General features: G+C 39.2%; 1 protein-coding gene across 1 annotated transcript; it reads left to right on the top strand.

Annotated features, from left to right (window-relative positions):
• Nucleotides 1-17,391: 17,391 nt before the first annotated feature.
• MDH1 (malate dehydrogenase 1) lies at nt 17,392-41,131 on the top strand. The gene is made up of 9 exons (XM_081253707.1): nt 17,392-17,533; nt 22,706-22,804; nt 23,633-23,729; nt 26,173-26,348; nt 28,197-28,319; nt 37,346-37,522; nt 37,985-38,098; nt 39,933-40,022; nt 40,793-41,131. The coding sequence occupies exons 1-9, from the start codon at nt 17,531-17,533 to the stop codon at nt 40,916-40,918; spliced, it is 1,005 nt and encodes a 334-aa protein (XP_081109833.1). The 5' UTR covers nt 17,392-17,530; the 3' UTR covers nt 40,919-41,131.
• The last annotated feature ends 30,958 nt before the right edge of the window (nt 41,132-72,089 follow it).

Genomic DNA, 72,089 nt, shown 5'->3' with positions numbered 1-72,089 from the left:
ACTACACTTCAATAAAAAACAGATAGATAGACAGCAGTAGAAAGGAAGGGAGGGAGGGAGGGAGGGAGAAAGAAAGAATCCTGATAGGTATTATTTTATCTTTTATACATGAAGCTGAAAGAGGAGATGACTGACCCCAGTCCATTCTATTACCTCTTGACTACTCTCGGCAACTTGATAACATGAAGTTCACATGACTACAACTTTCATCCTGTAAAAATATCCTGTACTTCACCATTCCTGAAAATTCCAGCCAAATATTTTATAGTTAAATATGTCAGGATATGTGTAAATTGTGTATGTATAAAATAATAAAATAGTGGGACTTCCCTGGCAGTCCAGTGGTTAAGACGCTGCACTTTCAATGCAGGGGACACAGGTTTGATCCCCGGTCGAGGAGCTAAGATCCCGCATGGCACGTGGCTCAGCCAAATAAAATAAATAATAATAAGAAAATAGTAATAAAGCAGTACTCATTGTGACCACAATGACTAATTTTAAGTAAATTACAAGCACTTTAATTTCTTCCAGGACTAAATCTGACTTTAGAAATTCTATGTTTAAGACTCACTGAAGTAAATGTAATAATCATCTTAAATTACTCTGTATTCATTTTAGAAGTTATTTGAGAATCTTTAAAAAACTGTTTTCCATGTCATCCAAAACAACCAAATAATTTCCAAGATACGTAACATTATTCTTACATTTAAAAAAGAGTACAAGCCCAAACTTTTCTTTTTACTAGCTAAGTCAACTGATAACCCTTTAGCCCTGGACAATCCTCCAATTTAAAATATTTACATGAAAAGGATTCTGTGAAGGTGGTAGAGTAGGAAACACCAGGAATCTGTCTCCCTACCTGGACAACAATTACACTGGCAGAATCTGTCTAATATAAGGAACTCTGGAGTCAGCTGAAGGCTTGCAACTTCCACGGAAAAATTTGAACATGCAAATATCAGTTAATTTTGGTCAATTTCAACTCTTAGTGCAGTTACCCATCCCCCAGCCACATAGCAGGCAGCTATTTACATGTTCCTAGAGCTGCTTACACACAGCTTGTGGGGGCTAGGTGGAATATAAGAACTCTGTCCTCTGCTTCTGATCACAAAGAAGTGGGCAGCCATTGTTGTTGCACGTCCCCTCACTGATGCAAGCCCCCCGTCTGGCTAAAGTGACTTCCCAAAGATTTAATGGGGCAGCACCCTTTTTCACCCCTCTTCATTTTTTCCTGTTTCCTCTTTTGGGAGCCAGACATTAAAGACTAGGACATTCACAAACTGCTGATATACAAGAAAAATTAGAAAGTGACCACACATGCTAAGAGAAAGGCACAGAAAAGATCTGAACAGACATTAAGTTTATACCTCAGTCTGATCTTCAGCACAGACAGCCTACAACAATCAAAATATAAAAACTACAGCAAAAAATAGCAAATCCTGCGGAATGCAGACAATCTGATTTCCAGAGTTACCACATTATTAGATTCAAATGTCCAGTGTTCAACGAAAAGTCACAAGGCATACAAAGAAAGAGGAAAGTATGGCCCATTCAAAGCAAAAAAAGATAAATCAAGAGAAACCATCCCTGAAAGATGTAATTGTAGATATACTAGACGACTTTAAAACAACTGTCTTAAACATGTTCAAAGAACAAAAATGTAGACAAAGACAAGAAAACAATGTGCGAACAAAATGGAAATATCAATAAAGAGACAGACAACCTAAAATAAACCAAAAAGAAGTTATGATGCTGAAAAGTACAATAACAGCAAGGAAAAATTCACTAGGTGGATTCAAAGGCAGACCTGAGCAGGAAGGCAGAAGAAGTTCTAGCCAGAGCAATTAGGTATGAAAAAGAAATAAAAGGTATCCAAATTGGAAACGAAGAAATAAGATGATCTGTTTGCAAATATGATCTTATATGGAGAAAACCCTGAAGACTCCACAAAAGAAAACTGTCAGAACTAATAAATGAATTCAGCAAAGTAGCAGGATACGAAGTCAACAGACAAAAATTAGTTGTGCTTCTACACATCAAAATTGAAGAATCTGAAAAGGAAATTACAAAATCATTTCCATTTACAATAGCATCAAAAAGAATAAAATGCTTAGGAATTAACCAAGAAAGTGAAAGACATGTTCAATGAAAGAAGACAGATAAATGGAAACACATCTCATGGTCATGGATTGGAAGATTTAATATAGTTAAAATGTCAATACTACCCAAAGCAATCTACAGATTCAACACAATCCCTGTCAAAATCCCAACAACATATATTGCAGAAATAGAAAAACTCATCTTAAAATTTAAATGGAGGGACTTCCTGGTGGTGCAATGGTTAAAAATCCGTCTACCAGTGCAGGAGACACAGGTTTGATCCCTGGTCCAGGAAGATCCCACATGCTGCAGAGCAATTAAGCCCAGGCGCCACAACTACTGAGCCTGCGCTCTAGAGCCCATGCTCGCAACAAGAGAAGCTACGGCAATGAGAAGCCTGCACACCATAACAAAGAGTAGCCCCCACTCGTCACAACTAGAGAAAGCCCACGCACAGCAATGAAGGCCCAACGCAGCCAATAAATGGATAAATAAATTAAATTAATTTAAAAAAATAATAAAATAAAAAGTTTGAAAAAAATTTAAATGGAATCTCTAGGGACCCCAAATAGCCAAAATAATTGAAAAAAAAGAAAAGAACAAAACTGGAGGGCTCACAGTTCTTAATATCAAAACTTATTACAAAAGTAGAGTAATTCAAACAGTGCAATACTGGCATAAAGACAGCTAAACAGACCAATGGAATAGAATACAAATCCCAGAAATAAATCCTCACATATATGGTCAAATTTTTGACAAGTGTGCCAAGACCATTCAGTGGAAAAAAGGACAGTCTTTTCAACAAGCGGTGCTGGGAAAACATGATATCCACGTGCAGAAGAATGAAATTGGACCCTTACATAAAACCATATATAAAAACTCCAAATGGATCAAGGACGTAAATCTAAGACCCAAAACAATAAAACTCTTAGAAAAAACGTAGGACAAAAGCTTCCTGACATTGGATTTGGCAATGATTTCTTGGATATGACACCAATGGCACAGGTAACAAAAGAAAAAATAGACAAATTGAATTTCATGAAATTTTAAAATCTTGTGCATCAAAGGACACTATCCTTAGTAAAACAATGCATTACTTAAAAAGTCATGCATTAATACAAGATCCTCTCAACGTGCAGGATAGGCCTATGGATTTTAATGTAACAGAATAGGAAATATTCAATGATATTGTTTCAGGTTACATTTTGCAAATAACCTTTGAGAAACTACCACTAGTGTAGCTTTGATCTAGTATCAAAGATTAATATTATCTGAAACACAATTATCTGAAACAGTTATTTAAAACGCTACTCCTTAGGGCTTCCCTGGTGGCGCAGTGGTTGAGAGTCCGCCTGCCGATGTAGGGGACACGCGTTCGTGCCCCGGCCGGGAAGATCCCACATGCTGCGGAGCGGCTGGGCCCGTGAGCCATGGCCGCTGAGCCTGCGCGTCTGGAGCCTGTGCTCCGCAACGGGAGAGGCCACAGCAGTGAGAGCCCCGCGTAACGCAAAAAAAAAAAAAAAAACTACTCCGTAAAAAAACAAAAAGGCTCACTATCCAGAGATCCACTGAGTAAAAAGGCAACTCACACCATTGGAGAAAATATTCTCAAATCATATATCCGGTAAGGGATTAAGATACAGAATATACAGAGAACTTCTAGAACTCAACATCAAAAAAACAAACCACCGGATTCAAAAATGGGCAAAGGACTTTAGTAGATATTTCTCTAAAGAAGATATATGTGGCCAACAAGCACATGAAAAGATGTTCAAATCACTAATCATTCAGGAAATGCTAATCAAAACTACAAGGAGATACCACTCCATACCCATTAGAATGGCTACTACAAAATAAATAATAACAGAAAATAACAAGTGTTGGCAAGGATATTAAAAAATCGGAACCATGCGCAACGTTGGTGGGAATGTAAAAATGGTGCAGCTGTTAACGGAAAGCAATATGGCAGTTCAAAAAATTAAAAATAGAGTTACCATATGATCCAGGAACACCAGTTCTGGGTATATACCTAAAAGACTTGAAAGCTGGGTCTCAAAGGGATATCTGTACACCCATGTTCATAGCAGCATTATTTGCAACAGCTGAAACTGGGAAGTAAGCCAAGTGTCCATATACTGATGAATGCATAAGCAAAATGTGGCATATGGCATATACATACAATGGAATATTATTCTGCCTTAAAAACGTTAATTCTGCAATATCTTACAACATGGTTGAAACTTGAGGACATTATGCTGAATGAAATAAACCAGTCTCAAAAAGACAAATACTGTATGATTCCACTTACATGAGGTATTTACAGTAGTCAAAATCATAAAGACAGAAATTGTAATGGTGGTTGCCAGGGACTGGGGGGAAGGGAGAATGTTGAGTTATTTAATAGGTATAGAGTTTCAGTTTTACAAGATGAAAATTGTTATGGGGATGATGGTGATGACTGCACAACAATATGATGATATTTGATACCACTGAACTGTGCACTTAAAAATGGTTAAGATAGTAAATTTTATTTTATGTGTACCTTACCACAGTAAAAAAAAAAAAAAAGTTTGTAATAATTTGGTCTCTGACTTATTTCATGTCTTAACCTTGCTTCTTAGCTGATGCTGTTTTTAATCACACTATTATCTAACATGCTGTTTATTAATTACATGGATGCTATGTAACGCACATATTTCTAAATGAGCAGATACCTAAACCAACAGTAAGGGCACATCAGATTACTCTCCAAATATTACTTTGCTAGTTTCAATGAAAGGGAATCAGATTATAAAACCATTACATAAAAAAGCCTTAAAGCTTAATTGTATTTCATTAAAGAAAACATCAAAATGAATGATTTTTAACTAGATGCATACCAATTTTATATACACTATAGATAAAATTAACAGGAGGTTAAATAATTTCATACTGTAAAAGTATAAAATCTTGTAAGCTCCAAAACACCAGCAGTGTAAAGAGCCAACATTCAATTTTAGGGATTTGAGGGCTTCCCTGGTGGCGCAGTGGTTGAGAGTCCGCCTGCCGATGCAGGGGACACGGGTTCGTGCCCTGGTCTGGGAAGATCCCACATGCCGCAGAGCGGCTAGGCCCGTGAGCCATGGCTGCTGAGCCTGCGCGTCCGGAGCCTGTGCTCTGCAAGGGGAGAGGCCACAACAGTGAGAGGCCCGCCTACCGCAAAAAACAAACAAACAAACAATTTTAGGGATTTGAAACTGAACGCTCCTTTAATAGCTCTGTTGGAAGTTGCTAGAATGGTACTTCAAGTATTTTCTGAAATTTGAATTAAACATTACCTTAAAAATGTTGAGCTGGGGAAAAAATGTTAAGAACATCTCCAAATCTAGCATAACAGTTCAATGCTCTATTGTTTGTTGCCTTAACAAAATGAATGTTTACAACAAATTCAGAAACCACCTGGAGATTCAAACTGACAATGAAATTGCAATGACAAATTGTGCCACTAGACATTAGTTATTACCAGAGATGCTTCTCCAAGAAGGCAGAGAAGACAGACAACCTTATTATTAGTATAACTGGAAACGTGCTGATACTCCCACCTGACCAAAAATCCTCTCTTCCAACGTATTATATTACCTGTGAAATGTAGCTTATAAACTAATCAGTACCGATGCATTCCTTCATCTGATTAACAAGGGGGAATTCACTCTAAAGAGAACAAGGCCTGTGAAATACCAAACAGGCAACTTTGATTGTGTGCATCTGGGAGTGGGGACGGGGGCATGTTTGTAGCCTTCCTGGACTATGGGAATGTCCTATCCTGCTATAAGGCTGCAGTGAGAATTCTGGTTTTGAAAGCTCTTCCTTCTAAAATTCTCTATAAATCAAGGACAGAAATCATGAGATTTTAAGAACAACAACAGGGAAAAACCTTTTTCTCTTAGCAGTGAGAAGAATTCATTTAGTAGAATCACAGAAATTTTAAATAAGTGTTCAAGGTGAAAGGTAAGACTCCGAGAAATCAGATTTTGGGAACAATGCACTTACTCTATATGAGAAAAGGAGATGTTGTTTTGCTCCTCAGAAAGAGAGGGAGGAAACGGGGAGAGCCAGAGGGGGCATGCTGTGTGCTATCCCATTAGATCCATCCAGGCACTCTATGCCCAATGTTTAGTAAGGAATTTAATGCAAGCCACACTTTTTTTCAGCAAACTGCATAATGAAATAATTTATTCCAATTATGGTCAAGCTAGATCTCAGAAAATGTTATTTTCTACTTTCTATTAACAAATGTAAAATTATCTGCTATTTACCATACCAACTCACTTTTTTGATTTTATTTTATTTTTTTATACAGCAGGTTATTAGTTATCAATTTTATACATATTGATGTATATATGTCAATCCCAATCTCCCAATTCACTCCACCACCACCACCACCCATCCCCCCCACACTTTCCCCCCTTAGTGTCCATAGGTTTGTTCTCTACATCTGTGCCAACTCACTTTTAGCAAATCACTTTCTTCCTTCATTAAATACATAGGAAAAGTTTGTGAACTGTAAGAAGTTTACTGAAGGAATACCATTCCTTTTATCATACTCCTTACTTCATAAATCACTTATCGTTTTAAGCCCACTTTATATCACTTCATTATAAATGAAGCAATGAGAAATAGCATTATCATGATTTTCATGATATTTTAAACATTTATATTTTATTATCACTGCATCATTTTAATCTTGACTTTGTTTTAGTAACCTCTTTCAAATGCATTCCATAATTTATTTCTAAGTTTTTTTAATAATATTCCTAAAAATCAAATGTTACTGCATTAATTTAATTTAAAAATGAAGTCATACTTTTTCTGAAAACTAAGTCAACCTTATTTGGCTGACTGGTTTCACAATTAGGTTATATGGCAGTATTTTATCCAAAACTGAAAATTGAATCAGCAAATAAGCCACCTCAAGATGTTGACAAAAACATATTTAAAGCAGGTGAAAAGATAAAAGCATTTGATTTAAAATATTGTTTTGGGAAGGGGTTACTGAAATAATATTTCAATTTTTCCTAACACTTTCAGAACATATTGAATTAATTAAGGTAACTCTAAATGAGAGAGGCAAAATCTTAATAAAGCTTTAAAAGACTAACAGGTAGTAAATCCTTTTGCAAGTCAGGTGGTTTTCAATTGTTTGCTTTCAGCCAAATTGAATAACAGCCTGAATGAGTTAACCAGTTAACACATCATTGAAAACAAGTTCTGATAATAGGCTACCATGTGATTTTGTTTTGCAAATGACACGCAAGGAGTCCAAAGAACTCCCACCTTCTTATTTACGTGAATATGGTTTCTAAGCACATACATCTATAACTCTGGAAAATACAAATAAATTTGAAACTCAATCCAGTCTCATTCTAATACTCATCCACATATATATAAACTAATCAGAGCAGAAAAGTCCCGCCATTAACAGATACATTTCCATTAAAATTTTACTTTTAATATTTAATAATTATCTAAAATTTATAACATTTGTTTTGATAAATTATATGCTACTAACAATCGTAATGGGCTTCCCTGGTGGCGCAGTGGTTGAGAGTCCGCCTGCCAATGCAGGGGACATGGGTTTGTGCCCCGGTCCGGGAAGATCCCACATGCCACGGAGCGGCTAGGCCCGTGAGCCATGGCCGCTGAGCCTGCGCGTCCGGAGCCTGTGCTCCACAGCAGGAGAGGCCACAACAGTGAGAGGCCCGCGTACGGCAAAAAAAAAAAAAAAAAAAAAGAATTGTAATGATAAAGTTTATTACACTTAAAGCCATAAGTGGCAGATTGAAAAAAAAAACAAAAAATTAGTTTCAATTTATATTTATATTTTTGATAAAGAAGTATGATGACCCTGGGATCATGAGAAGACATTTTAGCATTAAAATATAATAAAGTAAGATAAAATTATGTCAGGAGAGTGTACTGGAATTTGACATTAAGGATGAATAGAAACCTCAACTTTTGACTGTCAAAGAGAGCGCTACCTATTTTTTAAATAGATGATGGCAGATGAATATTTAGATTACACTGTATATTTTTTGAAGAATGATATAACAGTTCTGGTTAAAAATTCAATATTTATAATACATTGGAAATTACAACCTTTACAACTGTGTAAACATGATATATTTTAGATGTTAATTTTTAAATAGGTGACAGAATATGTAGGGTTTTTTTTTAATATTAGTAAGATCTTAGTTTTCTAAACATGGCAAGAAGACCTCAGACAAGTCACAACCTTTGAAACTGAGTTTCCTAAACTGTAAAATGAGGATAATATCTACTCATTTTACCTCAGGATTAAATTATGTATGTAATATTATGAATGTTCACTACATATATGTATATGCATACATATATATGCTTTCAGTTAAATGTAAAACAATATGATTAAATTTATGAGGGCCTAGAAAAATAACACTTCCCTTAATTTTGAGTCCTTCTTATATGAACTAGACAGACCAAGGAAGACATCACATGACAAATCCCAGCTGTAAGTCATGAAAACTTGATTCATTTCCAGGGGCTATATATTAAATTGAACATATAAGTAACTAAATTCTTTATGTGCCACAATTCTTTCAAATTAAACTTGATCGGGCTTCCCTGGTGGCACAGTGGTTGAGAGTCCACCTGCCGATGCAGGAGACACGGGTTCGTGCCCCGGTCCGGGAAGATCCCACATGCCGCGGAGCGGCTGGGCCCGTGAGCCATGGCCACTGAGCCTGTGCGTCCGGAGCCTGTGCTCCGCAGCAGGAGAGGCCACAACAGTGAGAGGCCCGCGTACCACAAAAAAAAAAAAAAAAAATTAAACTTGATCAAATATGGGTGCGTATTACAAAACTAGACTTGGGAACTAAGGCACTGAAATGTTCAACTAAAAAGAAGCAAAGGCCTTAGATTTAGAAGCAATGCTGTAGAGGGCCATCCTTACCCAGTCAATCCCAACTTTTGGGGACTGTCTGCAACTTCCTATCTTTACAATGAACACTTTGCAACATAAATTCTAAGGCCTGCAGAAAGGTTATAAAACCAATAAGAGTAATATATGCCCATTCTCTGGGCCTCCATCTACAGTTCTCATTTGTTCCATTTAGATGGAGCCAACCATATTCCCCAGGCAAACCAAGCATACTAGACTATAAATATATCATATTGGAACAAAAGATAATTTTAAATATATATTTTATAATCTAAACTGTTCTTAATTCTATCTACAGCTTAAGCCTGATAATTTTGCTAAATGATTTGATAAACAAGTTAATAATAAGCTATTTACCAAAAAATTGATAATATATAAATTTTTATTAAAGTGTCAAATTACATCTGGGAAATTTCTGATATGTTCAGTATTTCACAACTTCTTCCAATCATTTTCCAATATAATTTGCATTTACAAAATTTCTGTTTAGCTAGAAAAGTTTGAAATTGCTTAGGTTCATTAAGCCAAGATTAGTCTTCTAACTCCACAATGGCAATTTTAAAGGCATTCTGCTCGCTCCCATTGTGAGGAAGATATGTTGTGTTCCATGAGGCATTTACAGATGTATAAGACAGAGTCTCTGAACTCAAGGAAATTTCAGTCTAATAACTGATACAGAAAAGTTGAAAGTAATGTACAGTGAACACCACAAAAATTCTACAATTAACATTTTACTATACGGTATTTTCTCACATTATTATATTTGCTTTATCTATATTTTGATTTTTATGGACTATTCATCCTTCTATACATCATTAATCCATCTTATATTTTTATTTATTTATTTATTTTTTATTTTTTTTTTTTTTTGCAGTATGCGGGCCTCTCACTGCTGTGGCCTCTCCCGTTGCAGAGCACAGGCTCCGGACGCGCAGGCCCAGTGGCCATGGCTCACGGGCCCAGCCGCTCTGCGGCATGTGGGATCCTCCTGGACTGGGGCATGAACCCATGTCCCCTGCATTGGCAGGCAGACTCTCAACCACTGCGCCACCAGGGAAGCCCCATCTTATATTTTTAATGCATTTCAAAGAAAGTTACAGGCATAAGTATGTTTCACCCCTAAATACTATCATTAACTAGATTTTAATAATTTTTAGAGATGTTTTTAGAAAAAATTCACAAATATGAAATGAACAAATCTTATTATCATTTGCAGATTTTTACAAAAGCTTATACCTCTGTAATGCAAACTCCTATCAAGATATACACCATTACTGTCAGCCAAAAAGTTCTTTCATGCTCATTCCCAGTCAATCCCCACCCCAACTCCCACCTCTGGAGCACGGCTCCCCAACCCCCAGGCCGAGGACCGGTACTGGTCCGCAGTCTGTTAGGAACTGGGCCACACAGCAGGAGGTGAGCAGCAGGCAAGCAAGCGAAGCTTCATCTGCCTCTCCCATCACTCGCATTACCACGTGAACCATACTATGCCCACCCCCGTCCGTGGAAAAATTGTCTTCCACGAAACCGGTCCCTGGTGCCAAAAAGATTGGGGACCGCTGCTCTAGAAGGAACCACTGTTAGTGATTTTTTTTTTTCCACCACAGATTAGTTTTGTAGGTAACTTTTAAATTCAAAATTTAAAACAAAGAGCGGGGAAATCCCTGGTGGCGCAGTGGTTAAGAATCCGCCTGCCAATTCAGGAGACACAGGTTCGAGCCCTGGTCCAGGAAGATCCCACATGCCACGGGGCAACTAAGCCCATGCGCCATAACTACTGAGCCTGCGCGCCTAGAGCCCATGCTCTGCAACAAAGAGAAGCCATCGTAATGAGAAGCCCACGAACCGAAACGAAGAGTAGCCCCCGCTCACTGCAACTAGAGAAAGCCCGCGCACAGCAACGAAGACCCAACGCAGACATAAATAAATAAATGTAACAATTTTTTTAAAAATCCATCTTTAAAAAAAAAACAAAGATTGATCAGGCTGAAGAATCAAAAAAGAATTCATGTGGATCGATAGGTGTGCAGATACACGATAAAGTAAATAAAGCAAAATGTTTAACAATTATAGAAATTAGGCGCTAGGTACTATATAGGTATGCCAGTTATCAATTTACTATCTCTCAGCATTAAATCTACCTTTATTTGCCCTGCTTTATGACAGTGGAACTAGACCCTCTAAACACTTCTCCTTCGCCAGCTTTAGAGAGGGCCCTATCAGGTCACTACAGCAGCAGAGAAACACTTCCCTTCTGGATTCCAGTTCTCTATTATTATTATTAATTAGTGTGAAGGCCCAAGAGCACTGATGAGGAGAAAGGTCCAGCTGTGGCCTCAGGCCCTGTGGCCATGGTAGGTATGCCCTTTTGGAAGAGGCCTGCATCCAAGCTTTGGGAAGGAGGGCCCTCTCCCAGTCTTTCTTCCTCATCCTCGTATCAATAGTAGGTGCTGCTCTTTCACAACTGTTACTTCTGGGACCCTTAGACGCAGAGCTCTTTTACCTCTTCTAACAGTTAACCACCCCTCCTTGTTCTAGTTAACAATTCATCATATTAAATTTTCAAATAACCTGTACAGTTGTCTCTCCTGACTGAACTCAGACTACTCTCAAGGATATTCACTGTACAGCTTTTCTGTATGTTTGACAATGTTGGGGGAGGGAGGAAACAGGGAGATATATGTTAAAAGATTGGCAAAATGTTAATAATTGTTGAAGCTGGATGATGGACTGACAAAATTATACTGTCCCTTCATTTCGTTTATGTTTGTAATTTTTTTTTTTTTTTTTGCGGTATGCGGGCCTCTCATTGTTGTGGCCTCTCCCGTTGCGGAGCACAGGCTCCGGATGCGCAGGCCCAGCGGCCATGGCTCACGGGCCCAGCCGCTCTGCGGCATGTGGGATCCTCCCGGACCGGGGCACGAACTCACGTCCCCTGCATCGGCAGGCGGACTCTCAACCACTGCGCCACCAGGGAAGCCCATATGTTTGTAATTTTTTGTAATAGTTTTTAAAAGTGGAGGGCGGGTAAGAAAGGCTTCATATAGGCCAAAGCATTTGGAGAGAGCCTGGTGGAATGGATTTTGACAGGCATAAATGAAGGCTGAGATTCCAGGTGAGAAAAAGCACACAGCGAAAATGGCAGCAGAATACTGAAGGACATATTTGAGCAACAGCAAGTAAGCTGGCTAAAGTAAAGGTGTATAACGCAAATGAATGTTTGCTGAGATTTTTTTTTCCTCCCATTTAACCTTCATTTCAAGGTGTTAGTTCTTCATACTCAATTGCTTTTATTTCCCCTACTCTCCTGTCCCTACCCCATACTTCTACTTACTATCCAAAGTCTAGCTCTTACCCATTCTTCCCCACCTCTTATTAATCATAAATCGATCCATTTCAGAGTCTTTTCATATATCTTAATTTTTTTAAACAGTGGGCATAATTATATCTGTCTTGGGACACATTTAGTTGAAAATATAGGTATGTTTGTGCTTATATAGCAGTATTTTTTACATGTAAAGCCATTAGCAGTGACATGAGACAAGTTTTCATAATCTCTAGTTAGTAGGGGATAAGAGAAAACATTAATTGATTTATTATTATTTAATAACTCGTGATTTTTTATAATCACAAAATACACCTACACACACAAGAATGAGTATGTGTGTGTCAACACGTTATCTCCGGGAAGAGGTTGGTAATATTCTTTGTTAGCTGAGTAGTGAATTGACCAAATAATAAAATTAATACCCATTATTTTCTCCACCCACCAATACATTTAAAGCACCCTTAGGCTATTCTCCAGTGACAACTCTCTCTGTCCTTCCTTAGGAATGACAAAAATCATAAATTTTGACTTACAAAAAGCATTTTTGTTTAATCCAAACTGAAAATATTATAAAGTATAAAAGCAGCTAGACATTTAAGAACTCATAATAGAGATAACATCAGAGAGAGCACATATATCCAAATAAAACATATATTATGATGATTCATAAAAAGCACATATGAATATGGACCTGTTGCACACATTAAAATATATAGACACCCCAACTGAGCTCCTTTCTCTCCTAACCCCCATTATTGGTAGGGTCTGAACCTACCATTCTATTTCAAGCTTCAACAAGTGGCACATGCTCTTCTACCTATTTAGAATGTGGCGGGACACAGGTTTTCCAGAACAGTAGAGAGCAGAAGACAAATGTTGTCCAGTGTCACTCAGGCAATGACTATGCTTTCCTTTCCTATGCCCTCCTGAGGATGCAGTGCTGCGGATGCTAAGTTTCATTCAAGATCTAGGACAATGCATTGTTTGTAAACTTTGCACACCAAAACTGTTAATGTGAGTTCTTCCAGAATAAATCAGCAATGGTTAAGACAAGAATTGCGTTTCTTTCTTGCCTCGCACAGGACTCTTCCTGTGTAGTCAGTATCACAGACAGCAATGCACTCCATAGGGTACCCATGGGCAAAAGAAATGCCTCCACAAAGACATGCCGCAGCTGCTCCTGCTCTAGATGATGCAATGCACTCAATAAGGTACCCAGGGGCAAAAGAAATGCCTCCACAAAGATATGCTGCAGCTGCTCCTACTCTAGATGATGCCTTGCTTCCACTAAGTTCTGGCAGCCATGCAACATAACTTTCTGTGATAATGAAAATGTTTGCTAGTCTATCACATGTGGCTATTGAGCACTTGAAATGTAGCCAGTGTGACTAAGAAATTGTATTTTTAAATTAATTTTTATTGACACAGAGTTGACGTATGTTATTTTCAGGTATACTATAAAGTGATTTGATATTTGCATACATTATGAAGTGATCATCATAATGAGTCTAGTTAACCATGTGTCTCCATACAAAGGTATTACAATATTATTGACCATATTCCTAATGCTGTATATTACATCCCCATGGCTTATTTATTACATAACTGTAGGTCTGTACATCTTAATCCCCTACACCTATTTCATCCACTCCTCTATCCCTTCCCTTCTGGCAACCACCTGTTTGTTCTCTGTTATCTATAAGTCTGTTTCGTTTCATTTGTTTTGCTTTTTACATTCTATATATAATTGAGAGCATGTGGTATTTGTCTTTCTCTGACTTACTGCACTTAGCATAATACTCTCTAGATCTATCCAGGTTTACAAAAATGGCAAGATTTCTCTTTTTTTTTTGTCTGAATAATATTCATATACCACATCTTCCTTACCCATTAGTCTATCAGTGGATATTTAGGTTGCTTTTATGTCTTGGCTATTGTAAATAATGCTGCAATGAACATTGTAGGGCATATATCTTTTTGAATTGGTTTTTCTGTTTTCTTTGGGTAAATGCCCATAAGTGAAATTGCTAGATCATATGGCAGTTCTATTTTTAATTTTTTAAAGAAACTCCATACTGTTTTCCATAGTGGCTGCACCAATTTACAATCTCACCAACAGTGCTTAGCAATATTTTTTGGTTAAGCCTCCTCACACAAGGGAAGCAAAAACAAACAAATGAGACTACATCAACTAAAAAGCTTTTGCACAGCAAAGGAAACCATCAACAACACAAAAAGGAAGCTTACTAAATGGAGAATATATTTGCAAACAATATATCCAATAAGGGGTTAATATCCAAAGTATATAAAGAACTCATATAACTCAACATCAAAAAAACAAACAAACCCAAACAACTCAATTACAAAATGGACAGAGGACCTAAATTGAAATTTTTCCAAAGAAGATGTACAGATGGCCAAAAGACACACTAAAAGATGCTCAATATCACTATCATCAAGGAAATGCAAATCAAAATCACAAGGAGACACCACCACCTCACACCTGTACGAATGGCTGTTATCAAGAAGACAACAAATAACAAGTGTTGTTGAGGATATAGAGAAAAAGGAATGCTTGTGCGCTAATTTTATTTAATTTTTATTAATTTAAATGTAATAGCCACATGACAATGCAATTCCAAAGCCTTAGTTTTAAAAAAATCAGGGACTTAACACATATATGTTTGCAAATTGTTGAATGTCAACCCAAAACACGACCTGCAACACTGCAAAGTGGTTCTACCTCCTACCACCCTAGCTGCCTGGCAGAAACATCCATTTGTCCTCATTCAGACAGCACCTCCTTTGTGAAACTGTGGCAGCCCAGAGTTACTTACTTGTTACCTAACTATTACTAACCAGGTCACACCATGTTGTCATTATGGGTTTACATATCTGTGTTCCCGGCTAAACTGGGGCTCTAAAAAGGCAGCAGTTGTGTATTATTAATTTCTGAATCCCCAGAGCCTAGCAGAATGTCATATCCTAAAATCCTTACTCTATGTCCTCCTGGCCAATTTATCACACCAGTCTTCATCTAACCAATCCATACTCTTCACTACTCTACCATCTGAAATCTCATAATCCCACCATCCATAATGAACATCTTAGAACTGGAGAAATTACAGGTCATATTATCTGTACCAACGGGTGTGGTGTTTTACTTCTACATACAATTGCTCAGTAGAAAACACTGTAAAATAGTGGAAACGATGCATATTAGAAACTCAAGTTTTCTAAAGAGAAATAACGAGAAAGTAGTGAGACACAGGTGTTTGGAATTCAGGATGAGACACAAATTTGGGAGTTTTTGACATAGAAGTGGCATTTTGAAACTATGCAACTCATGAATTAGATCACTAAGGGATTAAGTGTAGACAGAATACAGGCACTCCAAGGTTAAGAGGTCAGAGGTGAAAAAGAACTTGCAAAGAACACTGAGAAGGGGCAACCAGTGACATACAGGAAAACCAGGAAATATGCTGTCTGAGAGCCACGTGAATAGTTATTCAAGGAGGAGAGAGTCATTAAGCTATGATAAATGCTACTGATAGATCAAGTTGGAAAGTAAGGTTCTATTTCTTTCACACAATAGCAAACCCTCCAAAACTGAAGAGAAAAACGGAAAGATACCACTTGGCATTCAATTACCAGTGTAACCAGAAGTTACACCAATGTTTTTTAATATAGATATTTCTTTCATTTCATTACACATATGCTATTCCAGATCATCACATCTTCCTCTTAATATCCACATGAAACAAGGTTTCAGAGAGCACAATTTTCCTGGCAGTACTAATTTTAAACGAAAACCTCGTTAAGTTATTTTACCAGCTGAGGCTGACTGAAATACCCAAATGACTGCGAATACATTCTGACTGACTGCAAATACATTCAGCTGCTACGCTTTCCTTAGAAATGCAGGTTTGGCATAATTTAAAGGTCAAGATGGTTTAAAAAGCACCCAGTTTCCAAAAAAGAACGGACAAAAGTGTCAACATTCACGGAAGACTTAGAGAAAAAGTTAGACTGTGAACTCTAGGAAGGGAGGGGCTCATTTCCCACAAAGCTGGAGCTCAATATTTTTCACTTAACTTGAAAAAAGCTGTATCTTACTGCGGGGAGGTGGCGTGAACTTCAGGGCACTACGCCATCCAGAACACTGTTGCCCGAACACTATGAGCGCAGAGAGGGACCGGCGAGCTCGCGGGCATCCGCGCAGATCAGCACCTGGGTCGATAAAGGCAACGCGGGACGGCGCACAACCGCACACCGGACCCTAAGGTCAAAAGACCCTAGCCTCGGGCGGTGACTCACCTGCCTCCGGAGTGGGGAAGATGTGCGGCTCCCGGCCGCCTCTGAGGGGGCGTCCCTGCAAACCCCTTACCGCGTCACTGGACACTACCGGGGCGGTGAAGAAGGACCCGTGAGGACGCTGCGCGTTCGCTCGGTCGCCTAGGTGTCGGAGCTGCAGCGCCACGGATCCCTCAGGTACTCCTCAGCGGCCCGTGCGTGCGCGTGTTCTCCCACCTCGTCGCTTAGCAACCTGCGAAGCCGTCCAGTCTTCTCTACACTTCAATTCCTCCCGCCCCCGCAGACTGTGAATAGTTTTTAAAAAGATTTTGTTTCCGGGTCGAACCGGCTTTACGCAGCGGAAGGTCTCTTTACTTCCCACGTTTACCCTTGAGGGGAGGATAAAGTCTTAGCAGCTTACGGGAGAGCGCTGGAGCTAAGGGCTCTGTCTCTCCACCCTCGAGTTACACGCGCCTCTGCTCTCGCCAATTGCTGGGAGCCATCCGGCAGGTCCTCTCCTCCCGAGCCCAAATCCTCCGCTCGTCGCCGTCCTCCAATCACAGCGGCCCGCCCTCGGGAACTACTTTGCAATCGGCGGAGAGCGCAAGGAGCAGGGCGTGAGAAGACCCTCTGACCTCGGGAAGTGTAGTTCAACACTCGAAGGAAATCCATTGAAGATTGCGCCAGAATCAGGGCTGCTTAAACTACAGTTCCCACAGGGCTCCGCGCTCGGGAGCCGAGCCTTTTCTTTCTAACACCACTCGCCTTTTCCGAGTCGGTTCCGCGATAGAGGTGACCGGACTCCCTGAAGCTCATTTTGCAGGTGCAGAAAAGTGTCCGCGCAGTTCCCAGTCATGGTGAGTGTGGGCCCCTGCATGCTGCCCACCTCCGGCCTTCGCGCCCGTGTGTGGAGTTTCTTGCGTTTGAAGGACTGTTGGGGGAAGGCTGTGAAAGGGATTGTCCTTCGCTCCCTTTGGAAAGCCCCGACTCATCTTCTGGGGACTGTCGCAGGGACCCGGTAATTGGGAAGGGGTTGATTTACAGCTGGGGGTTCTTAGAAGGACTTTAGAGACATCGCTGTCCTTGGAGAGGCGCGATCTCAGTCCTTCTGCATGTTGAGGGTACAGAATACGAAGCTGCGGATTTTCTCCAAAGCACGGTATAGGGGTTTGATAAGGACGATAAGGTTTGAAATGGGAGGGGGTGTTGGACCCTAACCTCTTTTTCTCCTCTTAAGCCCACAGTGTTTTTAAGGGATTTTGTCACAAAGCCCTTGAAAGCAGAAGGCCCTCACTGCAAAGGTAGTGCTTACCAGATGCTCTGGATTGCGATCTACGTTTTCGGGAGAAGTGTTTCCGCCATATCTAATTTCACGAAATGTTATTTAAAACCTGTTCGTTGATCTCCTTTTGTTGTACCTGGACATGTTGCAGTGACGGCGCCCCTAGCCAAATAATTAGTGCATTTTTTTTTTTACTGATCTGTGTGTTAGGAATTCTAGAACCACTACTTTTAAATGTTACACAATAAAACCATCGTGTCATGAAGCTTTGGATCCCAAGATATGGACATCTTGTCTCTGCTGAAAGGGAGGAGGGAGGTTGGTGAGGGTACTGACGTAGGAGTAATCAGCATGCTGTTTGAAGGTGACATTTGACATCAAACTGAGAGACTGCTTCATTACTTGTATTTGTAGTTGAAACGGTTTTTCCTCTGTTATTTCAAAATACTAAAATGAGTGGGGAATGTGGAAAAATATTTGAAGGAATTGGAACATTTCCAGAACCCGAAAAGACGTGTTTTCAGGGCAAGGGGATTACTTCTTCCACCTTCATAAGGGAGCCAGTAGGGACAGCTTCCAATTCTCAGTAAGTGTTAAACCTAGGTTTCCTACTTATTTTGTCAGATAACATAATTAGTCATTTAAATGATGGTTTCAGTGGTTTCTGACCTAGTAATCTTAGCAAGAAAGCAGAGGTACTTATTATCAGAGAACCTCAGACTTAATCATTTTAAAACTGGATGGAACCTTTTAAAAAAAAATCTTGACCATCTTAAAATTGAGTTTATTCAAACCCAAAAAGAATGTGATTTGCTCAAGGTCATACAACAGTTTGCCCCCAAGGATCTCACATACTTTCCATTTTACCATATTGTATCATTCAGACACATATCAAGTCATTCTGAAATTTTATTTTTAGTTGCTGAGGTTCTGGATGAAGATACAAGCTCATACTGCAAATACAAACTAAACTATGTATCAGCATTTATATTACTTGATGGTTTTACAATAAGAATATTGTAATTCTAGAATTGGAAGGGAATTTGGAAATTATTTCCTCTAATCTTAAAACATAACCTGGTGAGGTCAAATGATTTTCCCAAGGTCACAGAAAGCTCCTGGGCCCCCATTCTTGCTTTGTTTTTCTACACAGTATATCAAGCCAGGCCTCACCCCAAGAAGGTCACTCCAGCACCAAATAATGTCCATGAGGAAGAACCCCCCTGCCAGTTTGCTGAAACTGCCAGCAAATTCTCACATGACTCAATCTCCTTGCCTCCTCAGGAGAGTGTGTGAACAATCACTGAGTTAGAAAAGAGCCATCTTTTGTAAGCTATTAAAATCAGGTTTTTCTCAAGGAGTCAATTCTTTCCTTGTGTCCATAGGGAATGACAAACAAGAATAAACTGTATGAAGGAATCTGAATACTGTTTGTCTTTTATATTACAGAAATATATATAAATGAGAAAGTAAAAAAGGAACACATGGGTCTTTCTGTAGAATAACAGAAGGAACACTTAAATTCAAGCTTTACAACTGAGACTTGAACACATGCCCAAGACAGAGCCTGCATCTGCAGGAAGGTCATTAGTGCCCTGCCAAGAGCAAAGACATTCCTTCCTTGGATCTTGGCAGACTGCCCAGATATCTAAGCAAAGAATAGTAACCTATCTTCACACTGTAACATTGTGAAAATGTCAGTGGGAATCTCCCACCCTCCTGCTTTTCAACTGCAACGTTGCAAAGAGCAGACAGAACCAAATAGGCACTTCTTTCCTGTTTCATCACCAGACATTTCAGACACTAGGCTTGATACTACTCTTAACAAGATGGAATCACCTACCTGTGAAAATAATTTGCTCAGTGATAGAGAAGAAGGAAACTGCTCAGGTGAAATTCGTGCCTGTTCATTAGTTGCCCACAACCCCTTCACTAGGGACTGTGGTACTTTGAACCCATTTTTTTAGTAGCTAAAATAAATGCCTAAAATTGACTATTTTTTTCTAACCATCTACCTGACTTTCTGGGAGGTTAAGCTTTACAGATAGTAATGTTTACTTTTCCCCTCATTGCTTATCGTAGCTTGCTTTCATTGAAGTAACATGTGTTTATGCTTTTCTTAACTCTTACTTTCCTTCATCCAACAAATCCTTGTTGAATGCTATATGGGAGTGCAAATTTGAGTCAGAGGCAGACTGTTCTCCCGGAAGTTTCACAGTCTAGTGGAGAGTAACAGCCACAGGCTACAAGAGTCCTTAGAGGAAAAACCTGAGACCTATAATTATAGTGCTTGCTACATACTGTTCTTACTGCTTTGTATGTTAACTCTCTCAATCCTTATGACTACCTTATTTGTTAGGTAGCTGCTATTATTATCTCCATTTTACTATGGAGAAACAATACAGTAACTTGCCTAAGAGCATACAGCTGAGTTGAGGAATCAGGATTTGAACCAGAAAGCCTGGCTCTAGAGACCATCTCTTTAACTGTCACACTCTACTGCCTCTAGCCCCCTGTTTTAAAAAATTGGCTTATCCTCTTGTTTCTTGCATATGGTTCACTAATGGAGTCTCTGGCCTAAAATAGTACAAGTTATGTAACAAAAGAAGACTTACATTAGAACTACTGACATAAATAATTTTGGTAACCATAGCTGGAACTATTGTCATTATTTCCAGCCTTCTCAATGCAAGTATATATGAATAAAACGATTTTTTAAAGCATGTTGGGTTTGCTTCCAAACAATTCTTTTACATTTCCAAGGTTTTGATAGTAATTTTACAAGATCCAGCAAATATTTGAGATTTAGCAAATGTTTGAGCTCTAACTACATGCCAGGCATTGTTCTAGGCAGCTGGGATACAACAGTAAATAAAGAAGACAAAGCCCCTGTCCTTAAAGAGCTTGCATTCTAAAGAGGGAGGGGGAATCATTTCTTCCTCTGTTTCTTTTTCCTCACCTGCTATACTTCAAGGAAAGGGGAAAATGACAGAATTTAAAACATGTAAAGACCATGTGATAGAAAATAAATATATACAATAACAGTGCTCTTTATAAACCTAAAGTCTATTTGGGAACATAAATATGTATTGTATTAAAATTGGATTATTGGGGGAATTATTGTATTTTGTATATTTACAGATATTAAAGCATAGGGGGAAGTTGGTGAAGAGTATGGGCAAGAGACCCAGAAGGTCAGGAAGAAACTCTCCATAGTTTTTTCCCTTTTTCTCCACTCTCACCCTGGTCACCTCTCTGAAGAAGAAACACATACATAGTCTGCCGTGTTCAGATGCATTTCTCTACAACAGTTGACACTTTCCTGAGATTTTTCTTCCTCTGAATTCTATGGGTACCAGATTGCTAAGTGCTGCTGACCTCCAGAGGTTAGCGTTTGAAGGTTAGAAGGAACTTTTCAGGTCATAGTCTCCTTCTATACTAGAAGCATGACCCCTCTCTAAGAGGGAATTCTAAATATAAAGAAATCTAATCCTCTATCCCCAGTCACTTCAGCCACTTCTCTAGTATGGGTAACTGTAGAGGTGACACAGAGTGGAAGTACATTTACCCAGTATTGTCAGAGAAAGGAACAATTCCCTTGATTGAATTTTTCCATCTAATTAAACTTACCCATTAAGTTTCCAGGCATTTTTGTTCAGCTCTTTTTAATAGAAATATTTCTATCTTTTTAATTCTCTGAGCTTAATTTAACTTATTTTTAATGACTCAGGGGCGTCACTTTGAATTATATATATTTTTTGTCCATATGTTCATATTTTATTCAGGGTCTGTAAGATGACTTCCATCTATTATAACTAATATGTTCTTTGTACTTTTTCCCCTTCCTCCCCTTTAATATTAATTTTCCCTTAAAATCATGTTGTCAACTGTTACCACATGTTGCTACTGTTATTTATTACTTAATGCTAAAATTTTTTACAATCCAGATACTAACATTTTTTCATTTTTCTTTCTCCTTAAATAAATATAAGCTTATTTTTTCTTCCTCCAAGTAGTTAAGTTGAATCATGATTAATAGTTTTATAAAAACTTTCTGGCTCCTTCTAAATGGAAAAAAAATTTTTTTTTTTTTGCAGTACGCGGGCCCCTCACTGTTGTGGCCTCTCTCGTTGCAGAGCGCAGGCTCAGCAGCCATGGCTCACGGGCCCAGCCGCTCCACGGCATGTGGGATCTTCCCAGACCGGGGCACGAACCCGTGTCCCCTGCATCGGCAGGCGGCCTCTCAACCACTGCACCACTAGGGAAGCCCTAAATGGAAATTTTTAACCGCTATTACTCCTCTTACTGGTTTGAAGGATTCTTTTCAGCGGAAGGGAGTGGGGGATTTGCATAAGAGGATTTGTAAGGTTCTAGTGGCCGCCAGGGTTTGTATCATCACATAACGCACATCAACATCGTTAGGCCTATTTTAGTGGTAAAATATCCTAAAAAAGATGGATAAGATTTTGTAAGTAAATCCAAGATAGCAGGGAGAGTTAAATAACACCACATAAATATGCAACCAAAGGACACATGTTCCAGAAGTTGCTTAGTTGCTTTGTGCATGCTGTGTTTACTGGGACAAGTCTGGGATAAACGTCTTCTACTAAGCCAGATGCGAAGAGTCTTTAAAATTTTACATTAGCTTTTAAAGTATGTGGTTGTCTTATTATAGAGAAAATTCTGAATATCTTTAGGGTAAAATAGCATTTTTTAATAACGTGTTAATGGGTCTCTTTCATTACAGTCTGAACCAATCCGAGTCCTTGTGACTGGAGCAGCTGGTCAAATTGCTTATTCACTACTATACAGTATTGGAAATGGATCTGTCTTCGGTAAAGACCAGGTAGGGGCAAGTGTCTGTAAATCTTAAGTAAAAGTAAGAACATTTTCAATAAAACCCTGTATTTAGTTGCAAAGAAATGTTTAAATGGTAAAGGAATGGATAATCCCAACGAATGTACTAGGCACATGGCTATAAGTGGAATCTGGTAGCTTATTTATATGCACCTCTCTGGGCATTGTAAATGCTTTGCAAATTAGAACTATTCCGCCTACTGTTAAGCTGACTTGGTGCAGCCAGCAGGTATAATGACAGTAACTGTTAGGGAGAGTCACGTGGGAGAGAAAGTTGCTGAATCAGCACTTTCTTATTCATAAATGGTCTTAAGACCCAAGAGTTGGACAGGCACATAGGCTTCCCAGTTTGAAGCAGGCACCCCCTATTCCAGCAGGTCTGATTAATGTACACTAAAATCCTTTCATACAGTATTCATTTATCCATTCTCTTCACCCATGGATATCAAGTTCTTCCTTCATGCCAGATACTGTGCTTAGCTCTCTGTGAACTGAAATTAGATATACAGCCATCAACAACAACAGCAAGGTGTGGCATGTCACTTCAACTTGATATTTCTTCCATGTACTCCTTTAAAATTCAGTAATGGTGATTCCTCTTACTGTGTCTGTTAGCAAACCGTTGCTGGTTTTATAGCATTCCTTTTTAAAGGACACCTGATGTTAGACACCTGACTTCCTAAAATAATTATGACTAATTAATGGGAATTATACACATATACACACGAATTAGCAAAAACTCTGTGAAAGGACTTTTTCTGTGACTAAATGACATAACCTACACTGACAGATGCTGTCCTTGCTGTTTATTTGGCAGCCTATCATTCTCGTGCTGTTGGATATTACTCCCATGATGGGTGTCCTGGATGGTGTCCTGATGGAGCTGCAAGACTGTGCTCTTCCCCTGCTGAAAGGTGAGTTGGGGAGTGGAGGAGAAAGGGATTTTATAGTATTTTACATCTTTAAAAAAACAGATTTTAGAGATTTGTTAACTGGCCTCTTAATTAGAAATTATTTCATAAAAAGTTTTTGTTTTTTGAACTACAACTACTTGTTAAGATATATACCAAGAATAAATAAGGGTAAAAGTGTGAAATAACCTGTATAAGATAAAAGATTATGCTTTTTTCCCAACATGCCTATATGTAATTTATTTTACCAATTAAGTATAATATTGCACAAGGGTTATCCACCTGAGTTTGTCCACCCTGTGTTATTATTTAAATTCTATTTAAATAGTAATAATAGTGTCCTGTAATGGAGAACTTTTTCAACTCTAAATGATGTTTTCCAGAACCATATGCTGCTTGGGGACTAGAAATTAGTTGGTCCCCATATATAGTCCCACCCCATCTGCCAGTTGTCAGGTTAAGATGTAATATAAATTGTTCTAATCATATACTACATGGTTTGAGAAAGCCTAAAGCCATGGTTTGAGAAAGAGTTCTGCTAAGAGTCTTTGAGACTCAATGAACAAGTAACAAATGTAAGACGGAAGTCCTAAATTTGGTTGAAAGGCTCATTAAAATATTAGGTCAGGTTGTAAACTAATATGAATATTTTTCTTTAGCTATACCTTCATCATCTTTTTTGGGGGGAGGGAGGGTAAGGATTAATTAATAATACTCTCAAAGAGGATTGCACAAATCAAAAATGTAAACACGCCCAAGAGAAACAATGCTCAAAATTCATATATCTCTGTTCAATAAACATTTAGTAGAAGGGGTACTCTGCCATCTCAATCATTTGGTTGCTTAGTTATGTAAGAGAATGCATTACCCTGTCCAAGCTATTCTGCTGGCTCCCCTTCCTCACGCACTGTTTCCAAATCAACCTCCTCTGTCGCTTTTTCCATTTTTATTCCCTTCTCTACCAGCGTTCCCTCTGCTCTCTCTAGTGGGCCCAGGTTACAGTTGGCTTGTCCTTGGTCAGCTGTGAATATGATGGGAAGAGAAGGTTCAGCAGATAAGGGTGCATGGCTGGGAAGAAGATGGATATTTTTTCTCCAGCTGGTGCTCTTATGTATACTTATTTGGGGACTTACAGAAGCCTGACTGACACAAGTTCCTGGTCTAAAAATTTATCAGTGACAACACTGTATCCTGATTGTCTTAGTACCTTTGGGCTGCTATAACAAAAATACCATAGACTGAGTGGTTTATAAACAAAAGAAATTATTTCTTATAGTTCTGGAGGCTGGGAAGTCAGAAATCAAAGAGCCAATAGATTGGGTGTCTGGTGAGAGCCCAATTCCTGGTTCACAGACAGCCATCTTCTCATGTGTCCTCACATGGCAAAAGGGGTGAGGGAGCTCTCTGAGGCCTCTTCTATAAAGGCACTAATCCCAGTTCATGAGGGGTCCCCCTCATGACCTAATCACTTCCCAAAGGACCTACTTCCTAATACTATCACACTGGGAATTAGGTTTCAACATATGAATTTTATGTGGACACAAACATTCAGTCTATAGCATATGGCCTTTTTAATACAGTCACCAAAAGAAAGCCATGATATATAACTGATGCTTCAGCAACTCAGGGCTTAGTGGTGCCAGTCTTCCCTGCAGTGGAAAATCCGAGTACAATTTATAGTTGGCCCTCTGTTCACGGATCCTCTGTATCCACAGGTTCAACCAACCTCAGATTGTACGTACTGTAGTATTTACTGTGGGAAAAAAATCCACATATAACTGGTCCTGAACAGTTCAAACCTGTGTTATTCAAGGGTCAACTGTATGTTCTTCAATCAAAAAGCAGGTGGTGTATTGGACTGACACTGCAGCTTAGTGGTTGAAATCTGGACCAATCTTGACTTATAGCCCCACTCCTTTTTGATAGGCAGCTAATTAATCTCTTTAAGCCTCATTGTCTTCATGTGTAAAGTGTTAAAATTAAATTTGACAAAAGAAATCTCTTAGTGTTATTCCTTGCAAGAACGTCTCAATAAGCATTGTTTTAATTTGATTGATATCTTAGAATTAAAGTAATTATGACTTAAAAATTAGGTGAATTAGTTTCTCTTTTGTGTTATCTGTGGTAATTAATGTGAATAATTAATGTTGCCTTGAAAGTTACCTTGCATCATTATAAAAGATAAAAGCTATAGAGTTTTGAAATTAAGATAATTATTGAAATAGGAAAAGCAAAATAAATGTATTGACATTTCTGCTGATGTTACGGTTGTTGAATTAATATATTGCCTTTCTTTTTTTAGGCCCCTAAAACTTTGATCAATGTGATTTGTAAAAGTAAACATTTGCTACAAAGTGAAAGAGTTACTGGGTAGATTCAGTATGAAAAAGAGAACCTCAGACTTTGGCCTTTAAGTAGCTCTGCATATTTATTGCCATGTTCACAGATGTCATCGCAACAGATAAAGAAGAGATTGCCTTCAAAGACCTGGATATCGCCATTCTTGTGGGCTCCATGCCAAGAAGGGATGGCATGGAGAGGAAAGATTTACTCAAAGCAAATGTGAAAATCTTCAAATGCCAGGGTGCAGCCTTGGACAAATATGCCAAGAAGTCAGTTAAGGTGACCAATGCAGTATTTTACTGGGTTTTTCATTATCAGCAGTTGAAACTTCTGCTTTCAACATTTGAGTGAAAATGAAAGTATTTGCCTTTTTTTTTTCCCAGTTCTGTGCGATGGTCAGTAAATACAGATACAGAGTTTTGCTCGATTAGCCCTCCCTTTCTAGGTTTTGTTCCTATAGTGTAGAAATCTGTATTCTGAGGGGCTCAAAAATACTCTGCCTATTACCATGACATGGAGATTTAATATTAGTTTGTAAACCTATAGAGAAGGCACAGAACTTTCTGGTGCCTTTTAGCTGTGTGGGACTATTTGTTCAGACATTTGGATTTGTGTTTGTGATTGTGAAGGGAGATGGCTGTAAGCTGGGTTTGTTCTTAGTCACAGGAGGTAGGGGCTTCTGAATGCTCACTTTTTCTCCAGAGGAATTTCGATATGTTCGTCTCTTGAGGAGCTGAGTCAGTATGACTTCCTATTCTGTCTCTTTGTGTTCAACCTATTTATTTTGGTTTCTAAATTTGTGTTATTATTACAGTAAAGCCTCCTTTTACCAATTAAGTATCAGTTACCTAGAACTTAATTGTCATAGCAAAAGGGCTTGCTAGTTAGAGATTTTTCTGATTTTGATACACTTCTTCCACCCAATTCTGAATTCAAAGAAAGGTAAAAGAAAATTTTATAAGTTTTTTTAATGTTGCCATTTATAATGTTCTATCTTTTATAATACTTCATAGACACCTGAATTTTTGCTTTCTGCAGACTTTATTTCAAATAGTTAACTTTTATTTTCTGTAGTCATTAACAGAAAATAATAGAAATGAGTTGGGTAGAAATCCCCAGGTCTCTTAGTAAAAAAAAAATTACAGGGTTGCTTGGAGTTGTAGTACTGCTTGCATAGTAATTGCGTCTTAGCCACAGGTGTCTTTCTTGGGGGAAATACACACCGAAAGTGGAGTAGTTAGGGATAGCGGAGTATCATATCTACAGCTTGCTCTCAAATAGGCCAAAAAAAAGACTAAGGGCAGTGTGTGTGTGTGTGTGTGTACGCGCATGTGCACGTGCACAGTAAGTGAAAGAGATGGGGCAAATTGGAGAATCTGGGTACAAGTAATGTGGGAGTTAGTCTTTGTAATATGCTTACAGCTTTTCTGTAAGTTTGATATAATTTCACAGTAAGTTTTTTTTTATCATTTTATTAAAGATTTTTAAGACTTGTAAAACATGTTCACGTATACATTTTCCTATGCTGTATTGTAATTCACTGCATCCTATACCTACCCCCTCCAAAAAAAAAAAAAGAAAAAAGCCTGAAGTGCTTTCTCCTACAGATTGATTCAATGGGTGTGAAATGTTGGGACCTGGTATTTTAGCAACCAACCCAGTTAATTCTTAGGATTAGGCAAGACTGAGAAACATTTTTCATTCATAAGGGCAAATCATTGTCCTAAAGTAAACTTCTCAAGTAGAATTTCTTTCTTGGACTACTTCTATAAGAAGGAAAACTTTTATGATTGAATAGAACTCTGAGATAGAGCCCTAGGTTACTAGTTTTTTATGGCAACTAGATAAATGCTGTCTCTGTTTTGGCAGAAAACAAAATGACTTGTGTACATAACAGTGGTTTTAGTAAATGTTTTCAGTAGTCGCACCAAATATTAACAAGGGGGAAAAGTTATTAGAACGGAGGATAGAAACCTACTAGAAACTAGAAACTGCAATAATAACTATACATACTTAGCTTACACAAACTTGATATGAAGGCTATGTGTTACATGTCAGTCATATTCTAAGTTGGTTTAGTTAATCAGTTATGGTCTGTAGCTCTGCTGTGCCTCACCTACATCCTAGGTTATCGTGGTGGGAAACCCGGCCAACACCAACTGCCTGACTGCCTCCAAGTCAGCACCGTCCATCCCCAAGGAGAACTTCAGTTGCTTAACTCGTTTGGATCACAACCGAGCTAAAGCTCAGGTAAGAAAAATGCCTTTTCAAATCTTATGAATGTTCAACTTTAAACCCTTTTTCTCTCACTTTTAAAGTAGCTGAATGATAGTTTGTGCTTTTTTCTTGTTGTTTTGTTTTAGTAGGAAGCTATTCCAATTTGTTAGGACATCTTTAAATCTAATCTCTTAAAGCAGCTGAACTTTGTACTTAATTTTCTCAACTATATTTCATTTCCTAACTTTAATTACACATCATTGCTAATGTCCTCTTAGTACAGTGGTTAAAAATTAGTCATTAGCATAGATAATTCACATGATGGCACACAAATTATTTTTGTCAGATGTATAGGAGATTATAATAGAAAAACTTGAGCTTTGTATGTTATATGTAGTTCTGCTTTTTTCCCTACTGCTAAGCATTCAAGCTTGATTTTAATTTTATATTTAATTTCATTTTCATTTTTATATCCTCATACTCTACATGTTTCCATAAAATTTCTTAGTTTTCACTACTTAGTAGCTAAATTTTAATTGTTATCCAGTTTCCGTATCCCTTGGAGCCTTAGATAAATATGCTAAGCAGTCAGTGACCAGGGTATTAACAATAGCTTTTTTTTAGTTAGAGGCCATGCCACTCATCTGTGCTAGTTTCCTAGGCTTTCTCAGATCTAGACAATCCCAGTGCCTTTAGATGTCATGACAAAGTTCTAGGTTTTGGACATAACCTCTTTCCTTTTCCCTAGCACCTTTCTGACCATCCTCCTTATCCATAGCTCATCTGCTAGATAGGTCTATGAATTTAGTTCTTTTTCTTCTAGAGAAGACAACATTGTTGAGTTTCAAGAAAACTATTTTTACCAAATGATGGTGTGAGGTCTAAGTTGAAAAACTGTTACCAGATTCAGCGGGTCCATCACTTGGGGTGCATCGCCAATGAATATACCAAGTACTTTCAGTCAAAGCAGAAGTGTTTATTCCTTGTGACAGTAAGGAAACAGGTAGATAGCTCTCAAAGCACTGTCTCTCCAAATAGCCAGATCAGGGACATTTTAAGCTAAGGGTACATGTATATTCATGAAAGGGTGAGTGTAATCTTCAACGTAAACGTGGAGTTCTAGATGCATTTGCACAGTACAACAACATGCTCAAACATACATGCCTTGCATGTTCAAAAATGGCAGAAATTCCAGCCCTTGGGGTGGAGATTTTAGCATTAAAATGAGGCAAAGGTCACCCTAGGTTGACAAAATCCAGGTACCTAGTTGAGTGAAATCACAAGGGTCAGCAAAGGCTCATTCCTTAGGCTCCAGTTAATCTGGTGACTGAGTGAGTGCTTGAGGGGTTTTGGATGCTGCAAAACAGCTCAAGAATGTGTTTCAGGCTGATCTTTACCTTCGAAATAGGACAGAACAGGGAGTCTTTATAACTGATTTGTTATCTTTGCTATGGTTACTTCTCATGCCTAATAACAGTTGTTTGTTCTTGCATTCTTTGTTCTTTCTAAAATCATTAATTACTGAGACCTATTCTTTGTTTCCACATGAAGACCTAGGAGGTCATAGCTCACCTTTCTCCCAATCTCCTTAGAACAGAAGGGTTCTGAAATTCACACTATTTCTTAACCTAAGCTTGTCTAGTGCATGTTACAGTTTCTCTTATTGCCCAGTATTCTACTCCTGCAAGACATGACATACTCTAGTTTGACCCCATACCTTCCTTATTACTGTCTGGCTAACAAAACCACTGCTTTAAACTAAGAGCTTTCAGCTCTGGAGGGCCCAGTGAAGGAGAAAAGTATTTACATTTAAGTTTCTACACTAAGCTGAATGCTTTACATCTGACTTGTCATTTACTTCTCATAGTAGCCATATGAGATATCTGTTATTATTACTGTTTTACAGATAAGAAATGTGAAGCCCAGAAAGGTCAGGGAAACTGCTCAAAGTCACACAGCTAGTAAATGACGGAGTCAGTAAAAGGGTCTGCCTGACTCAGGACCCTCATGTGTGTTCTTACAAAATGGGATCAAGTGACTTAATCCATTCACTAGCTCTGTGACCCTGAGAAAGTATATTCAAGCTATAAAATGGGATAATAATTGAATCTACCTCAGATGGTAGTTATGTGAACTAAATGAGATAAGATCTATGTTAAGACCTTATCCTGGTGCCTGTCACATAGTAAAAACTCAGTAAAGGTTGGCTGCTATAGTTATTATTCATAATGATGATGATTAAGAGAGATATAACCAAGGTTTGAAAAGAGTCACACCTCAGAAATCTCTCAGTTAATTTAGAAGGTCTTTGGATAACAAGCTTAAATTGCAAATATTTCCTGAGAGGCTTTGGGCTGTGAGCTGGGTCTTTTTCCTTGTTATTTAGCCAGTGTCCAGGGGCTGGGAAGAAATGGGAGTTTGTTTGAATGCCTGGAGGCAGGAGATTGGGGTACTGTAGAACAGTTAGGAAGGAAAAGATGATCATCATAGTTGTTGCATCTGTGGACTCTGGATTACCAGATGCCAATTCACTTAGTTACAACAGGAAAAAAGAGGTAAAATGATGACACCGACAAATTTCCATCTTTGCTGTTTGACCTGAGGCCTTGGTGGAGGCAGGCATTGGAAAATTCTGCTTCCAGAAGTACAGCTAAATAATACTTTGATCCAGTGCCTGCAACAGTTTTCCTTGCGGGGTGAAAGTCTGAGTGAGGAAAGAAGGAGCCATCTCATCATACTTTGACTTTGGCACGTGTTCCACCATGCCAGTCTGGTACAATGAATGCTGTTAGAAGTTTCCTTCTGCTGTAGAGGCTATTAATCCAGTGAGAAAAGTAACAAACCCAAAGATTAATTTTTCTTACATGAATGGATACTAGTCTTCCATAATTTATTTTGGAAATCAGAGCTCCTAGCTACCTAGTGACTGTTTATCACCTGCAGAAATCCCCTGTGTATTTGCAGGCCAGAGCTACGTATGTTGTCTGCTGACCAGGTAATTTGGCAATGAAACCAGTTAGGTGGTATCGGAAAGAAGAAAATTACTAGAGCTGGACAATGAATCAAAAACTGTTTAACAGATCTGTGTGACAGATGTGAAGTGTCTGAAGGAGCAAGGAACTGCTAGCCTGGATACATGGTAGTTTAGACTAGCTCTGACATGCATGATATTCTCAGAAACTATATATGCTGGGTGCAAAGTACTGGCCTTTGCTATCCAGACAGAAGTGGATTAGCTCAGGAGATCTAAAGAATAAGAGGACGTGGCCAGTAGGACACAGGAAGTAAGGGGAGCCTCCTGTAGGGAGGATAGGCCTGCAGGCAGTTTGTCCTCACTGTACTTTGGAGCAGCTGAAACTGACATTCAGCAGAGTTATGGTTTCTAAGTTCTTGATAATATACATCTTGGCTCAGTCACCCCAGTATAAATATTCCTTTTTCTCAATGACGCCAGCAAGTCCTTTGCAAGTCCTTTCAGGTCATGGCACACACAGAAAATGGTACTCACTGCACAGCACACCACTCTACCCCAACCACTAAGCAGATCAGTAGCTGGGTACCCCAGAAACCAACCATCCAACTAATTTGTGAAAACTGATATGGTAGTTAATAGTCCTAATACTTGCAGAACTCTAAATGAAGCAGGGTTTAGATCAGAAGTGATTTTAAATGTCAGGAACAAAGAATTTTAAGTTATTTTTAAAATCTATTTGAGGACTTAAGAAATGAGTCTCGACTTATTTTAAGGGTCAGTGAAAGTAATCACAACTTGCTTCTTACTGACTGAATAAATTACCGTGAAGATGAGTCAAGGCATTGCAAACATTTTAGGTAATGGCTTTTTTAATCTTCATTCCTTTTGGTTGGTTGGTTGTCATTTTATTTTTTACTCTTTAATTTGGAATAATTATAGACTTAGAAGAAGTTGCAGAAATAGTACAGAGAATCCCATGTACCCATCACCCACTTCCCCCAGTGGTGACATCTTACATAACTATAGAGAATTATCAAAACTAGGAAATTGACTAAACTACACACAACACTGTTAACTAGCTTTACTCAGATTTCTGCAGTTTTTGTATGTCTTTATGGATGAGCCTATGACATTTAACCATATATATAGATTACTATAACCACCATAGTTTCAAGAAACAGAACTGTACCATCACCCACAAAAGAAGTCCTATTCATGTTGCCTCTTTATAGTTACACACTCCCTCTCCTTTCCTAAACTCTGACAACCATTTGTCTGTTCTCCAACTCTGTACTTTCGTCATTTCGAGAATGTTTTAAAAATAGAACTGTGCAGTAAGTAACCTTTTGACACTTTTTTTTTCCCCACTGAGTTTAATGCCTTTAATATCCATCCAAGTTGTTACATGTATCAGTAGTTCATTCCTTTTTATTGTTATTCCATTTATTTATTTAATTGTATGAATGTACCACGGTTGGTGTTGGAGGACGGAGGGAACAAAAAGTGCCCACCAAACTGAGAAGGTATTTTTGAGACCTTAAAATGAGGCAGGCAGCTCCATATAACCAATGGATCAGTTTATTATAGGGTAACTTACTCATAGGGTGGGATCAGGATCAGGTGGACAATGATCCAGAAGCATTTGCAGCTGCACTTCATACCGCAGAGGGACCATGGGGACGATTCTATAGGGTATGGGGGTAGGTGCTTTGAAACAGGACACGCATTTCTAAGTTAAGATTTATGAATGGATAACTAGTCTCGTGGGCGCCAGGAATATGTCAAGGAAGGTTTTCATCATTGTTTGGGGACCAGCAGAGCATAGAGGCTACCTGGTCCTAATGTTTATTGAACAGTATCTATTAACTACAAAGCCCTTGATGTGATTCACTTCACAGGTCAGTTTTAAAGGATAGAAGAAACTGTAAGGGCCTGAGATGGCGTCATTTATGCTAGCAGCCACACTTTGTTTAACCATTCTTGAAGGACTTTTGAGCTGTTTCCAGTTTGGGGCTATTGGTATCCTTGTTTTTAAAATTTCTTTAAAATATCAGTGTGTATTCCCTTTGCTACATGGTGAATACACAACCAGAGCTTTGATGCAGTGCTGCTGTTATTTATGTGTGCAAAAGCTGTGGATTCTGGTACAACTATTTTTTTCTCTCATTCTTATTTTAACATAAAGGAAAGAAAAATCACTCACAATGTCACCCTAATACATCAGCTTTTAAAAATTTTTTTTCCAAAACCTTCTCTTCTAGATCATTATAAATTCTGCTATCTAATTAGGAACAAATTACAGGCATACATTAGAGATATTGTGGGCTTGGTTCCAGACTACTGCAATAAAGCAAATATCAGAATAAAGCAAGTCAATGAATTTTTTGGTTTCCCAGTGCATATAAAAGTTGTATTTGGGTGCTTCCCTGGTGGCGCAGTGGTTGAGAGTCTGCCTGCCGATGCAGAGGACACGGGTTCGTGCCCCGGTCCGGGAAGATCCCACGTGCTGTAGAGTGGCTAGGCCCATGAGCCATGGCCGCGGAGCCTGCGCGTCCGGAGCCTGTGCTCCGCAACAGGAGAGGCCACAACAGTGAGAGGCCCACGTACCGCAAAAAAAAAAAAAAAAAAAGTTGTATTTGTACTGTAGTCTATTAAGTATGCAATAGCATTATGTCTAAAAAATATATACATACCTTAATTTAAAAAGGCCTTATTGCTAAAAGAAAAACAAATGCTAACCATAATCTGAGCTTTCAGCAAGTCCTCATCTTTTTGTTGACTGGGGGGGTCTTGCCTCCATGGTGATGCTGTTGACTGATCAGGGTGGTGGTTGCTGAAGGCTGGGGTGCCTGTGGCAATTTCTTAAAATAAGACCACAGTGAAGTTCACCATATTGATTGATTCTTCCTTTCACAAATGATTTCTCTGTAGCATACAATGCTGTGTGATAGCATTTTACCCAGAGTAGAACTAATTTCAAAATTGGGAGTTAAACCTCTCAAACCCTGCCACTGCTTTATCAACTAAGTTTATATAATATTCTAAATCCTTTCTTGTCATTTCAACAATCTTCACGGCATCTTCACTGGGAGTAGATTCCATCTCAAGAAACTACTTTCTTCACTCATCGTAAGAAGCAACTCCTCATGCGTTAAAGTTTTATCATGAGATTGCAGCAGTTCAGTCCCATATTCAAGCTCCACTTCTAGTTCTCGTTCTCTTGCTGTTTCCACCATATCTGCAGTTACTTCCTCCAATGAATGTTGGCAGTTTGCCCTCTCCCCAGGAATCACAGATGTTCTTAATGGCATCTCAAATAACGAATCCTTCCCAGAAGGTTTTCAATTGACTTTGCCCAGATCCATAAGAGGAATCACTATCTCTGAAAGCTATAGCTTTATGCAATGTATTTCTTTTTTTTTTTTTTTTTTTTTTGCGATACACGGGCCTCTCACTGCTGTGGCCTCTCCCGCTGCGGAGCACAGGCTCCGGACGCACAGGCTCAGTGGCCATGGCTCACGGGCCCAGCCGCTCCACGGCACGCAGGATCCTCCCGGACCGGGGCACGAACCCGCGTCCCCTGCATTGGCAGGCAGACCCCCAACCACTGCACCACCAGGGAAGCCCTATGCAATGTATTTCTTAAATCATAACACTTGAAAGTCAAAATGGATGTTGTGTTAGCAGGCACATTATCCATCAGAGCTCTTGGTGACCAGGTGCATGGTCAATGAGCAGTAATATTTTGAAGGGAATCTTTGTTTCTGAGCACTGGGTTTCAACAGTGAATATTTCAACAGGTTTAAAATATTCAGCAAACCACATTGTCAACAGATATGGTGTCATCCAGGGTTTGTTGTGCCATTGATGGAACTCAGGCAGAGTAAATTTAGCAGAATTCTTAACGGCCCTAGAATTCTCAGAATGGTAAGTGAGCATTGGCTTCAGCTGAAAGTCACCAGCTGCATAGCCCCTAACAAGAGAGTCAGCCTGTCCTTTGAAGCTTTGAAGCCTTGAAGCCAGGCATTGACTTCTCCCCCATAGATTTGAAGATCCTACATGACATCTTCTTCCAATAGAAGGCTGTTCATCTACATTGAAAATCTGTTACTTGGTGTAGCCACCTTCATTAATTATCTTAGGTAGATCTTCTGCATAACTTGCTGCAGCCTCTATATCAGCACTTGCTGCTTCACCTTGCACTTTTATGTTGTGAAGACAGTATCTCTCCTTAAACTTCATGAACCAACCTCTGCTAGCCTCAAACTTTTCTTCTGTAGCTTCCTCACCTCTCTCAACCTTCACAGAATTGAAGAGAGTTAGAGTCTTGCTCTGGATTAGGCTTTGGCTTAAGGGAATGTTGTGGCTGGTTTGATCATTGTGGCTGGTTTGATCGTCTATCTGGACCATTAAAACTTTCTCCATATCAGCAATAAGGCTGTTTCACTTTCTTATCATTCGTGTGTTCACTGGAGTAGCACTTTTAATTTCTTTTAAGAACTCTTCCTTTGCATTCACAACTTGGCTGTTTGGCCTAGCTTTGAGCTTATCTTGCTTTCAGCCTTCCTCACTAAACTTAATTATTTCTAGCTTTTGATTTAAAGTGAGGGATGTGCAACTCTTCCATTCATTTGAAGACTTAGAGGCCACTGTAGGGTTATTAATTGGCCTAAATTTAGTATTGTTTGTGTCTCAGGGAATAGGGAGACCCAAAGGAGAGGGAGAAAGGGGAACAGCTAGTTGGTGGAGCAGTCAGAACACACACAACATTTATTGATAAGTTCACTGTTATATGTGAGCAGGGTTCATGGCACCCCAAAACAATTACAATAGTAACATCAAGGGTCATTGATCACAGATCACCATAACAAATATAATAATAATGAAAAAGTTTGAAATACTGTGAAAATTACCAAAATGTGACACAGAGACATGAAGTGAGCAAATGCTATTGGAAAAGTGGTGCTGGTAGACTTGCTCAACACAAGGTTGCCACAAACCTTCAATTTGCAAAAACACAGTATCTGTGAAGTGCAATAAAGTGAAACACAATAAGAGGAGGTATGCCTATATACATCCAACTAACCATAATTTCTTTTCCGCACATTACCTTATCAAGTGATTAACAAAGTAAGCAAGCTGATTTTATTTAGATCTTTCAAAACATAACTTTAACCGTTTCTGGTACCACTGTACTATAAAACATAATTGATGTTCATATGACTACAAGGCATGCAGGATCCTGAAGTGCTTTCTGAACCTACAGCTAGAAATTGTTACTTCTGTTACAATTTTAGTATTATATATATTTTGTATTTAAACTCTTAACTTCAGTTTTCTAATCTATAAAATGAGGACAGCCATACTTTGGTATTTGAGTCCCTTCCAACTCCAAAATTTTATATTTAGGATTATTTGAAAATTACTTAATTTATATAGGTATAGATTAAAAGCTTCACCTAAATATGGAGAAAGTATCTAAATACCTGATTGGTCAGAAATGCTGAGGCGTCATCTCCAAGTAATAACAACAAAGCAAAGGTCACAGTTACGTGTTCAAGCAATATTAACCTCTTGCTTGGTGTTTTATATTTCATAAATCTACAATACAAATAAGTCATTCATAAACTGTAAGATGATCCTTACTCTTAAGCATTTTACTTAAATATTGTACCTTATAATGTTTCAGGCTCAGTGTTTGTTTACACTGTTAAACTCTTTTGGGAAACTACCAAGTGATAAAATTTGGGGGTTTTGTTTGTTTGTTTCCAAATCAAAATAACTCTTGTCTCCCCTTGACGTTTCAGAGGCTTTTTTTTTTTTTTGCGGTACGCGGGCCTCTCACTGTTGCGGAGCACAGGCTCCGGACGTGCAGGCTCAGCGGCCATGGCTCACAGGCCCAGCCGCTCCGTGGCATGTGGGACCTTCCCAGACCGGGGCACGAACCCGCGTCCCCTGCATCGGCAGGCGGATTCTCAACCACTGCGCCACCAGGGAAGCCCCAGAGGCTTTTTGTCTTAAGGACATTTGTCAAACGGGTCACGATTTGAAATTAAAAAAAAAAATTTGTTTTCTATTGAACTAGATTGCTCTTAAACTTGGTGTGATTTCTGATGATGTAAAGAACGTCATCATCTGGGGAAACCATTCCTCAACTCAGTATCCAGATGTCAACCATGCCAAGGTGAAACTGCAAGGAAAGGAAGTTGGTGTTTATGAAGCTCTGAAAGATGACAGCTGGCTCAAGGGAGAATTCATCACGGTGAGAAAAAGCCGGGAGCTCTCTTCACAGCCAAGCATCAAGAACTCTTGAGAAACACACTACATTACTGACCTGAGTGTGTCCCCAAGGGGTGGTGGGAGGAAACTCAAGGACAGCAGGCCTTTGATGAGTGCATATTTTCTTTGGGGGTCATACTAAGGCAGTCATAATCCAATCTGATCTATTGTGTAACCGTCAAGATTGATTGTTAAAGTGGGAAAAACTAGATACCCTCTAGTCATCCAGCTATCTTATAGAGATCTGTTTCTTTGTATGAATTGTGGTAAAACTTTCTGTGCAGGTTTATAGTTTTCACTTTTCAGGAAGACTGGTGCTTCTAAGTGAAATAGGTTAGTAAGGTCAACATGGAGTAGTTGAGTGATTTTGGAGGGGACACATTAAGCTATGGTCTCAGCCTTTCACCCCAGGAATAACACTGCTGTCTCTGCCTGCCCTACCCAGACTGTGCAGCAACGTGGCGCTGCTGTCATCAAGGCTCGAAAACTGTCCAGTGCGATGTCTGCTGCGAAAGCCATCTGTGACCACGTCAGAGACATCTGGTTTGGAACCCCAGAGGTGAGAACTCAGTGAATTGCACAGGCCACTCTTTTATTTTTGTCCTTTAATGCTATAATGTTTAAAAAAAAAAAAAAAAAAAAAAAACATAGCCTTGCAGTCAGGCCAGTTAGGTTCATATTCCACCTCAGCTGCTGACTAGCTGAGTAACCTTGGGAAAGTTGCGTAACCTTTCTGAGCTGTTTTATCATCCTTTACATGACATCTAACTCACAGGGTTGTGAGGGTAATGAGATGAAATATGGAAAGCACCTAGCAAACATGGTAGAGGTGACTCTTTTTTCTTCTTAAAACCTATATTGGGCCTAAAACTTTTAGAGGAAAACATAGGCAGAACACTCTGTGACATAAATCACAGCGAGATCCTTTTTGACCCACCTCCTAGAGAAATGGAAATAAAAACAAAAATAAACAAATTAAAAAATTTTTTGCACAGCAAAGGAAACCATAAACAAGACGAAAAGACAACTCTCAGAATGGGAGAAAATATTTGCAAACGAAGCAACTAACAAAGGATTAACCTCCAAAATATACAAGCAGCTCATGCAGCTCAATATCAAAAAAAAACAAACAACCCAATCCAAAAATGGGCAGAAGACCTAACTAGACATTTCTCCAGAGAAGATATACAGATTGCCAACAAACACATGAAAGAATGCTCAACCTCACTAATCATTAGAGAAATGCAAATCAAAACTACAATGTGGTATCACCTCACACCAGTCAGAATGGCCGTCATCAAAAAATCTACAAACAATAAATGCTGGAGCGGGTGTGGAGAAAAGGGAACCCTCTTGCACTGTTGGTGGGAAAGTAAATTTATACAGCCACTATGGAGAACAGTATGGAGGTTCCCTAAAAAACTAAGAATAGAACTACCATACGACCCAGCAATCCCACTACTGGGCATATACCCTGAGAAAACCATAATTCAAAAAGAGTCATGTACCACAATGTTCCTTGCAGCTCTATTTATAATAGCCAGGACATAGAAGCAACCTAAGTGTCCATCAACAGATGAATGGATAAAGTAGATGTGGCACATATATACAATGGAATATTAGCCATAAAAATAAACAAAATTGAGTTATTTGCAGTGAGGTGGATGGACCTAGAGTCTGTCATACAGAGTGAAGTAAGTCAGAAAGAGAAAAACAAATACCATATGCTAACACATATATATGGAATCTAAAAAAGAAATGGTTCTGAAGAACCTAGGGGCAGGACAGGAATAAAGATGCAGACGTAGAGAATGGACTTGAGGACACGGGGAGGGGGAAGCGTAAGTTGGGACGAACTGAGAGAGTAACATTGACATATATACACTACCAAATGTAAAATAGATAGCTAGTGGGAAGCAGCCACATAGCACAGGGAGATCAGCTCGGTGCTCTGTGACCACCTAGAAGGGTGGGATGGGGGGGTGGGAGGGAGATGCAAGAGGGAGGAGATAATGGGGATATATGTATATGTATAGCTGATTCACTTTGTTATAAAGCAGAAACTAACACATTGTAAAGCTATTATACTCCAATAAAGATGTTAAAAAAATTATAAAACCTATATTGGGCCATAGCTTCCTCATTTATAAAATGAGAGTTATGTTTCTCTAGCCTACTTCACACATAGATTGGAAGAGTGGAAAAAGATAATAACCGTGAAAGTTGCCTGACTGTGGAAGTGCCTGATAATGGTTCCTTACACGGTAATGAAGTCAGGCACATAGTAAGAACATGTCACCTGGTTTAATTTTGTTAGTTCATGTGTCAGTTGATATGTAAACTAATCCCTTAGCACCATGAGAATGTAAAACATTGTTATTTGTTATTTTCAGGGAGAGTTTGTTTCCATGGGCGTCATCTCTGATGGTAACTCCTACGGTATTCCTGATGATCTGCTTTATTCATTCCCCGTTACAATCAAGGTAAAGTATTTTGGGTTATTTTCCTCTGTCCTCTACTGGGAAAGCAGTTGTGTGTTTTTATTAATAATGGTATAATTTAGTCTAGAAAGTTGTTCCTTTACTAAATTAGACATTTTTCTCAGCTTTAAAATCATGTGAAGCACAACTTCAGGTCACTAAAATGTTGAAATTAATCTGGAAGGCAAGTTGCAACTCTCCCCACTAGACACATTTTGTTATTATGCTTCTAATATTGGATATCTACAAATATCATATTACTTCTAAATGAAGCAATGGTTCTAAATATTGTTGCTCTGTATTATAACTGTACTAAAGTCAGTCTTTTTTATGTTTGCTGATTAAAGCCTCATTTAAAGAGTTTTTTCTAGATTCAATGAGTTTCAGATTCAAGTGTTGAGTTTTCATCAGAATTATCTGTTAAGATCTGAATTTTGATTTGCTTCTTTAGAATCACACTTTAAAACATACTTCTCTAGATTAAGTTCAAACTAAGTTGTTGCTTGCTGGAACATCAATTCTAGCTTAATGATAAATCTCTTGGGACTTCCCTGGTGGTTCAGTGGTTAAGACATCGCCTTCCAGTGCAGGGGGTGTGGGTTGGATCCCTGCTCGGAGAGCTAAGATCCCACATGCCTCACGACCAAAAAACCAAAGCATAAAATAGAAGCAATATTGTAACAAATTCAATAAATACTTTAAAAGTGGTCCACATCAAAAAAAATCTTTAAAAAATAATTATAAATCTCTTATTTGCAATTATTTTCAAACAGGATAAGACCTGGAAGGTTGTTGAAGGTCTCCCTATTAATGATTTCTCACGTGAGAAGATGGATCTTACTGCAAAGGAACTGGCAGAAGAAAAAGAAACTGCGTTTGAATTTCTTGCCTCTGCCTGACTAGACAATCATTTCCGTGTTACTAAATGTCCCAAAGCTGAAGAATCTAAATGTCGTCTTTGACTCTAGCACCAAATAAAACAATGCTATACTTAAATTACTTGTGGAAAAATAACACACTTTAAAGATTGTGTGCTTCCTGGTACAGATTTGTGACAGTTCATCATCATGCTGTTAGTGCCGCATTCTAAAATAAACATATATTCAAATGAAGATGATTCAGACTCTAATTTCTAGATAATATTTTGTTTCTATTCAGAAAACAATCTTGCATGTTTCCTGGCTTGCCTAAGGGGTTATGATTTAAAAAAAAAAAAGTAAAGATAGAAAATGTTACAAGGTAAAACATAATTCTCTCATATTTAAATAGGATAGGAAAATCCACCTTGTGAATCAATCTACTCCGGAATATAATTTTAAACATTACCTACATTAGGCAATTAAACACATCATATACTTTAAATCTTAATTTATGCTTTGTGGATAATTTGCTTTTAACATTAGCTGTTAAATAGGCTGCAGATAATACTCTGTTAACAGTTTAATGCCATTGATGATATTAGAACCATCATTTTTATGACAGAAGAGAAAGGTAGGTAGTCTTCCCTTGAGGTATTCCTCTATAGCAGACAAGGATTCATTTACAATCCATAACTGGTAAATGCCACTGAAATTTATGCTAGTAGGAATATTCTTAATCTAAGTGTATTACTGGAAACATGCTGTTGTTCGAAAAAACCAGCCTTTTATTTCCAAAATCCATGAGGATAGGATACATCTATCTTTTCATCCTTGTCGTTAACTCTGTACATAAAAGATACTCAACATCATAAATCTCTCAGGGCCTAATACAGTGTTCGTGGGTGCCCAAATATGTGGCTGGGTTTGTTACTTAAAATCACCTATATTGGGGCTTCCCTGGTGGTGCAGTGGTTAAGAATCTGCCTGCCAATGCAGGGGACACAGGTTCAAGCCCTGGTCCAGGAAGATTCCACATGCCGCGGAGCAACTAAGCCCATGCGCCACAACTACTGAGCCTGTGCTCTAGAGCCTGCAAGCCACAGCTACTGAGCCCACGTGCCACAACTACTGAAGCCCACGCACCTAGAGCCCATGCTCCGCAACAAGAAGCCACCACAATGAGAAGCCCGCACACCACAACAAAGAGTAGCCACCGCTCGCCACAACTAGAGAAAGCCTGTGTGCAGGAACGAAGACCCAATGCAGCCAAAAATAAATAAATAAATTTATTTATTTAAAAAAAATTACCTATATCATGATCTCAATATTTCATATGTAGAAAAGAAAAAAGTGAGTGAAAAATACTTTTAGAATTGTTATTAGATATATGAAAATTTTCACATAGAACTTTAAAAAATTTATACAAGGAAAGTACGAATGTGGCAAACACACCCTTCTGTACTCTGCATGTGACACTGGGATTGGGACTCTGCAAACATTTCTTTACCAGCTGCTCCTTGTTAAAATCTGACCATAAAGGGTACTAGAGGGAGACTAGAAGGCTGAGGAAGAAGGAAAGATATGCTCCTGCTCCTCCATGTTGTCTTTCTCTAGCATTACCTTCTCTTGACTTTATAGGGAAGCCAGAAAAGAACACAAATCAGTCAAACGTATCTTTAAAACAGCAGTTAAGTGGAAGCACAAAGAAAAAATTATTTCATGTGGAATTAAAAAAAACGTTACATGAAGTGTGTGAGAATAAAAGTTATAAGAGGGCTTCCCTGGTGGCGCAGCGGTTGAGAGTCTGCCTGCCGATGCAGGGGACACGGGTTCGTGCCCCAGTCCGGGAAGATCCCTCATGCCGCAGAGCAGCTAAGCCCGTGAGCCATGGCCACTGAGCCTGCGCATCCAGAGCCTGTGCTCCGCAATGGGAGAGGCCACAACAGTGAGAGGCCCGTGTACCGCAAAAAAAAAAAAAAAAGTTATAAGAGCTAGGAGACACAACTGGAAGATATGGTATAAAGAAAATTAAATTTATTCAATAATGTGTTCACCTCTATTTTACCATGCATATTTTTAAATTTTATTTATTTATTTTTGGCTGCATTGGGTCTTCGTTGTGCATGGGCTTTCTCTAGTTGCGGCGAATGGGGACTACTCTTCATTGTGCGCGGGCTTCTCATTGCTGTGGCTTCTTATGTTGCGGAGTGCAGGCTCTAGGCGCATGGGCTTCAGTAGTTGTGGCACGTGGGCTCAGTAGCTGTGGCTCATAGGCTCTAGAGCACAGGCCAGTAGTTGTGGCGCATGGGCTTAGTTGTTCCACAGCATGTGGGATCTTCCCGGACCAGGGCTCAAACCCGTGTCCCCTGCGTTGGCAGGCGGATTCTTAACCACTGCGCCACCAGGGAAGCCCTATCATCCATTTTTATATACTGGCCTATTATTTGATTCTGTAAATTAACCTCACCCAACTCCTTAAAATCAGGGACGACATAAACATAAATGAAATGACAGTACATTTGAGAAAGAGCTGGTACATTCAGATTGAGAGATCTTTCTGTAGAAACAATTTCTCACCAACTGTGCTTTTGAAGCATAGCTTTGTGTTGAATAGATTCACCTTGTGAAACTGAGTATTCTTTATGCTATTCACTTCTGTCACCTTAACTAAGAAAATAAAGCATTTTATTGCCTCCTCTCTTCATGGACAGAGTCCAGGACCAGGAAATTGTGCCCTTAAGAAGTGTGATAATTTGTGAAGAGCCCATGCCTTTCATAATCATTTTACTAGAACTTGAGGAAATTCACATGGGTGAAGTATAGAGTAAAAGACAGTACATGTTAAACAGATAATGTTGGATTTAAAAACTTTCTAGAAAAGTTACAATCTGAATAAAATAAACCTTAGGAGAGAATTGGCCTCTAAACATCCTTAGAGTGGTAATGTTTCCTAAACAACAGAGAAAGATGGTCAGCAAAAACTTTAAAAAAAAAAAAAAAAAACAATGGATTGTTTTTAATTATAAGAAACCATAGGGACTTCCCTGGAAGTCCAGTGGTTAAGACTTCACCTTCCAATGCAGGGGGTGCAGATTCAATCCCTGGTCAGGGAGCTAAAAATCCCACATGCCTCACAGCCAAAAAACCAAAACATAAAACAGAAGCAATATTGTAACAAATTCAATAAAGACTTTAAAAATGGTCCACATCAAAAATAAATAAATAAATAAAAACAATCTTGAAAAAAAAAAAGAAACCATAAAGAAGGAGGAAAAAAAAACCCTATGATCCTCCGGCCAATTAAATCATATTTTACGTAAAAGTAATACATACATGTTAGAAAGTCAGTGAAATGGTGTTAAATGAAAACCAAAAGCCCCTTCCTTCCCCCAAAGATAAACTCTCTTGAAAATGTGTTCTTGTTCTTTTTTTTTTTTTTTTTTTTTATGGTATGCGGGCCTCTCACTGTTGTGGCCTCTCCCTCCGCTGAGCACAGGCTCCAGAAGTGCAGGCTCAGTGGCCATGGCTCACGGGCCTAGCCACTCTGCAGTATGTGGGATCTTCCCAGACCGGGGCACGAACCCGTGTCCCCTGCATCGGCAGGCGGACTCCCAACCACTGCGCCACCAGGGAAGCCCTATTGTTGTTTTTATCCTTACAGGAAGAAAAAAAAATACAAACATATTTATTTTGAAAGTTAAAAACAAAGTGAAGGGCTATACAGTGAAAAGAAATTTCATTTACTCACCTAACTCCCACCCACTTAAACCCCATTTTTTTCTCCTTGTTGAGAGTACAGAAATATGTGATGTATAACCCAAGTATGTATGTGAATATGTGGGTGTGTGTTTGTAATCTTCCCCTTATGTACATAAATCATAGCACACTAAATACACTGTTCCACACTTTGCTTTTTTCTCTCAATAATATCTCTTATAGCTATGTTGATAGCAATAGAGCCACCTCATCCATTTGATCAGCTATGTAGTATTCCATTGAATGGGTATACCACAATTTACACACCTAGTCACCAGTCAATGGACTTTTACGTTCTCTTCAATCTTTTTTTTTAATTTATTTTTGTAATTAATTTATTTTTATTATTAATTTATTTATTTTTGGCTGCATTGGATCTTTGTTGCTGTGTGCGGGCTTTCTCTAGTTGCAGCGAGTGGGGTTACTCTTCATGTGGTGTGCGGGCTTCTCATTGCAGTGGCTTCTCTTGTTGCAGAGCATGGGCTCTAGGTGCATGGGCTTCAGTAGTTGTGGCTCGTGGGCTCTAGAGCGCAGGCTCAGTAGTTGTGGCACATGGGCTTAGTTGCTCTGCGGCATGTGGGATCTTCCTGGACCAGGGCTCGAACCCATATCCCCTGCATTGGCAGGCGGATTCTTAACCACTGCACCACCAGGGAAGTCCCTCAATCTTTTACTATATTGTAAAAATGCTGTACTATTTTTGTAAGTATGTTATTTCACGCATGTGCAAGTGCATACGTGGAATAAATTCTTAAAAGAAAGCACAATGGATTTTTTTGACACTGTTGAATCTGATTCATTTTAAAAGCAGCTGCCTTCTGGATCCTTTAGTAATATGTATATTTAATACTATCTTAATTGGTTTTCTTCTAAACTCCCCCCCCCTTTTTTTTTTACCAAGACCTTGATTAAACCACCCATAATATTTCTCAAGGAATGTCGACCAGGGACAAAGTCTATTAGAAGCTACCTTTCTGATATACAAACTTAAGAGCTTGGCTATGAAAAACAAAAGACAACAGAAATAGGTTCTTAGTCGTTCCTTTGAAATTGGAATAAGAACCCATGATCTTTATGATTTTTATGGCTTTAAACAACTTTAACAAAAGAAGAAACATATCCATGTGTGGGTTTCTGAATATCAGTCGGTTCTCATACAGCCTAAAAGGGTTAGTGACTCAGCAGGAGTACATAAGCTTTGCGGTATTTTCCCATTAGTGTCACCTGGTACTTGTGGGCTGTATTGACACTATTAGCCATACTAAAGTTTCATAAGGTTTATGATACCTACCACACAGGATTGTGGTAAAATTAAATTACATAATACTCACATAGGTGCTTGACAGCCAGTAGATAAAAGATAAATGTTATTTTTCTTCACTACTTAAACTGTGCTTAGTGAAAGAAGAAAACCATTTGATACATTGCTAAGGTACCAGCCTAGTCTAGTGGAAAATTAAAGAGGCTAAAATTTTTTTTAACAGGAAAAAAGAAAGTCTAATGTGCAAATTTGAGTCTTTTGTATACCCTTTATAGCTTATAATAAGAAATAACAAAGAAAAATAAAGATAAAAGATAATTTTAAGATTCTAGTGGCTTTGGTACTGCCAATAATGTCGATTAGTGGACAGTTTTTTTTATCCTGAAGGGAAAGAGGCCATATCACTTTACTACCTTCCTCTAGTATTACAGTTCAAATATGGTAGAATTACTTAAACACAGCAGTTCATGCATAGAAGAAAAAATTACTATAATGAAAAAGTATATGCAAATAAGGATATTAATGGTAATGTGAAAAAGAACTAAACAAAATTACAATCCGTAGAGGGATTTTACAGCTGGAAGAAACCTTTGAGATTATTTAGTAAAATCCCTTTGCATTTCTTTTTAAAGAATTGATCTAATGACCAGGATCTTTAAAGTTTACGTGTTTTTGGTTTGTTTATAAAAAACAAAATGCCTTTCTATAACACACCCAAAGAAAAATAGGGGTGGATTAAATGAAAAAAACAGGTAAGTTTAAAAATGGATGCAAACCAGGAGCTTTTGCCTTGTCTCTGCTCTGCTGGCAGGTCCTCTGGGGCAGAACTGAGCTCCAGCAATTAGCACCTCACCAGGGGAGAAATTTTTAAGAACTCTGGACTAAGCCATTCACAACACAATAAATTCTTGCACATTACTCTAGGGGGGAAATATCAACATTGGCCATGCTTTTGCAACCCCAAGAGCTAATAATTAACCATGGTTTAATGTGTTTGCTGGGGTAATAAGTAGACCAATTGTCCTTTAACTCAGCTATCAAACTCAAAATTTTTCAGAATTTTCTTGAACTTAGAGATTACATTGTGCTTTCAAATGAAATTATGACCTCATTCCTTCATTTCATATGTATATTTACATATAAATTTTTATTTCAATCTTCTAGTGGGAAAATAAAAACAAATATCTTAGAAACCACACCACTTTTAGACAAAACATGAAAATTTTTTATAAAGGTGATTTGTTAAAAATTCTTCCTCTGTACTGTTTGTTTCTTCTTTTTTTCATTTAGTAAAAAAAAAAAAGTATTTTATGTATTTTGCATTTCAACTACTAAATCCTTAAGGATTAAGACAGATTTAAATGAAAGAGGAGCTTATGTAAATACAATCACCTGTGAATTGGAAATGGGAACAATTTTCTTTTCTGCTCAGATACCAATGTCCTGTTGAGAAGAAGATTCTCCAAAATGCTCAAGCAAGTGCTTAGAATGAAAACAGCCAGCATGGAGTGGAGAACTGGGAAGCCGGGGAGGATGCTTTATTTTCTGGGGGGGATACTGCAACTTTTAAGTTAATAGCTTAAGGGGAAGGAAAATCTGTAACTTACGTAGAAATGGACTTCGCTGTATTCCTTCAACACAATACTAATTTATGATCAAGAATTTAATTGCCCAGGTGTCAGGTTTGTTTGTTTTTTTTTTTTCTGAATCTATTTACTACAATTGTCTAATGGTAAGTGATTATCTCCTATGTTCATCCCTTAGATGCTGACTGCCAGGCATGCTGGAGCAATTTCTCTTTTAATACCCCTAGGCTCTAGTTGACACAGTTCTGCATGCCCTGGGTTCACTTTTCAAGCACAGGCACCACAGTCCTTTTTAAAATGTGTTACTCTTGAAAGAAGAAGGATAATCGTTTGGTTTTAAATTGGTTGTAAGTTGCACATTGTGAGGTGGGTCTATTATCCGTATTAAGATGTAAAATTAAACACAACCACTATCAGGTTTCCCAGGAGGATTTTCTTTATTCTCTGATCCTTCCATTTCATTTCTTGACCACTGCCTCCTTCCCCAACCCATGTTAGTCTGCAGACCATTTGGGGGAAAACAAAAAAGAATGAAGGGCAGAAAAGAGTTTTAAGCTGGTATCAGTATTCTGGGTCATGGGTAACTCAGATCATCCATGAAAATTATCCAAACAGCTTCCTTTAAAAAGACTAACAGAAGGAATTTCAAGGCTTGAAATGCCCATCCTCCTGCACCTCCATCTATCCACAACTCTCCTATCCTTCAAGACTTGGCTTAATTGCCACTGTCTCTATAAACCTGCAATCTGAAGTGATTCTTCCTCCTCAAATTCCCATAGAGTTATTCAGTATAATTAACTCATTTGGCTTTGCAGCATCACCTCCCTTTGAGCTCAAACTGCTATTATTATTTACTATTCCATGGATCTATATCTTATTTCACTAGATTGTAAACACCCGAAGGGTGGGATCTACATCTTATATTCTCTAACAGCCTAACATCATGCTTTGCACCTGGTGGACTTTTAATAATTATTGTTGATTTAAAAATAAGCATGAGGCAACTGGTTCACATGAAAAGTCTAGAACTTAGGTAAATGACACATTTGGTGAGTATTTCCATAAAAGGATAATTTTACTGCTTTGATCTTGATTAGCCCATTTTGTTTTCTAAAACATCAGTCTCAAATACTGAATTTTCTCAGTTTCCCAAGAACAGGATCCTAATAGACAGTCTTTAATTCAAACACAAAGCTCATTCATTCTCAACTTTCCTCAGGACTTTTATGATCTAAAGTCACAATAGTCATGATATTCAAGGAGCATTTAGCTGACAATTTTTATATTCTAGTCAATGACTTTTGTACTTTAAAAATACTGAAAATCATAACTATAATGTTATATTCTGTATACAAGCTTCTTGCACTATAAAATAGGAGGATCTTTCTGTTTTAGACCAACGAAAGGTACTGTGTTTTTTTCCCTCTCACTAGAAAAAATTGCTACTATTTTCTACTCTTTTAACTCTCAAAACAAAATGAACATCATATAGCTAATTATATCTACTCAGTAAAAGATGATAATAATAAATGTAAGAAATCAGAATATGCCACCCCCAAATATGTCACTCTGGCATAAGAGCTGAAGGCAACTGAGAAAAAGCAGAAGCAGGATGAGCTCTCTGCATCCTCCAGCTACCTGAAAACAGATCTAAAATTCCCCTTGGTAAGGTGTCCCTCCCCCACCCCACTTCCCAGACTAGGAGGGGAATAATAACCTTATCACCAAAGACAATATGACACCAAGAAAAAGTCTACACAAACAAATCTTACTAACTAGCCCTTATCTACTATTAGTTCCCTGCATATGTGCCTTCCTACAATTTACTGCCCCTAGAGCCCCAAGGTTCCTTTCCATTATCTTGTCACTTCTCTTTAAATTTACCCTCCTTTGTCCAAACAGTATAAAAGCCTGCAAGCCTAGCTGTTTCCTTAGGGGTTTTCTCTTCTCTCTATGAAGTCCCCAGGGCCAGGTAAAACTTGTAACATCAAATAAATCCCTATGCCTTTTCTCCTCTTAACCTGCCTATTGTCAGTTTATTTCACAGAACCAGCCAGAGAACCTAAGAGGGTAGAGGAAAATTTTCCTCCCCCGTATATACATAATTTGATAGTGAACATAAAGCATGGGCTCCAGGCTAGACATTTACAACTAGCCTCCTGTTTATATTTCTTGAGGCAAGAAATAGATGGGCTCCAGGTTAGATATTTACAGCCAGCCTCCTGTTTACACTTCCGGAAGAAAATAACAGGAACAGGGTAAATAGCTGGACTTTGTCTCTGGTGGACACTTTAAGATAAGAGTAATGGCAGGGGCAGAGAGGAGCTGAGTCCTGCCCAGATAAAAGATAAAGAGACCACATATTTCTCATTCTTGAGGTCAAGGAGACCTCCCGGACCACACATGCACAGAAAAGCTCCTTGGGGGTCAAAAAGGAGGGGGCACTACCCCATAATAGGTGATGCCAAGCCTCCCACAGGTCTCTGTGCTGGAATCCATCTTGGCAAAAAGTTATGCACACACGTTGCAGAGGGTCCTAGGGCAGGTCAGGTGTGGAAAAAGAAACAAGAAAATTAGCCAAAGGTAGGACTTCCCTGGTGGTGCAGTGGTTGAGAATCTGCCTGCCAATGCAGGGGACACGGGTTCGAGCCCTGGTCTAGGAGGATCCCACATGCCGCGGAGCAACTAGGCCCATGAGCCACAACTACTGAGCCTGCGCGTCTGGAGCCTGTGCTCCGCAATGAGAGGCCGCAACAGTGAGAGGCCTGCGCACTGCGATGAAGAGTGGCCCCCGCTCGCCACAACTAAAGAAAGCCCTCGCACAGAAACAAAGACCCAACACAGCCAAAAACAAACAAATAAATAAATAATTTTTTTAAAAAAAGAAAATTAGCCAAAGGTAAACAAAGAGCCAGAAGAACTGCCCTACATAAATGATTTAACCAAGGGGTCCCCAACCCCTGGGCTGTGGACCGGTACTGGTCTGTGGCCTGTTTGGAACCGGCCACACAGCAGGACGTGAGCGGCGGGCCAGTGAGTGAAGCTTCATCTGCAGCTCACCATCACTCGCATTACCGCCTGAACCACCAACCGCTTCGCCACCAGCCCCCAGTCTGTGAAAATACTGTCTTCTACAAAACCGGTCCCTGGTGCCAAACAGGTTGGAGACCGCTGATTTAACCACTTTACTGCACTCCTCCTCATTACTGAGGATGCCCACACCCTTTTCTCTCAGTATGTGTATCTCTGCCTTGCTTCTATCTTAATTAAACAAACTGCTTCTCTGTGTGCTCTCCCACTTGTTGTGCTGTATCTCTAATAATAAACTTTGTACCTGTTTTTATCGTTTTCGCCTCCTTGAAACATTCTTGCTTTCAAATGGGGCAAGAGCCAGGGGAACTTTGCTTCTAGCCTCTAGTCCTTTCTGGTCTAGTAACTAGGATTCCTGGTTTTTATCCAGGCTACCCAGGTTCAATTCCTGGGCAGGGAACTAAGATCCTGCTTTGAGCCACGGCTCACTGCTGTCTCCTCCAGATCAGACACAGCTTCTGACCGTTCTATTTATGAATTTAGGAACAGAAACAACAACAGAGCTCATTTTAAAAATTTTATTTAAAAGGCATAAATGTCTAAAAAATAAAGTCCTTGGAAAAATAAAATCTACCAAAGGGGGGGGGGAGGCATAAATGTCAAGTGAGGAAAAAGTAAGACAGGAAGATGTTAAAATAAGGAGAGAGCTTTTAGTCTAAGATTTGAAAAAATTTTTGCTAAGCTTCTGTTCTGTTAGGGAATTCAGAGCTATAAATTTAAGCTTCATTTGGTTTAGGGGAATTCAGTTTTTCCATACAAAGGAGCAGCTCTCAATTTAACACCTTGGTATGTGGCCTAAGGAAGTTGATAACAAAGCCCTTTGCAATAGCGGCTCACCTTTTTATTCATTATTTATTTTTGGCTGTGGTGGGTCTTTGTTGCTGTGTGGGGGCTTTCTTTAGTTGAGGGGAGCGGGGGCTACTCTTGGTTGTGGTGCGCGGGCTTCTTGCTGCAGTGGCTTCTCCCTGCAGTGGCTTCTCCTGTTGTGGAGCACGGCCTCAGTTGCTCCATGGCATGCGGGATCTTCCCGGACTGGGGATGGAACCCGTGTCCCCTGCATTGGCAGACAGATTCTTAACCACTGCGCCGCCAGGGAAGCCCTGCCCACCTTTTTAGTAGAAAATCATAGGAGTCTGGGAGGAGGGCACATCCTATGACAATTGGTTTAGCGATCACTTGGGTTAAGTTGGAAAACACTAATGGCCTGCAAGGTCTCTCCTAAAGAGCCCAGACCCAGGACCAGAATATGGAACACTGCATCTCAGAGCTGGAACAGGCCTCACTGATACTTAGTCCAGTGGTCCCAAACTTGGACTCAACTAGAAGCTTAAAAAAAAAAAAAAAACCCTCAGGACTTCTGTTTCCAGAAAAGTGAAGTAGATGTTATTTTCTCTATTCCTCCCTCTAAGCATAACTTAAAACCCTGAACATTATATATAAAATAAACATTAAAAGGCTCTGAAAAGTTGAGAGAAGAAGGCAGACTGGATAGGGAGTTCAGGCCCCCCAAGGAAAACATGCTGCTGAGTTCCCTGGGTTTGGTTTGGTTTTTTGGTTTTGTTTGTTCCTTTGTTTTTGCCTTATGCATTGCAGAAGGCAATGACCTGGAAATGTCAACAAGTGCAGACAAAAAAGCTTCTACATAAGCTGCTCTCTCCAGCCAAAGAAGCAGCCTGGCAAGAGAAAAAGCCTCCAGGCAATAAACGGCTCTACTCCAGCCAAACACCCCAGAAAAGAACTGTGGCCCTACTACCACCCACACCCGCAAATGCCAAGCGGGGAGCCTACAGTTCCACTCAGGCCACGCTCTAAAGATACATCCTAACCCCACCACTGGGGTACTATCAGAAAAGGCTAAGTATGATTACAGGACTTTCATCCCCATAGGGATAGGCAGTCTGGGGCTATCTCCATGGTATCAGTGGAGACTACATGGGGAGTCTGGACCTCCACCCCACAAAGCAGCAGTCAGGCAACCCCCCTCCACTCCCATGTTACGGTGGTGTCAGAGGAGGGTTAGTGGAGGATCAGGACTTGTATCCGCAATAAGAAGGCCAGTCCCCTCTTGGTGCCAGTAGAGGCAATAATGAGGCACTCCTACCCCTCCCAGCCAGGGAACTATCAGTGGAAGCTTAGTGGGGAGCTGGAATTCCACCCGCACCCAGCAGTACAAGTAGTTTCCCCCACACCCCAGTTGGGTGTCAACATAGGCTGAGGAAGAGACCTAGATGTCTACCCCCAGCTGACAATAATGAGGTAGTACACCCCTCTTCCTCTGCCAGAGTGCTATCAGAAAAAGCCAGCTAAAACAAAAGATTTAAGTAAGACTCAGAGTAAGATTTAAGATCTCATAATATAATAATCAAAATGTCCAGGTTTCAATTGAAAATCACTTGTCACACCATGAACCAGAAAGATCTCAAATTATATAAAAAAGACGATAGATGCCAACACTGAGATGACAGAAATATTAGGATTATCTGACAAGGATTTTAGACGGCCATTATAAAAATGCTTCAATGAGCAACTATAAGCATACTTGAAACAAAGGAAAAAATAGAAAGTCTCAGCATAAGTAATGTCTATATAATGTAATGCCTATAACAACCACTAAAAAGCTATAACAAAGAGAGACACTCAAAAACCGTAAATTAAAATGAGTTTCTACAAAATGTTCAAATAACCCACAGGAGGGCAAGAAAAAGAAAATAAAAACAAAATCCAGAGAGAACAAACAGAAAATAAAAATAAAATGGCAGACTTGAGCTCTAATATATTAATTATTTCACTAAATGAGAATGGTCTAGATATACCAATTAAAAGACAGAGATTGACAGAAAGAGTTAAAAAAACATGACTCAACTATATACTGTCTACAAGAAATTCACTTCAAATATAATCACAGAGACAGGCTGAAAACAAACCAAAACAATGGAAAAAAGAAATATCATGAAAATATTAATCAAAGGAAAGCAGGAGTGTCTATGTTAATATCAGATAAAGTATAGACTTCAGAACAAAGAAAATTACCAGATCAGAGAAGCACCTTAGATAATGATAAAAGGATCACTTCACCAAGAAGACATAGCAATCTTAAATGTGTATACACCAAACAACAGAGCTGCAAAATATGAGAAGCAAAAACTGGTAGACTTGAAAGGACAGAGAGGCAAGTGTACAATTACAGTTGGAAACTTCAACATCCCTCTCTCAACAAGTAGATAGAAAATTAGCAGGATACAGAAGAACTCAACAACATCAAACAACAGGATCTAATTGACATTTAGTGAACACTCCACCCAACAAAAGCAGAAAACACATTCTTTTCAAGTGTCTCTGAATATTCCCAAGATAGACCATATTCTGGGCAATAAAGCAAAGCTAAACAAATTTTGAAAAATTGAAATCATGTAGAGTATATTCTCTGACCATGATGGAATAAAATTAGAAATCAAAAATGGAAAGGTAATAGAAATTCTCCAAACACTTGAAAACAACAAGTGAAAATACAGCATATCAAAAATTGTTGGACACAGCTGAAGCAGGGCTGAGGGAAAATTTTATAGCACTAAGTGCATACATTAGAGAGAAGGAAGAATCTCAAATCAAATATTTAAACTCTCACCTCAAAAACCTAAAAAATGAAGAAGGGAGGAAAAAAGCAGAAGGAAGAAAATATTAAAGATCAGAGCATAAATCAATAAAATCAAAAATAGAAAAACAATAGAGAAAACCAATGAAATAAAGAACTGTTCTGTGAAAATATCAATAAAATTGACAAACCTCTAGCATGACTGACACAGAAGAAACAGAGGGAAGACACAAATTACTAATATTTGTAATAAAACAAGGATATCACTATAGATGCAATAGACACAAATAATAATAAGTGAATACTAAAAACAACTCTACATTCAGAATCTTGACAACTTAGGTGAACTAACACAACTCATATAATATGAAATAGATAATCTGAATCACCCTATAACTATTAAAGAAATTGAATTCATAATTTCAAAGCTTCTAAAATAGAAATCTCTGGGGCTTCCATGGTGCCGCAGTGGTTGAGAGTCCTCCTGCCAATGCAGGGGACACGGGTTCGTGCCCCAGTCCGGGAAGACCCCACATGCTGTGGAGCTGCTGGGCCCGTGAGCCATGGCCGCTAAGCCTGTGCGTCCGGAGCCTGTGCTCCGCAACGGGAGAGGCCACGACAGTGAGAGGTCTGTGTATCGCAACAACAACAACAACAACAAAAATAGAAATCTCCAATCCCAGATAGTTTTTCCAGAGAATTTTTTTAAATGTTTAAAAGAATTAACACTCATTCTACACAATCTCTTCCAGAAAATAGAAGAGGAGGAAACACTTCTCAATTAATTTTATGAAGTTAGCACTACTCTGATAGCCAAACTAGACAAAGACAGAAAAAAAAAAGAAAGAAAGAAAACTATAGGCCAACATCTCTCATGATTACAGATGAAAAAATAGTTTATAAAATTTTAACAAATAGAATTCATCAATATTTGAAAAGAACTATACATTATGACTAAGTGCAGTTTATTCCAGGGACCTAAAGGTGTTTCAATATTTGAAAATCAATCAGTGTACTCTATCACAGCAACAGGCTAAAGAAGAAAACCACATAATCATATTAACTGATACAGAAAAAAAAATTGGACAAAATTCAACTCTCATTCATGATTTAAAACTCTTAGGAAAATAGGAACATTAAGGGCAAATAAAAAAAAATTTCCAGCTAACATACTCAATGGTGAAATAATGAGCACTTTCTGTTATGAACTGAATTGTGTCCCCCAAATGCATATGTTGAAGACGTAACCCCCCAGTACCTCAGAATTTGACTCTCTCTGGACACTGGGCCTTTAAAGAGATAATTAAATTAAAATGAGGCTCTTAGAGTGTCTGATTGGTGTTCTCATAGCAGAAGGAGATTAGGACACACAGAGAGACACCATGGGTGTGCATACACAGAGGAATGACAGTGTGAAGAGACAGCAGGAGACCAGGCCAGCCATGTGCAAGTCAAAGAGAGCAGACTCAAAGGAAACCAAACCTGCTGACACTTGGATCTCACACTTCTAACTTCCAGAACTGTGAGAAAATTAATTTCTTTTGTTTTAGCCAACATTCTGTGGTATTTTGTTATGGCAGCCCTAGCAAACTAGTACACTTTCCCTTTAAGATCAGAGAAGGGCAAGGATATCTGTTCTCTCCACTCTTAACATAGTGCTGGAAGTTCTAGCCAGTGCAATAAGGCAAGAAAAGGAAATAAAATGTATACAGACTGGGAAGGAAGAAATAAAACCTCTGTACTTGCCCATGATATGAATGTCTATGTAGAAAATCCCAAGGAATCTACAAAAAGTATCCTAGAATTAATAAGTGATTTCAGTAAGGTCATAATATACAAGGTTAACATATAAAAATTAGTTGTATTTTCATATACTAGCAATGAATACATTGACATCAAAATTTAAAATGCAATACCATTTATAATCTTTAAAAACAAAGAGATACTTAAGTGTGAATCTAACAGAACATTTATGGGACTTTTGCACTGAAAACTACACAGTGCTGATGAAAGAAATCAAAGAAGATCTAAATAAATGGATAGACATACAGTGTCATGGATTGGAAGATATGAAATAGTAAAGATCTCAATTCTCTCCAAATTGGTAAACACAATTCCTATCAAAATCCCATTAGGGGCTTCCCTGGTGGCGCAGCGGTTGAGAATCTGCCTGCCGATGCAGGGGACACGGGTTCGAGCCCTGGTCTGGGAGGATCCCACATGCCGCGGAGCGACTGGGCCCGTGAGCCACGGTTGCTGAGCCTGCGCGTCTGGAGCCTGTGCTCTGCAACAGGAGAGGCCGTGATAGTGAGAGGCCCCGCGCACTGCAGTGAGGAGTGGCCCCCACTTGCCACAACTAGAGAAAGCCCTCGCATAGAAATGACGACCCAACACAGCCATAAATAAATAAATAAATAAATAAAATTTAAAAAAAAAAAAAAATCCCATTAAAGGGGGCTTCCCTGATGGCGCAGTGGTTGAGAGTCCACCTGCCGATGCAGGGGACACGGGTTCGTGCCCCAGTCCGGGAAGATCCCACATGCCGCGGAGCGGCTAGGCCCGTGAGCCAAGGACGCTGAGCCTGCGTGTCCGGAGCCTGTGCTCCGCAATGGGAGAGGCCACAACAGTGAGAGGCCCACATACCGCAAAAAAAAAAATCCCATTAAGATTTTTTTTGTGGATATAGGCAAGATTATTCTAAGATTTATTATTCAAAAGAACTAGAATAACTAAGACGAATACAGAAGGAGAAAACATTCTATTTGATTTTAATACATATAGCTTGAGTAATCAGACTAACAAGGATTGGTGTAGGGTAAACACATATATAAATGGAACAGAATAGAAAACCCAGAAATAAATCCATATAAATATGTCCAACTCAATTTTTTTAGTTTTTAAAAAAAATTTTTTTATTGAAATATAGTTGGTTTATAATGTTCCAGGTATACAGCAAAGTGATTCAGTTATATGTATGTGTGTGTGTGTGTGTATATATATATATATATATATATAGATATAGATATAGATATATATATATATATATTCTTTTTCAGATTCTTTTCCATTATAGGTTATTACAAGATATTGAATATACTTTCCTGTGCTATACAGTAGGACCTTGTTGTTTATCCATTTTATATATGGTAGTCTGCATCTGTTAATCCCAAATTCCAAATGTATCCCTCCCCACCTTTCCCCTTTGGTAACCATAAGTTTGTTTCCTATGTCTGTGAGTCTGTTTCTGTTTTGTAAATAAGTTCATTTGTATCATTTTTTTAGATTCCACTCTGTGATATCATATGATATTTGTCTTTGTCTGACTTACTTCACTCGGTATGATAATCTCTAGGTCAATCCACGTTGCTGCAAACGGCATTATCTCATTTTTTTTTATGGCTGAGTAATATTCTGTTGTATATATATACCACATCTTCTTTATCCATTCTTCTGTCAATGGACATTTAAGTTTCTTCCACATCTTGGCTATTGTAAATGGTGCTGCTATGAACACTGGGGTGCTGGATCTTTTCAAGTTGGAGTTTTCTCCGGATATATGCCCAGGAGTGGGATTCCTGGGCTGTCTGACTAATTTTTGACAAAGTTTCAAAAGCAGTTCAATGGAGGAAAGATAGCCTTTTCAACAAATGGTGCTGAAGCAGTTAGACGTCCATAGGCAACAAAGTAAACCTAAACCTAAACCTCAAACCTTATGTAAAAATCAACTCATAATAGATCACAGACTTAAATGTAAAACTTAAGACTACAAAACTTTTAGGAAAAAGCATAGGAGAAAATCTTCAAGATCTAGAGCTAGGCAAAGCATTCTTAGACTTGACATCAAAAGCATAATCCATAAAGGTAAAACTGATAAGCTGGACTTCATCACAATTGAAAATTTTTGCTCTATGAAGGACCTTGTTAGGAGGATGAAAAGACAAGGTATGGACTAGGAGAAAATATTTGCAAACCACATATTTAACAAAGGACTAGTATCTGGAATATATTTTTAAAACTCAACAACAAGAAACCAACAGTTTAATTAGAAAATGGGCAAAAGACATGAATAGACATTTAAACAAAGAGGATATATGGGTGTCAAGTAAGCACATAAAAAGATGTTCAATGTCATTAGCCATTAGGGAAGTACAAATTAAACCCATGATGAGTTATTACTACATACCTGTCAAAATGGTTTAAATAAAAAATAGTGACAATGCCAAATGCTGGCAAGAATGCAGAGAAACTAGATCACTTACATTGTTGGTGGGAATGTAAAATGATACAGCCATTATGGAAAACATTAAGGTAGTTTCTTGAAAAACTAAACATGCAATCACCATGTGACCCAGCAATTGCACTCCTGGGCACTTATCCCAGAGAAATCAAGACTTAGTATACACATAGTAACCTGCACATGAGTGTTTATAGCAGCTTTATTCATAATAGACCCAAACTGGAAAAAATCTAGATGTTCTTTACCAGGTGAACAGTTAAACTTATTGTGGTACATCTGTACCATGTAATACTACTCAACAATAACAAGTAATAAACTACTGATACATGAAACAACCTGGATAAATTTCCAGAGAATTATGTTGAGTGAAAAAAACCAATCTCAAAAGATTACATACTGTATGATTCCATTTATATTATATTCTTGAAATGATAAAATCATAGACATGGAGAACAGATTAGTAAATTGACAAATAGTTCCTAAAGCTCACAATGAGATTGCATCAGTTTCCTACCAGCCAGAGTAGAAGGACCTTGCTGAATATGTGGGAAGTTTAATAGAGACCCCAGATTGGTCAAACCTCAGTAGTGGAGCTAAACTCAACATACACGGTAACCTTAGACATGTCCTAAGAAAACCTTCAAAGCAAGGCTGGAAAAGATCAAGCTAATCTGCAAATAACTTCTTACCAGAACAAAGTCAAACACTGTTTACAGGTACAAAACAATATCTCACACTCAGTAATGTGAAATTTAAGTCCAACATCCAGTAAAAATCACTAGACATTCAAATTACACAGGAAAATGTGACCCATAACCCAGAAAAAAAAAATGGTTGATAGGAACAGACCCAGAAATGACAGATGATAAAGTTAGTAGACAAGAACTTTAAAAGAACTATCAGAATAATATAAACATGCTCATTGTTCTCTATTGGTCTGAGTAGTGGTCTACATCTCCACTGCACTGAACATAGCAATCACTTCACATTATAACTCTTTGAATCTTTGTTAAAAATAAAAATAACCCAACCAAGTGTGTTTTAAATGGATTGGATAGAGTTGCTTCATATATACCCTGCAATAGTGCAAAGAGAGTGTCCAAGGTCCAGATGATCTCTGTCCTGGATAATCTCTGTGCAATGTCAAAATGTATTACTAGAAAAAGACAGAGTGGGTGGTTTAAGAAAGTCCTTCCTGGGATGTGCCAGCTGTTTTGCAACCACGTACTTTTCTGCTCCATCTCTGTGATGGGGTAATCTGCTCCATGTACTGACTATGAAGAAAGGTCACTTGGATCCAATAGTGAGAGAAAGTGGCTTCATAGGACAGACAGCAGAGAATATAAAAGAGGAAACCAAAACAGAATTGAGTATTTTGATTGAATTGAGTGTTTATTTTTTATTTTAATATTTTTAAATGTTTATTTATTTACTTATTTTTGGCTGTGTTGGGTCTTTGTTGCTGCACGTGGGCTTTCCCTAGTTGTGGCGAGTGGGGGTTACTCTTCCTTATGATGTGCGGGCTTCTCGTTGCGGTGGCTTCTCTTGTTGTGGAGCACAGGCTTAGTTGCTCTGCGGCATGTGGGATCTTCCCCGACCAGGGCTCAAACCCGTGTCCCCTGCATTGGCAGGCGGATTCTTAACCACTGTACCACCAGGGAAGCCCCTGAATTGAGTACTTCAATCAAAAGGAAACTTTTAAAATATTGATTATCCTGTTTATTATAAAATCAGGACACTGGAAATACAACTTAGTAGTTCCCAAAGGCAGGGGTTAGCTACACTTCCTTTAAACGCTCAAATAACAATAATTTGCACCCCCCAATCCTGTGTAATGGCAGAAAGTCCAATGGTTTACTGGGTTCTCTGATCTGAGTGTTTCCAGGAATCCCTGGGAAATGCTGATATGTTTCACAAGGCTGAAGTGCTTTTCGTTCATCATCTCAGGCAACTGGCTCACTATGGCCCACTGCTTCTCTCTTCAGGCCTCCTCTCACTAACTTTCACATTCAGCTGGACTGTTGAGGACAACGTCATCTCAAATGGATGAGTCTCTGCCAAAACAAAACTAAGCCTGATCTTAATTGACTGAAAAATTCAGGACAACAGAAAGAAATTACAATGCTCATGAGAAAAAAAAAAAAACTAGATATAGTGGACTGCATGGTGGCCCCCCAAAAGACAAGTCCTAATCCCTGGAACCTGTGAACATTACTTTATTTGGAAAAGGGTCTTTACAGATGTAATTTTAAGTTGAAGATCTTGAGAGGAAAAGCTTATCCTGGATTATCTAGATGAGCCCTAAACTTATCACATGTATTCTTATAAGAGAAAGGGAGATTAGACTGAAAAACACAGGGGAGATAAACACAGAGAGAAGAGGAGGAGGCAATGTGACCATGGAGACAGAAGTTGGAATGTTGTCACCACAAGCCAAGGAATGCCTGTAGCCACCAGAAGCTGGAAGAGGCAAGGTATGGATTCTCCCCTAGAACCTTGGGAAAGGGCACACTTTGATTTTGGATTTCTGGACTACAGAATGGTGAGAGGATAAATTTCTGTCATTTTAAGTCACCTAGTTGGCGGTAATTTGTGAGAGCAGTCACAAGAATCTAATACTAGATGCTACTGATTATGGACCCATAAGCTTCCACAGTGTCCCATAATGGCCACCTCCATCCTCTGTCCCTGGTCTGTGGCCACACTGTAGGACCAGCTCACTTCCTCATGGTGTAGTTGGAGTCTAGACCAGCTTCTCTTTTATTCTGAAGAATGGTGAAAACTCCTCCATTTTAATGATCCAACCATTTTAAGAATCTCTGCGAAGATGCAACTCTAGCCAAAATAAAAACAGCAGGAGGATTATAGGAATATGAGTGCCCAAGAGCGAGTGTGTGCAGGGGGAAGGGTAGAGGGGAGGTGGTGAAAAAAAAAAAAAAAGAAGAAAAGAACAGAGAAAATGAGATGGAAAAAAGAAATGATGAGAACCTACAGTTGCTGGAGATCATGTTCCCACCCACCCTTTATCAACCTATGTTAAGGTCTGAATAATGTCTTAGTAACACAGTACTATTATTCTTTAAAGTTTAGTAGTTGAGCTTAGTGAGAACTCTTCACATAAGAATATATTTAAGTACAAATTATTATGGCAAATGTTTTCTTCAACATCACTAAAAAGGATCTTTTAACTACATGTATTTGATAAAATTCAATTCCATCTAGTAGAGGAAATATGAATCTAATATTTTTTTAATTAATTTATTTATTTTTGGCTGTGCTGTGTCTTCATTGCTGTGCGCGGGCTTTCTCTAGTTGCGGCGAGTGGCGGCTACCTTTCATTGCGGTGCATGGGCTTCTCATTGCGGTGGCTTCTCTTGTTGCGGAGCACAGGCTCTAAGCACACCGGCTTCAGTAGTTGTGGCACGCGGGCTCAGTAGTTGTGGCTCACAGGCTCTAGAGTGCAGGCTCAGTAGTTGTGGCGCACAGGCTTAGTTGCTCCATGGCACGTGGGATCTTCCTGGGTCAGGGCTCGAACCCGTGTTCCCTGCATTGGCAGGCGGATTCTTAACCACTGTGTCACCAGGGAAGTCCCTGAATCTAAATTTAAATTAGGAAACCCTGTTATAGTCTCTTATTCCATCCTTGTATTTCATAGCACTTACCATCTTTTATAGTTATATCTTCATTTGTGTGAGTGTATGTAACAAATCTCCTCAAAACTTAGTGGTTTAAAATTACACATGTTTATTATCTCACAGTTTCTATGAGTCAGCTTTTCTGGGTTCTGTGAGCACAGTTTAGCTGGGTCTTCTGCTTCAGTGTCTCTTACAAGGCTGTAATCAAGTTGTCAGTTGGGGATGTCATCTCATTTGAAGATGACTGGGGGGGAATTTACTTTCAAGCTCGCTCAAGTGGTTATTGGCAGGATTCACTTCCTTGCACTGTTGAATTGAGGCCTCAATTCCTTATGAGCATTTGGCTCCTTGCCACATGGGCCTTTCCAAGGAGAATCTCCCAACATGGTAGCAAGCAAGAGGACAAGAGAGACAGAGCCAGTAAGAGAGAGATGAACAGTCTCATTACTCCGTGTCATATCTGCTTCTACTCGTTCATTTTCTGGCCTATAACCCAGCAATCTTTTGGTCACTTTCTTGAGCTCCTTTCACACATGTAATTTCTGTAGAGTCAAGATTCTGGAAAGCATCTTGTCTGTAGTGAGATAATATTTTTAACTATTAACTGATGGTTTTCCTGTGCCCTGCCCCCTGCCCTCCCCCAAACTTGGCAGCTACACATGGGATCACTATTATTTTGGGAAATTTTATCACCAGGGAATCAGAGAACAAAGATGCCTAGTACTTCAAGAGCTCTGGTTCAGACCTGAAACAAATATTTGGAAACTACATGATCTTATAAAACACACAAGGCACTTATAATTATACAATGTACTCCTTCTCTACCCTAGGATTAGATATAGATCCCTGGAAGGGAAAGTAATAAAAGAGAGCAATAGTGAACTCTGATGTAGATTGGCTCCCAACTTCACCCAGACTGAGGGGGTAGGGAGGAAGCAGGAATAGAATCCCCCATAAAGTGACAAGCAAGCGAAGAGCACAGAAATGGAGAAAGGACAAAAGGATGAACTTTGGAGGTTTTAAGATTTTGTAGGTGGGATTTATAAGATTTGGCTGGAGTCCAGAGTGACTCAGATTTCTAAGTTAGGTATTTTCTGACTAAAATATTTGGAGGGAGGTTATAGATGAATTGGATTTTGTAATGATGGGCTTTTACCTTATAGGTTGATAAAAAATATTCGTGACTCTTATGCTATTATGAAACAACTAGGACTGGAATGTTTCAATTTGATAATTGGTGTTGATTCCATGCATTTGTTGATTTTTTTCATATTTTCAATAGAAACAATTTTTTTCCTAGTTTGGGAAGTTGAGCATTTGCCCCCTATATCAACACCCCCCGAAACACACCTAACCCAAGCTGTACTGAGGGGCATTTAAGCATCTGGTAATTCCATTCAACTGAGAAACTATAGGGAGATTTGAGATAATTAAATCATTACATTTGGTTATGCACATGTTTGTCTCAAGGTTATATTCTTTTTACTGAAGTATAGTTGATTTACAATATCGTGTTAGTTTCAGGAGTTGCAGCAAGTGATTCAGTTTTATATATACACATTTATATATATATATATATATATATATTATTCAGATTATTTTCCATTATATATACAAGATATTTTATATAGTTCCCTGTGCTATACAGTAAATCCTTGTGGCTTATCTATTTCAAGGTCATTTTTAGAACATATAGATGGAGAGGTTCTAAGTGAGAAGTAGAGGCTGAAGCTCCAGGTTTGAAAATCATCAGTATATAAGTGGTCATTGAAACCAAAATTGCATCCATCAATGTTCCTGGTTACAAACAACAGAAACAAACCCTGTTTTTTTAAAAAAATATTTATTTATTTATTTTATTATTATTAATTTTTGTGGTACGCAGGCCTCTCACTGTTGTGGTCTCTCCCGTTGCAGAGCACAGGCTCCAGATGCACAGGCTCAGCGGCCATGGCTCACCGGCCTAGCCACTCTGCAGCATGTGGGATCATCCCGGACCGGGGCACGAACCCGTGTCCTCTATATCAGCAGGCGAACTCTCAACCACTGCGCCACCAGGGAAGCCCAATCCTGGTTATTTTAAGCAGGAAATAATTTATTAGAGATAATAGGTAGCTTATAGAATCTCCAGGAACACAAGAGAACCAAGCTTAGAGAGTTTATGATAAGAAACAATTCCCGGGGCTTCCCTGGTGACGTGGTGGTTAAGAATCCACCTGCCAATGCAGGGGACATGGGTTCGAGCCCTGGTCAAGGAAGATCCCACAAGCCGCAGAGTAACGAAGCCCGTGAGCCACAACTACTGAGCCCATGCGCCGCATCTACTGAAGCCTGCGTGCTCTAGAGCCCGTGCTCCGCAACAAGAGAAGCCACTGCAATGAGAAGCCTGCACACCGCAACGAAGAGTAGCCCCCCTCGCCGCAACTAGAGAAAGCCCGCGCGCAGCAATGAAGAACCAACACAGCCAAAAATAATAAATAAATAAAAATAAATACATTTATAAAAAAAATAAAAAAGAATAGAAGCTGAGATGGTGAAAGAGAAGATGTGGAAGAAAAGAGAGAAGATAATAATTAATAGCAAATATTTATTGAGTGCTTACATATTCAGTATCTCATATATATGAAAGAATTTACTCTTTAGATCAACTCCCTCAATTAGGAACTTTTTTTTTTTAATAATGGGCACACATGTTTGGGAAATGGATAGTCATTCTTAGTTGCCTCAAGTAGAAACTATTGGTTTGCAGGTAGGGAAACTGACTCAACAGAGCAAACACATTGCCCAAGGTGACCCAGCAAGGAGGGGTGATTCCAGAATACACTATACTGCCTCTCCAAGGAGAGGATGAAGATGGAATTCTAGGAAACACAGACATTTAGGGAGTAGATAGAGAAAGTGAAATGGATTGAGAAGCAATAAATGATCAATAGAGCTAGAGGAACCTTAAGAAGAGTACTCTCTATATCAGAAGCCCTGGGATAAAAAATGGTAGTTGTATAAGTTTCCTAGGGCTGCTGTAACAAAGTACCACACACTGGGTAGCTTAAATAACAGAAATTTATTGTCTCACACTTCTAGAGGTTGGATGCCTGGGATGAGGGTGTCAGCAGAGTTGGCTCCTTTTTTTATAAAGCTGAATAATATTGCACTGTGTGTATGTGTATATACGTGTGTGTGTGTCTCACATTTTCTTTATCCATTCATCCATTGATGAACATTAAGTATAGTTATTTTTAAATCTTTTGCTGATAACTTCAATATCTAGATCTTCTGTGGATGTTTCTATTATCTGTTTTTATTCTTAGTTTTAGATCAAGTCTTGTCTTCTTGATGGACGTTGAGTTTGAAAAATTATAGAGACAATTTTTGACCCTGAATGATGTTATCTTCTTCCATAGAGGATTTACTCTTGCTCTGGAATAAACTAGACTAGTGGCAGATAACCTTAATCCAAGTATTGAAATTATTAAAAGTGGCCTTACAATGCTGGTAAGGCAGTGATTCTCAACCCTAGATGCACATTAGAATCACAATGGAAGCTTTAAAAATATGCAGGTGCCTAGACTCCACTCCAGAGGTCTGATTCAATTGCTCTGGAGTGAGGCATTGATTTTTTGGTAGTTTTTTAAACTTTTATTTTGAAGTAACTATAGATTCACAGGTTGTTACAAAGAAATGTACTGGGAAGTCTCATGTACCCTTTTCCCAAATCTCTCCCACCAAACACCAACATCGTACACGACTACAATATGAAAACCAAGAAATGGACATTGGCACAATTCATACAGCTTATTCAGATTTTGGTAGTTATCTGTGTGTGTGTGGGGGGCTCTATGTCATTTTTTCAGATCTGTAGCCTTCCATAACCACCACCACAATCAAGGTGCTCACCTGTACAATCCCTCCCTGTGACACCCTTTATATCCACACTCATCTCCTCCTCTCCATCCCTAACCTCTGGCAACCACTAATCTGTTCTCCATGAGTGTTATTTCATGATTGTTATATAAATAGAAATCATGCAGATCCTCATGAGATTGGCTCTTTTCACTCAGCATAATTGCATAGATAGTTTTTAAAGTATAGGGCATCAATATCTTTTTCAGTCTCCCTAGGTAATTCTAATGTGCATTCATGATTGAGAACCACTGTTGTAAGGGCTGGACTGTTTCCTGTGCACTGTTACTCCTCCGCATAGCCTTTCAGGGTCCCAAACAAAAGGCTGGTGTGTTTCCTGGGACCACTCCTCCTTGGTAGGTTTTTTCCAGCTTGAGGAGATTGCTCAGCCTCTCATGCCCTCAGCCACAGCTTTCACTTTCAGAATCAGCAACTACCTTGAGGGAAAAGAGGACCAAATGCTGAGTTCCCCTCTCTAGGCTTTTTCTTTTGGGGGATCCTGGCCCTATAAACTGTCTCAGCAGCTTTTTGGTGCCTTAAACAGATATTTACTTTCTATTTTGGCCATCTTTTGCAATTGTTATCAATGCCAGGATTAGTCCCTAATAACCCACTCAGCCATTGTCAGAGATAGAACTCTGTTCAATAATATTTAAATAAAACTAAAACATTGGGCCTAAAGAAAATATGTAGACTAAGGGGAAAGAATTAGAAACTATGGGGAAAAAATTGGTAATAGAATATCTTATCATAAAGTTTTCATATTTGCTATAACTGAACCATAAATTTGTGTTACATCAGGCAGTGTTTTGATATTAAATTATATCTTACATTGGGCAGTATTTTGATGTTAAATTATGTTTTACATTCATTTTATCACCACACTTAAACAAGTGATATCATTGTATATATCTGGACTTCAAGGGGAAAATGGCTAGCTGCTTTAGACAAAAAATGTCAACTGAATTTCTAAATGAATTTTTAAATATTGTTGCTCAGAAACAATAGGCTGAAACCTTTTGATTTGTAAGACTCAGTTTTTGTTAAAAGAAAAAAAAAGGTTTTCTTGTAATTCCACACTAGATTTAAATAGAAAGTGCCAAACTTTGAGGGCTAAGCATACTTTATTCTAAAAAACAGAGTAGAAAAGAGTACATGACAATGTATAATAGCCATTTTTCTGTCTCCTCTCCCTACAAAAAGAAAAGGAAGCAAGAAATTTGAACAGCAGTCAGGGAGAAGAGATTTTAGAGGGAACTAAATAAAATATAGACTCTTTACTTTAGAACCATCCCCCCAACTTGCTTCACTGTTATACATGCCTCCTACCTGGAGTCAAAGCCCAAATGGAAACAGTGTAATGGAAACACCCAGAAAGCTTTGAGGGAATTCCAGACAAAGAGACTGTAGAACTCTTAGAGAAGCCTCGAGTTTAGTGAGTTCAGCAGGATTCTGAGAAACTCGCTGCCTGGGTGGCAGATGAGCCAGGCTGAGGGAGGTATGTAGGCAGTTGGGCCTAAGAGGCTGTTGGTAGGATCTCATACTCCAGGGTGGTCCCAGAAGACACTGAAAGTTCCTGAGCTCCCAATGATGATGAAAAAGTGATGAGAGAGCCAAAGGACTAAAAGAAGCTTGGGATGGGGTTCAAAAGGACCCTAAGATCAGGGTGCTAGTGCTTAGAGATTATGTTAGCCTGGGAAGCAGGCACCAAATTGGGAATAAATAAGCAAGGATTTTATTAGGAGGGACCACCTGTGAAAGAAAATGAGGAGGGAGCCCAAGGAGGCTAGGAGAGCCATCAGTTCATGAAGCAAGTCTGACCCCAGGGGAAGAAGAGAGAGGGGGAAGGATGGGTGGAAGATCTTAGACTGCCATGGTCTAAGAAAGGTTCAGCAAGGCTGTTAGAGAGCCAAGGTCATCACCAGAAGATTCCTGTGTCTCCCAGAAGTGGGCCTGCCCTAGAATCCCTGCTGTGCTCTGTCACTGACTGGGAACAGCCTGTGGGAAGCCTGGCCTTGGGACAAAAGTGATGATGGATTTCAGAGCACAGGAGCTGGGCCCTCCATCTACTTACACTCCCCATAGTTGGAGGTCTGGTAGGCACATTCTCAGTCACGGTCAGAGAGACAGGGGAGGACTATGTCAGCAAAGGGAAGAGGATCCTAACCGCCTTCCTGGGCACTCTGAGCACTACTTTAGCCTCTTTCAAAATCTCAAAGCTGGGCCTGAGGGGGACAGAATTAAGGGTCCTGGCTGTGCAGTGGGCTTTACCTCTTTCACTCCCTCATCTGCAAAATATGTTATGTGTAGCAGTGGCAACCATGCCTGTTAATTGGTTCCTCAAGAGCAATGACTTTATTTTAGCCTTCTTTTTCCTCTCTCCTTTTCTCCAGTTTTCTTCTTTTTCCCTTTTCTACTTCTCTCTCTCTGTCTCTCATTTCACACTTGTGCCTTAGGTTTGCCCCCATTACTTCAGGTAATAAGAGGTTGCTGACCCTTGCTACTTACAGTGCTAGCTCAGTACAAAGGTGAGTGTGATTAATAAACTCAGAAGCCGTTTCTGAACAGATCCTAGACCTTGACATAGATTGATAAAGGGCAGATGTCATCATGGTCTCCAACAACTGTAGACTCTCATCACTTCTTTCCTCCATCTCATTTGCTATTATTCCCTGTTTTTACACCACTTTCCCTCCACTCTTTCCCTTACACACATTCCCCCTTGGATACTCACATTCCTATAATCTTCCTGCTGCATTGCAATTTTCCATAGGATCTGACTGAAAAGATACCCCTGTAGCTTCTCCCCATGGAACCAGACCTGGATTTCAAGGACAGGAGGGAAGAACCCCAGAAGCCACCTTTTCCAGTATACTTGGTTATAGCACTTACAGCTCCCTACATTAGATCCCAGGATCCCACCTTCCCTGGGTTCTAACTCTATTTAAGTTTCATGTAAAGTCTCCATAGTGGACAGTCATTGGGGTGGGAGAACTGAAGTAAAGGGGCTATGTGGCCAGAGGCAAGGCAAGTCAGGCAGCACTGGGTACATAGCGATGTCAGGTCTGCAGCAGATCTAAGGGGGAAGACTGGTACCAAAGAAGCCTGGCACCTTGAAAGAGCTTTCTAGGAGCCAAGATTCATAAAACTACATCAAATTAGAGCCTTGAGGGCTTCCCTGGTGGCACAGTGGTTGAGAGTCCGCCTGCCGATGCAGGGGGACATGGGTTCGTGCCCCGGTCCAGAAGGATCCCACATGCCGCGGAGCGGCTGAGCCCGTGAGCCATGGCCGCTGAGCCTGCGCGTCCGGAGCCTGTGCTCCGCAGTGGGAGAGGCCACAACAGTGAGAGGCCCGTGTACCGCAAAAAAAAAAAAAAAAGCTTTTGTTAATCATCACAATTTAGTATCAGATTTGAGTGAGCACTCATTGACTTAGAGAATCCAGGTTTCAGAGCAAAGAGAACCAGAGAGAAGGTCCAGCATCCTGGAGAAGCACAAATCAGGTAGAGAAAAGTGGTGGGTAGGGAGGATCCAGAGTGTGTGAACACCCCCTAGCCTTAAGAAACATGCAAGAAGGGACTGGGTTTCTAGCTGTGCAGCGTGGGGCTCAAGGTACTTTACTTGAATATGAAAGGAAGGAAGCCTGGAGAACTCGAAGGCAGTTGGTTTCACTAGCTGGAATCCAGAGGGTATATGGAAGAATTAGCTGAAGCACTTCTCCCCTGGGTTATCACATGACCCTGCCTCTATACATTTTCCCTGCACCTCCCCATTCTCCACCCTATCCTGCAAAAGACAACCATGGAAGAAAAATAAGTTTAATGCGGCTCTGGAAAAAGAAGAAAATAAGAGAAGAAGGGAGCAAGAAAACAGGGGGAAAATACTAGAAAGTTTCTGAACTGCTTTTGGATGTGCATAGTCTAATCACTCCTTGAAAAGCAGAGGGGATGGGGAAACTAACCAAACCTACAAGCAGTTAGCTGTTATTATTAAAATGTTAGCAAAATATCACTTCAGTGTTCCATTTACTGAGCCAAAAGTCACTGGATTATTTGTTCAGGCTTTTCCAGTCACTGTGTCTGCAGCACGAAGTGCTCACCTATCCCGGTACCTCTGCCAACCCTGCCATGCCTTAGGGGACAAGTCCATTACCAGCCTTACCGTATGGTGAATAAATGGGCGTGTGAATGTCACTGGCCAAATTCTGAGATATGACAATGTCAATGAGACACCAAAAGATAAATTTGCTCAGGAGCCCTCACATTTTCTTAACAGCCTTGAGACATAATTGACATACAGTAAGCTGCACTTATTTAAAGTGTACAATCCATTAAGTTTTCACAGATGTACGCACCCCTGAAATCATCACTACAATCAAGATAGGGTCCCACCATTTTTAAAAACGATTTCTTTCTTTCTTTCCTTCCTTCCTTTCTTTCTTTCCTCTCTTTCCTTCCTTCCTTCCTTTCCTTTCTTTCCTTTCATTCTTTCTCTGTACCAGGTCTTAGTTGCAGCATGTGGGCTCTTTTAGTTGAACAGGATCTAGTTCCCTGACCAGGGATTGAAGCTGGGCACCCTGCATTGGGAGCATGGAGTCTTAACTACTGGACCACCAAGGAAGTCCCCCACCATTTTAATAAACATTTTTGGATGCTTCCAGGAGATTGTTTCTTTCTGAGTCAAGTATCTCATGAAATGAAATAAACTTCCTAAAATCTTTTACAAAAGCATCTGCATTGTGAGTGTCTATGCCCCCTTTTTTTGGTAGATTTTTTGGTTTCTATCAGTGGGAAATTTGACAAGATTCCAAGCTTGATTTCCTTGATTCTACAGCAGAGAACCCCTGTGGAACATGGAGAGTGTGGGCTATTTGTGTGAGGTAGGATTCATGGTGAGGTTCCAACACACTCCACGTGGGCTCTCACAGTGCTAATGGATGAAAGCGGTGGAGTAGAAACAGAAGGAAGTGGAAAACACCCAGAGATGAGCAACTTGGCTGTAGTAGGAACTTCAAAAGCCCCCAGCAACCAGGTGGCCGCACTCTGAGAGAATCAGTCATTAGCACATAGGACTAAACTATTTCCAGCCTGAAGGCGGGAGCATAAAATTCAGTCCTGCGGGATCATGTAAGAACTGAATTCACTGAAACAGTAGGGAAGTTTGAAAAGAAATAAAGCATATCTTTCAAACTGGAGTTTTAAACATACGTGGGACACCAATTCCATGTTCTCAAGTCATACATCTTTGCTTTCAGAGCTTCTCCGTTTCTGAAACACAGCAACTGACCCTAGCAAAGAGAAATGAAAACACAGCAGGCACTGAAATTGGCCTTCTAAATCCTACTCCTTCCTGATGTACAGCTCAAAACCCCTATTTGAATTTGCAGTTATTTGAGCTCTTGCACTGTAGAAGAGTGTCTCCAGACTGAGGAAGAAAGGCATTTCATTTTCAAGGAACAAAAGTGTCTGAAGTGTTCTATTACTCATTTGAATAACATTAACATTCAAGAGGGATATATGGAAAGGTCCTTAGTATCTAAAATTATGTCTTCATTTTGAACACTGAAAATACCCTACCCTGAATTTCTTAGAGTGACAATCACTATGGCAGCACCACCACATGTTATACAGATGTCTGCCCAAAACCAGTTATTAACTTTATTTTTTGTTTATTTTAATTTTTTTTCAGTTATTAACTTTAAATCACAATTTCTAAAGATTTGGCTTGGCACATAGGAAATAACACCACCAAACCATAAAATTTCTATTTATACCATTGGGTACTTGGTAAAGGCTACTCAAGGGTCTGCCTCCAAATATAGAGATGGCTATACATTCCCTATCACATCAAACATATAGAGAATTGCCTACGCATGTTCCCTCCATGTCCTCTCCTAAGCACCTTTCCTATGTCAACTTCTTTATAATCTATGTCTACCAGTATCATGCTACTGAAATTGTTCTCGCCAAATCTTCGTAACCTCCTAGTTGCCAAATCCAATAGTTTATGTGCAGCCTTCATCGTTCTTGACTTTTCTGCAGCATTGGTATAGTTGACCACTATTGTGAGTTGAGTTGTGTACCCTCCCAAATTCATATGTCAAGGTTTTAACCCCCAGTATCTCAGCATGTAGTCTTATTTGGAAGTAGGGTC

Source organism: Mesoplodon bidens (genome assembly GCF_964165515.1).
Source record: "Mesoplodon bidens genome assembly, chromosome: 14".
NCBI classification, from domain to species: Eukaryota; Metazoa; Chordata; class Mammalia; order Artiodactyla; family Ziphiidae; genus Mesoplodon; species Mesoplodon bidens.
Note: the sequence above shows the minus strand (reverse complement) of the source record. Positions and strands in the feature narration are given on the sequence as shown.

Coding starts and splice junctions, on each gene's coding strand:
- MDH1 (XM_081253707.1), top strand. Junction 37,523..37,984: donor TCAAGGGAGAATTCATCACG/GTGAGAAAAAGC, acceptor TGCCCTACCCAG/ACTGTGCAGCAACGTGGCGC. Junction 40,023..40,792: donor CATTCCCCGTTACAATCAAG/GTAAAGTATTTT, acceptor ATTTTCAAACAG/GATAAGACCTGGAAGGTTGT.